Here is a 64,897-nt window from a genome sequence, read left to right on the forward strand (position 1 = left end):
TTCGGAGTCCCCATCAAAGGCTCTCCGGCCTTTGTTAACAGCAGCACCTGCTCCGGCAAACTGACTGAGGCGGCGGCGGCGGCGGCGGCGGAAGCAGCAGCAGCAGCAGCAGCAGCAGCCTCGGCCCTTTTTGCTGCCGGCTCAGCGACCCACCCAGGGCCGTGGTGCAGCAGGCCACGCCAGGAAGGTGCCTGCCGCTTGCTCGGGCTGCAGAGCTGAAGGGCCGTTTGCAGAAACCCAGACATAACAAACACGCAGATGTTACGGCTTCCCCTTTGGTCCTCGACTAAACACGCGCCGGCCGGCTGGCCTTGGCACTGCAGAGACGAGAATCATTTCTGCGGAGGGGGCCTCGGTCCAGATTCCAAATCAAACGCCGCCGGCATCAAAAATAAAATTTACATATACATATACATATAAATCCCTTCGCTCTTGAGATATACAAGTTGCCTCTTAAGAAACCCCAAAGTGGGTGGGAGCAGATCAGGCGCACAACCTTTGGCCTCCGTAGTTTGCACCTAGAGACCTGGACTTGGCAGCAGCCCCTTCGCCTCTCTCCCCCGCCCCCACTCCGCCACTGGTCTGCTATTCCTGTGATTATTAAGCAAACAGATGCGAAACCTCACAAGCTAACGAACTGGAACCTGTCAGGGCTTTGACCAAATAAAAAAGATTCGGAAATCGGTTATGGGGGAAAATCAGAATATCATGCTTATTCTGCGTTTTGGGGAAATGGAAATAATATTTGGACACACACACAGGCCTGCAAGCCTGGACCATTTAAGTAGCCATCGTATAAAACACACAACACACACATGTAGAACACTACATCAGAAGGAAAACCGATGCAACCGAATTCAAAGTCGTGTAAACAATTCTTCTCTCCCCACCCCAGTATATGTATTGTATTAAAAAAAGAAAAAAGAAAACCTGGATTTCTCCATAATATTCCATGCTTCTGATAAAGTGGAGGAAAGCTGTCCATCTTAAAAGCACCACAAGACTCTTTGCTTTTAATGGATGGCTTTAGTTTTACATCCAGGTTAAACATGTTTAGGCCTGAAGTATTACACTTTCAGCGAATTAAAATTATAACCTCACTCCTTTTGGTAATTAGTTTCAAGGCAGGCAACTAAATTCAAAATTACACCAGACATGTCCTTATAAACATCTTGAAGTCAGCAACATTGAAGTCAGTGCGACCTAACACTGAGGTGTTTAGGAGAGGTGTCCTTTTCTTGCTAAGCACCTGCTGCTTCAGCTAACCAACCAAGGAAAAGAGAGAGAGAGAGAGAGAGAGAGAGAGAGAGAGAGAGAGAGAGAGAGAGAGAGAGAGAGAGAGAGAGAGAGATTATATTAAAAGTTTCACAATGGATCTCAACTGTGTGGCTAGAAGGACCCTAAACAGCTAATGAAATTCTCCGACTACATGGCTACCAAAATGTATTATACATTTTCCCGTGGTTACAACCACGTCAAGACAACTTAACCATACCACCTATTCATACATTATTATTATTATTATTATTATTATTATTATTATTATTATTATTATTAAAATGGAAGAGGGTAAATATTCATAAAATGACTTGTTAAATCATTTGTATAATAAAGTGCAAGGCTTCTTCTGCTGTTCTGGAATATAGGTGAAATATGCTCTTCATTTATTTTACTGAAAAGAACAGTTTCTGTCGATCTTGAAGACAGCTCCAAAACCAAGTTATCAGTGTGTACTTTTAGCACACAGATTTATTTATTTATTTATTGAGTGGAATCTCCACAATTATTCCACTATCTTTGTGGCTTTATTGTTCCTAGACAGATCAATACTATTGTATTTACTTGAAAAAAGAAAACTGAAATATACATCCATAAAACAATACAGACTCCCCCCCTCAATTAAGCTTGGAGGAAAAGTTCCTTTTATTTGAACTGGAACTTATTTTAAAGATAACAATAGGTAGGAGCAGGTATTCCACATAATAATTAGGAACACAGCTTTGTAAAGATATTTATCCCACAGGTTAAAATGTTCAGCAGTTTTAAAAGTGACAAACCACTTCAAAAGGGTTTTCCAGTCCTTCACATATTTAAAAGTAAAATGTATTTAATGCCCATCTGCCTTTTAACATAACTTGCTTCCTATTAAACTGATTTTTTTTCCTATTTCATTATCCACAAATAACCCTGTGTCTAGATTTCTTGTAGGAAGGCATTTCAAGGTAGGCAGCTATTTGTGTTCTCTGCCTTAAAAATTAAACATACAATCTCCCATCTCCCCAATTATCAATCATATTGCCTTTTTGGTACATGTAGACAATGGTTATGCAGTTGCAATGGAAATTACACTTTAAAACTCTTAAAAGAATCTCCATTCATTTGATCCAAGTACAAAAAGTTGGAGTTATAGAATATTATAGCTTGCAAAAACCTGAAATTATCCATCACCAAAAGAGATAGTCATCCCCCCCCCCTTTGGTTAGTCTTTCACTCTGATTTGATCATTCATTCATTATTTATTTATTTATAAAAGCTTGAATATAATATTTTCACCATTTGGTATAGCATAACATTACCTGTGCCAAGACCCATTCCTGAGTGAAACTTAAATATGGTCCAAAATGTAAGCCAATTGGCATTACGTTTAACTAGAAAGCAAGTCCCTTTGATTCCAACTAAACTTCCCAGTAAGTACTTTCAAGATGACCCCATGGACTGTAAGTACTTATTTATATTAGAAGTCCAATTGAAAGAAAGAGGAAACTTTCATCCTAGTAAGCCTGCACAATTGGCCACTCCCATTGAACACTATACAAGGGGTTTAAGTGCATATTCCCCCCCCACACCTCTTTAGTTTAGCTAGATCGTGGATGATTCTGCCATCCTATTACTTGTCTGGGAAAGCCTTTTTCTGTATTTCTTTGCAAGAATAGATTATTCATCTGCTCTGGAATCAAAACTGCCCATATGATCAGCTATACAGATATAGCTCGTATTAAACATTCATAGAGGAAAGCACTGGAGATCCAAAGGCCTAAAGCTAGTTGCGGTATTTATTTTGTTGAAAATTAATTGCTTTATTTTCAAAAATGTGTAAAAAAAGAAGATATTATTATTATTTTACAATTAGAATGGTACAATAATACTTGCCAGTAATCTTAACAATATTCCTGGTAAAGAATATGCATAAGGTACAAAATAAAAAAGAGGGGGGGGGGGAGGAGACTCCAGAAGCCTATTATGATACAAAAACACAGGTTAAAATAAGAAATTATAATCTAGACTTTCTTCTGTGTAAACGTGTTAATCTTTTCATATATAAAAGTACATCAGTGAGCTACAATGAGAGTAAGTGTCGCTTGGCTGAACTCCCCCCACCCCCGCAAGATTTTCTTTTTGTCCCCTCTCTCTTTGCATTGATCCTGATTGTGTAAATATGTGGGTCGTCTTGAAATAGTTTAGGAATTGTTGGCGATCGGCGTCTGCTTTTTAAGGAAAGAATTCAAGGCCCCTTCTCTGCCGTTCGTCTGTCTATGAAGCGTGGAGAAATGGCTTCGTATAAATAGAAGGACCGAAGAAAAAGCAAGCCGGAAGGGCCGGGGGGGGGGGAAGGGGGGAAAGAAAGAAAAATCAAACAAGGAAAATGAAAAATAACATTAATAATCTCTGTCTAGAAAAGGTCTCTTTGCATTCCTTGCGAAGGCAAAATGGAGCGCCCCGGAAATCCTCCTACCTTGGGCCAGGCAATTAACAATTGGAAATCCTAGCAGTAAAGTTTTCAACGTTGGCCAAGGCTGCGCCCGGGTGCAGAGTCCCTAAGCAGGAGGCTGCGGAGGGCGGCGGCGGCGGCGACGCCAGCGAAGGCGAAGAGGCCATCAGGGACCTCGCCAGCACCGGCAGCACGGCAGCTGGCTGGGAGGCGCATCCGCCGCCCGGCGCGGGGCTCAGCCGGCCCCCGATGATGCTCTCGATGGAGAACGGGGAGCGGGCCAAGGCCGAGCTGGATTTGGCCGCCGCGGCGTGCAAGGAGGCGGTCAGCGAGGGGCTGAGCTGGGCCGCCGCCGCCGCCGCCGGGTAGCGGAAGCCCGCGGTCCGGGCCAGCTCAGCGCCAGAGGGAGCTGGCAGGAGGGCGGGCGGCCCGGCGGGCGGCGGCCTGGCCGGGCGCTGGGGCTGGAAGGCGAAGAGCGCCGCGTGCGGCTGGTAGGGCTGGAGCGGGAGGCCGTAGCCGCAGCCGTAGGGCCCGTAGGCGTAGGCGGGCGGCGCGGGGTGCGGCGGCGGCTGGGCCGGCGGCGGCGGGCCGGGCGGGGCCGGGCGCGCGGCTTGCAGGAAGGCGGCGGCGGCGGCGGCGGGTTCGAGCCCGCGCAGGAGGAGGTCGGCCGGCGGTGGCGGCGGCGGCGGCAGGGGCAGGGGCAGCGGCTGCCGCTTGAAGCGCTTCCTGCGGCGCAGGAAGGAGCCGTTGTCGAACATGTCCGCCGACTCCGGGTCCAGCGTCCAGTAGTTGCCCTTGCCCGGGTTGCCCGGCTCGCGCGGGATCTTGACGAAGCAGTCGTTGAGCGACAGGTTGTGGCGGATGGAGTTCTGCCAGGCCGGGAACTTCTCCCGGTAGTAGGGGAAGCGCGCGCTGATGAACTCGCAGATCTCGCTCAGCGTCAGCCGCTTCTTGGGGCTCTGCAGGATGGCCATGGTGATGAGCGCGATGTACGAGTAGGGCGGCTTCACCAGGCTGTTCTTGCCGCCCCCGCCGGCCCCGGGCGCCCGGAAAGGGCCCTGCTGGCAGGAGGACGACGACGACGAGGACGACGACGGCGAGGGAGAGCCGGAGCCGGGGGACCCTGCCGGCACGCGCGCCCGGGGGGACCTGGGCAGCGAGATCGCTTCCTCCTCCTCCTCCTCCTCCTCCTCCTCTTCCTCCTCCTCCTCCTCCAACTGGAAAGGCCGGCGGCGGAGGGGCTCGTCGTCCTCGTCTTCGTCCGCGTCCTCCTCCTCGCCCACGACGTCGATGTCCGTCTCTTCGGCCAGCACGGAGGCGGCATCGGACATCTCCGAGCTCAGAGTCATCGCTTGGCACAGCCGGGCATCAGCGGAGGAGGAGGAGGAGGAGGAGGAGGAGGCGCGGCGGTGGCGGGGGGCTGGCGGCCAGGGGGAGCTGGCAGAGGCAGGGCGCGGGCGAGGGGAGCCCGGCCGGGCGCACAGGCGCGTCTCCCCCCGCCCCCGAGGCGGCCGTCGAAGCGCGCCTCGCCAGCCAGAGCGAGGGCGGCGGCGGCGGCGGCGGCGGCGGCTTCCCCCCCAGCCGCTCGCTTCGAGCGCTGCCGGAGAAGTTGCTTTCTCGCTCTGCCGCTGCCCTCAGTCATGAATGGAACCTGGGGGGGGTGGAGAGGGAGAGCCACTACTTACTGGGGGGGGGGGAGAGGGAGGGGGCTGGCGGGCTGGCTGGGTGTGAGAGGAGGAGGAGGAGGAAGGGGGCGGCGGCGGCGGCGAAGTCCTGAGCGAGATCTTGGCCAAGACGGGGCTGAGTCCGAAAGGGGGCGGCCTTTTCTCCTTCCGCCCTCCCGTCAGCCCGAGTGGGGGCCGTCACATGGCTCCCAACGTCAGAGCCACAACAGGGAAAACATTCCTGGAAGGGGGGAAAGGAGAGAGAGGCGGTATGGAGTAGTGGGGGGTTCGCACGGCAGGCTGTTGGGGGCGGGGGAGAAGACAAAATAAATAAATAAGACCCATCCCGGGCCTTGAATAGCCCCATTGTTGAGCGTTAGGGTGGCCGAGAGAGCTGGGAGAAGCAGTCCTCCTCCTCTTGCCCCCTCCCTCCCCCCCCCACTTAGCCTGGAGGTGGCCAGCGTGATTCTCCTTCCCAGTACCCCCACCCCCAGCCTCCCCCGACCCTCCTCTTGCTTGGATTGTGGGGTGTGATTAAAAAGAGAGAGAGAGAGAGAGAGAGAGAGAGAGAGAAAACACATTTGGAAGTAAAATCCATCACTGCCCTCAAATCCCCAGCGATTTTCCAAAGAAAAAGCCCCCGATCTGTCTGTGTTGTAACAGGTCTCCAGCCTTGCCAAGCATAACAGAGCGAGGAAGAAGGGGGCGCGGGGGGGGGGGAGGGGAAGTCGACATCCCAAACCGGTCATTACAAGAGTGTTTCCTTGTCAAGGGAGGCTGAGCCAGCACCGGACTGTTAACATTGATTTAAAGGGTGGGAGATCCCAGCTAAAGTGGGGAACAAACCTCTCGAAAACTTGAGAAATTCATACCTGCTCATTCATTTTGATGGGATGGGCCCAGGCCTTTTCATGTCAAGCTCACTGTGCTGGGGGGAAATGCTCCCGACAAAGCGAGCAAATAACATTTGGGTAAGATTTTAACTATGTAAGAAATTCCACCGGGGTGGGGGAGAGATATCTGATAGGAACACAAAAATAAACGTAAAGTTTCCCAACACTCCCATACGCGAGTTTGTTGTTGTATGTGTGTCGGGTGGCGGTGATGGTGGAATTGTCTTTCTATAAAATTCTTCTTCAAGTAGGAACGATTTCAAATTCTGTTCTCTACTAAGTTAGCGGAAGGGCACGATCCTGCGGGAAGTTCTCTTGTGGAAGCTACGACTCCCAACAACGCAGTGGAGATTAAAAAATTTTTTTTCACTATCCAAGAAGACGATAGACGTAAAGAAAGAAATAGTCCTCATCAGGGGTGGTTTTTTTTAATGAACTGAAATTGGGGCCTGATTGGGCAGAAATGAAACGAGTGGGGTTTTTATTCCCTTAAAAACAAAAACAAACCCAAACCACAGAAACCTGAAAGCCAAATAACTCGATCGAAAGATTTCAAAACTTGAGATGAAAACTCTGATTCTAATGGTGGAATCCTTTACATCTCTATTCAGAAGTAGATGCCATTCAGTTCAGTGGGTCTTACTCCCAGGTAAGTGAATATAGAATTGCAGCCATTTTATTTATTTATTTGTTTTAGAAATTTCACTGCATTTGAAGGGAGTCCACTGGGATGCACTGAGAAAAGCGAGCGTGTCGTGCTGGCTGCTTTGACTAAATGCAATAAGCTAACTTTAGGTACTCCTGCGAAAGTCACTTTCAAGGCAAGCCAACCTGATCGCCCCACTCAGACCCTAAATAAATTCCTTGGAAAGTCTGAAGGATCTTCTAACTGCCAAACAGGTGGGCTCAGAATCCTCACTGGGTCCCCTCACCCACATTAACATCCCACTAGTCAATTAGGGATGATTTAAAATATGGGTTGTTTCTACCTACTCCCTGGTTTAATTGCTAATTTCTCACACGAGAAGCATGCGGTGTTTTTATGTTGTTGCTATTTCAATGATCATACGGGATTATTCAAACACTTAAAACAAACAACAGTTTAACACGGAGAGATTTATAGACGGATTTTATAATGTCTTTTTAAACAGGGTATTTTATACAAGCACATAATATTTCATTCTGATTCTATTTATTATCTAAGGAAAATATTTGTGATCCGGGGATCACAAAGTGGCAGCCTTCCTAGTAGTTGAAAATAAAACAATCAGATCCATTCCCACATAATCAGAGCACTCCTTACACTGCAAGGCTTACAGTGTGAACAAGGATTTCTGAAGTAAAATACTAGTCTCATACCTTGGTCCTAAATATGATATGTAAAGGCATTTTTTTAAAAAAATGATTTGGACTGCAATCTTATACGTGTCTACTAAAAAGTAAGCCCCAATGAACTCAATGAGACTTAGTCCTAGGTAAAAGTGGATTGAGTTGAAGCCTTTATCCCACTTTTGTATAAAACGATCTGGTTGTTTTTTAAAAAAACATGATTCAAAACCATATTTGCAGTGGGATATTATTTTCCAACTAATGGGCCTAGTAAAAACAGTGATCTGACTTGGACAGTAACATGTCTACTCAGAAGTAAGGCATATTAAGTTCAATATGACTTCCAGCTAAGTTTGTATAGGTTGCAATATCTACTTGCCTGGGACTAAGTCCCATTGAGTTCAATATGCCTTACTTCTGAGTAGACATGCACAGGATTATACTGACTGTACCTCTGGAGCCAGACTTTTAGATCAGTTTAAGGTCAGACTTTCCAAATACATAAGAATTAACAAATCTCAGGAAAGTCAATGACCAAAAGCCCCACAGATTTTAACTGGGGAGCATTTTAACTTTCCCATAAGTTCTCATTCCTCAAGTTTGTTTTTGTGTTAACAAGTTAGTTGGTTCGTTCTGTCACCAGTGATATTAATTCAAGTAGGTCCTCTCACAGGTAAAGAAAAACAAAACCTAACCACTTATAGGAATTTGGAATTCTTAATAAAGAAAAATACATGTATTTACCTCGTTAGAAGTTTCCTGGTAATAACAGGTGGGGAAACTACTCCGTAGTGTGTTTAATTACCCTTATTTCATTTTTCCTGATATTTCAGAATGTCTGAGTGTTTAGGTGGGACAAAGCTGGCCTTCTAGTCTAACTTCCAAGTAATTTTAGGTGGGGGTGGGGGCTACCCTGTCAAAACCGCTAAAGTTTAATGCAACTGAAGAATTTACCTAAATGGGAGAACTTCCAGAGGAGTAGCCCTGTTAGTCCCTTGCAGCAGAAACAACAACAAAGAGTCTTGTGGCACTTTGAAGGCTAACGCGTTTATAATGGCATCCGCTTTCAACTGAAGTGGGAACTAGTCCACGAAAGCTTAGCCCAAAATAAATTTGTTAGTCTTAAAGTGCCACAAGGCTTTTTGTTATTTCAGCTTGAGATGAAGGGGGAGCATAAATTTAACTCTTCCATTGACATCATAAAGGGCTAAAGTTTAGCTGAAAGTTGAAGATATTTAGGAGGGTAAGGCGGGGGTTAAGTTCCGTGGGCAGGAGGAACTTTGATCCTCAAAATGCGTTCCTCAAAATATTGAATCAATCTTCAGCCCCGCTGAATCCAACGCTTGGGATCGCAGCCTAAAAACGAGGGAAGTTAGCGATTTCAGTGGTATCCGACTTAATTCAGGTGTTGTTGTTTTTAAAGTTGCATGCCTTTATTGCCTTTTTAACATAGAAGCCAACAAACACGCGTGAGAACCTATGTGAAAGTTAAAATCCTGCTCCTTTAAAATCCGTGAGACTTTTGCCATTGACTTTCATGAAATCTGTTTATTCTTATGCGTTTGGAAAGTTGCCTGCCTTGAAGCTCTATTCGACTACAGTTTGTATAAATCTCTCCCGGAGATGTCTTTCAGACCGGTTTTCTGTATTGTTTTGTTTTAAATTATCAGTCTCCGGGAAATTGCACGCCGGAGATCTACTTTTAGATAAAGTATGCGACCATGTCTCAAATCATAGTTCGGCGGGGGGGAGGGGAGGAGTGTCTTTGTTAAGCTGCAGCTCTGAAATCAAGCTGGTGGCTTTTATGAGTTCGCTCTTCTGTGGTTTCTATAGCTCATCGCTGTCTTTCTCCCACCCTTCCTCCAAGCTAGGTTGGTGAGGGAGGCCAGGCTAAGAGCGAACAAAGTCTGAGGATGGCAGCCTAAAAACCAGGAAGCGATTTCAAGGTCTTCGGAGCAAGGTCACCCGCCCCAGCGAGGGCGGATTCGAACCCCGGACTCCCGAGTCTTTCACACCACATGAACTTAATAGGGTTGGGAGTCGGGGTGGGAGGAGAAGCGCCACGACTTTCTTCGGGTCCTAAATCAGGCAGCGATCGGGCATGGATCCATTAGGATTGGCCGAAGGGGGTTGGCCTTCCGCGATGGAGAGCGCCCTGCGACATCTTCCGCTGGGCTGAGATTCCAGCTGCTTGGAAAGCAAGAGAAGCAACGCAACCCGGTCGCGGCTCCGTGGGATACGTTGCTTGTAGCGCAACGGCATCCAGGATCTGCAAGGAGACCTGCACGCTCTCCGCGCGCCGCGAGCCAGTCCTTCACGTTCACGGTCCCTCTGGTGGCGGCTCTCTGCTCGCCGCACGCCGCTCTCGGCCTGCCTCTCTGCGCATCTTCACACGAGAAGATGCTGTGTAGATGAAGGACGCCACCTACAGGCGAAGGGGAAGTCCAGGCCGGGTCCCGTCGCACTACAGGCCCTGTTGGGCCCTTGGCTTAACGCACGAGGGTCTCGCCACCCCGGCACGGCGCAACGCCCCAGGCGGGAGACTAGGCCGCAAACGAAAGCAGCTCGGCTTCCATTATTTCCTGTGTTGAAGCTCTTCGAGCTTTTGATAAAATTCCCACCAAGTACAGTTGCCTAGATTTTTTCTGATTAACACAGAAAAATACCCTCGCACACGCCCCTTTTCTATGTTGTATAAGGTGTATTTTTTTTTACTTTACTTCATTAGGTAATGAGTTCCTACTTAGGCCATTTTACTGTAGATGTTCCATAAGCATATCAATTATACCCTAAGGATGCAATCCTATCCACGTTTAAACAGAAAAAAGTCCTACAACGCCCAGCGTTGCAGGATTCATCCCCCTGGCTAAACACACAATAGGATTGTGCCCTAAAATTTATAATTAGAGAATTCCTTTATTTCTTTGCTGATTTTGATTTATTATGCATGTTCTTCTATTTGTTGTCTTTTTGTTTTCTTTTGTTCTTTTTGTTTCCTTCTTGTTGCCTTTTGTTAACTTTATTTGGAATAAAGTTGAAATAATTCCTCCGAGCCAGTAGTGTACTTTGGGCTGGACCTCTGGGAAGGCCTGTAGCCAGTCTAAAAGTTCTGGGGGGTGGGTAGGGGGGCAGTTTTTCTGGTTTGCAGGCCTTTTAAAGACAAAATTGTAAACCATTTTAAACTATTGTTTTTTAAAAAATATTGGGGGGTGAGAGAAAATTTAGGGGGGAGCACCCCCACCAGCCCAGCCCTTGGTACAGGCCTGCTTCTGGCCCAATGTCCAGGACACCCACCCCCAAATAAAGACCCCGAAATCAGTGGTGTCAGCTCCTGTCCTGGGCCCTACCAGATCTGTAGCTAGCCTAAAGGTCTGGTGGGGTGGGGTGCCATAAAGGGAGGGAGGCAGTTTGTGAGGTCTGCAGGACTTATTTATTTATTTGTAAAGCATTTAGGGGGCAGAGTAAATTTAGTGGGGGCTGGCCCTGCTACAGGTCCCGCCATGCTGGGGCCCACCAGAACTGAGGCCAGTTACCACAGCATCCTGGTTACATGTACATTGTTACAGATGCTCATATGATTATGATTATGGTTATGATAAGATATTCTCATTTTCTACAACAAAATGGTGCTTATTCCTGAGTAAATAGCTCCATTTTATTCCTGAAATCATGGTGACACACAGTTTAAGTGAGTGTAAACTGTGAATTGTATGTGCTTCCAGTAATGAAGTTTAGCATGCAGGGGTTTAGTGGTGCTGGTAGTTGCTTCAGTTATCAGGAATGTAGAAGCATTTGTAAACCATGGTATGATGCTTGGGGGGGGGGGTGGCATGGTGTGGCAAAATAGAAAAATGAATTGTGTGCTTCACAACTAAAATAATACACATGGCCTTCTAAAGGAGGGGGCTGACATAGACCATGAAGTCCAGAGTGTAAAATGACCTAGCAGCTCCCCAGGGGAGCTGGTGGCTCTGATTTCGGTGGGGCTGTGAATCCATTCTAGATTTCAGTCTGAACCAGCAGAACTCTAAAGGAGCTAGCCAAGGTGCTGAACGATATTCTCAAAACAGGTTCAGCACCTTGGACAGTCCCATTAGAGTTCTGGCTGGTTTGACTGAAAAGCAGAATGGATTCACAGCCCTACCAAAATCGGAGTCACCAGCCTCAACTGGCTGCGCCCCCACTCCGCTGCCTCCAGCGAAACTGTCTTTCAGCCGCTGATTGATCGCCCGGGTCATCCCCGTCGTCGATATTTGGGAATCGATGGGGAGTATTTCTAATGCTGCCGTTTCCTGTAACAACAATAACAAATATCGAAAAGGACATGCTGATTACTTCCAAAGAACAAAAGCAGTCTTTTAAATAGAATGGCGTCTCGGGCGAAGGATCGGATTTGTTTGTTTACACGCCTTCTCCCCGCTGGATTCGATCACATTTTTAAAGACTCGCGCCGCTCTGGGGTGGGTGGGTCGGGGTGTGTGTGTGTGTGTGTGTGTGTGTGTGTGTGTGTGTGTGTGTGATTCAGATGCTAATCCGAAGCGTGGTGGGGCTTCTTCGTCCTTTCATGGACGCTGCCGCGTTTGCGTGCCAATAACCGGAATTGCAGGCGGGTCTAAGGATGTAAAGCCCCTCGCCCCCAAAACGGAGGATGGAGAACCCCCACCCCAACGAATTTAATTTCCAATTTGTCCAGTGGAAAAACTGTATATTTATGGGGAGATTTTAAAAAATAAACAAAGCAGCTACAACATCCAGCCCCACTTATGAAATATTTTCTCTTTCAGAACGATGTAAAAATACTTTTAACAACCAAAGAGCGGAGCCTGGTGGCTCGGATTTCTGTGGGGCTGTGATTCCATTCTGGGTTTTAGTCAGAACCAGCCAGAACTCTTAAAGGTGATGAACCTATTTTGGGTATATGGTTCAGCACCTTGGATACCTCCGTTAGAGTTCTGTCTGGTTCTGACTAAACAGACCAGAGAGCTTCTGCTATGGCGCGGTATATAAATGTAATAAATAAATAAATCCAAAATGAATTCACAGCCCCACCAAAATTGGAGCCACCAACCTCCACTGCTTCCAAAATGATATCGTTGCCAATTCATACCGCTAAAAAGCTCTTAAATCCAAGATTCAAAGGCAGCCATGCTAAAGAGCCTTTCCCAACCTGGCATCATCCAAATGTGTTGGGCTACACATACCCTGTCACCCCAGCTAGCAGTGGTTCGGGTAGGGATGGACCTTGGGGGTCCAAACTCCAGGGCCCCACAGTCTAGATACCCCTCCAGAGAATGATAGGTGGGGGTGGGGGTGGCAGCAGAAGCAAGCCCAGCCTCAGCACCTGGGGTGACATGGACATGCCATGGTCCACTGAGGTTGACATTGCTTGGCATCTTTCTTGTTTTAAATATATATTTTATAGTTAGGGGCAGCTAGGTGGGCAGGTACATGGTTACCATATCAGGAGATATCAGGAGCACAGAAGCAGTTTGTATCACAATTGAAGTAACACACATGGCTGTGTATAGGGTTTCCCCCATAAAACTGCTCAGACCATGGTCTAAAATTACCAAGCTGCCCCACTGCCAGTCTGAATAGCAACTGGCACCAGAACAGGGAATGCTTAAAATTGTTTTTGAGCTTTGCAAAGTGTAGAACATATTTTTATTTATTTAACAATATTTATGTTAAAAGTGTTTTTACTCTTTAAAATATAGTATCCTTTTCTACAACAAGATGGTAAATGTGTTCAACATCAGGGCAGCAGAAGCAAACCCCATTTTATTCCTTTAGAGATGATGGTGCTCTGATTTAAGTTAGTTTCAAATACAAAACTGCACATGCTCAGAGGGGTGTGTGTGTGTGTGTGTGTGTGTGTGTGTGTGTGTGTGTGTGTGTGTGTTAAACAGGGTTGGTTGACATAGGATTGTGGGGAGTTGCTCTAAATTATCAGGAATACAGAAGCAGTTGCAAAGCATGGAATGGTGGAGTGTGTGGGGGAGAAGAGATTTATTGTGTGTGTCACAACTGAAGTAATGCACATGGTTGTATAATGGGTTTCCTTCATAAAACTGTTCAGTCCATGGTCTAAAATTACCTAGCTGCCCCACTGCTAGCCAGCATGGCAAAAGGCACCAGATCAGGGAAAGCTGAACTGTGATTTGGAACGTTGCAAAGTGCAGAACATCTTATTATTTATTTATTTAACAATATTTATGAATTTTAAAGAAATTTCTAAGTGATGTACCAAAACAAATTTTCTTGCAGATAACAAGATTACCTTCCTGGGAGTGCCTGTTAGAAAAGGTATGTTTTTTCAGTAGGTGGCAACTGTTCTAGGTTTTTGGCTAAAAAGGTAGGTACCAAAAGCTCAGAAGGGTTGGCACCTGATAATTTATAGTTGTGTAGGGAACCAGAGAATGGGCGCTACTGTACTAAAGGCCCTATTTTGAATCACGATGGACTGGAACTCAGAAATCTCAGGTATCACCAGGTGCAACTTCCAGGAGATGTAACTTGGGAGTCTGCAAAGAAGCTGACTGCTTCCTCCTGCAGCATGGTTTACGTGTTGTCTGAATGGGGCCACTATAACCTCTGGTTTCACTTCTCGCTTGCTTCATCTCCCTCCATCTTCTGCATCAAGTGAAAGTAACTGATGGATATTTGAAAACACACAGCAGCTAGGCACAACTGAAGAACAAGCTAAAATTTTGAAAAGAACTGAAAAGCTTGTCTCCATTTGATCTGAATGCCATAAAGCTCAAGATGAAAGTTCAGAATCAGATGCTGTGGGTCTTTCAGATATTGATGAGAGATATAAAATAATCTTGAGATGCTAGTATTTTTAAGGATATATTATTTACTGAGATGGATGAGGATATAAAAATGGATACTCCATCCCCCATCCCCACTTCTACATTTACTGTGGCAACTTGTTGCTGTGGATGTTTGCTTTTGCGGGGTGGGGTGGGGTGACCTGCAATCCATGCATGGCACAGGGTGTCCAGGAAATGAAAATGATTCACAGACCTCCTTTTTATTTATTTTTAATAGACATTCGTGGATTTGTGTATATCCATAGCAATGAATACGTATGAATGCATATACATGTGCGCGCACACACCCACACCCATAATATTCTAACAATTATACATAGGTTTGAACAAAAGCAGGCCAGATACCCAAATAAGTATCCATTTGAAGGTGATATCTATATTCCACCCATTCAAATGTTGAAAGAGTTATAAGGTCCTCAAACGATTGCATTATAGGAAGTGAGCATTTATCATTTCAATGTTGTAATATCAGTTGACCATTCATTCATTTCCATGAAGCAAGAAAGTAATTTAACAGACTATATACATCAGTGCATATTAAAGACTGTTTCAGTATGAAATTTTTCCATATAATAACCTCCTCCTCAAAAGAAGCAAGAACTAAACATTGCCAAAACATATGCTTGTATGTTTTGGCAATGAGAGCTTCGGCTATTGGGCAGTATAGAAAATAAATAAATAAATAAATACAAGAAGCATTAGCTGCATTGCACTGCCAGCAATTAGCCAAATTAGACAATCCCTTATTAAACGGCCTGTTCAGACAACACTCTAAGCTTTTGCAGCAAATGGTTAGTGAGCATGTTTAAACCGTGGTTATGTAGCCACCATGGTTAGGAATGGTTCAAATGACACACAGGGGCCACAGCTAGACCTAAGGTTTATCCTGGGATCATCCAGGGTTCGCCCCTGCCTGAGCACTGGATCCCCTGTGCGTCACCTAGATGAACAGGTTTGACCCCTGGACGATCCAGGGATAAACCTTAGGTCTAGCTATGGCCTAAGTCAGGGTTTACATAACATGCAAAGACATAATGTTTTGCTCAAAATACTTAAGCATGATGGCTAAGCATGCTATCTGAACAGGGACAAAGAGATGTTATGATGTCAAATGGCTATGAAACATTTTTCCCCCAGCTGAATACGACACAGCCTAACATCTAGACACACGACAGTAGATGCTAAAGCTGTGATCCACTAATTTAGCATTTTACAGTGGTGCCCATAGCAGTTTTTCAAACACCCAAGTATGCCCCTGGGTCAAAAAAGTTGGGGACCGCTGCTATAGGGGAAGGGTGTTTCTTTTTCAGAAATACTTCTTTATGCTGGCCGTACTTGTACATCATGCTTTTCTTCATTTTCATTTAAATCTCCACATCTACCATGTAGGTTGTGTTTGTTCTGGAAATACAGCATCAGATGGGGCGCTTTCACCTTTGGAGGCTAGGGAGGAGATGGCACTCCGCCTCTGCAATGCACTATCCAGGTAAGTTCACCTGGCATGGCACCCACTCTTACTTTTTGGTGCCAGGTGATGACCTGATTCAATTTTGATTGAAACTGGTTTTATTCTGTTGCTGCGCTTTCATGTCTTTACCTGTCTGATCTGTTATTGTTGAAATGTCTGATTTCATTGATTTAGTTGAATTGATATTTTTATGCATTTATAAACTGCTTGGGGGATTTTATTGAAAAGCTGCATTATAAACAGAATAAACAAATAAAAATAAATAAAAGGAGGGTCTGTATTGGGGGGGAGGGGTAGTAATGGAGTGGAACTTTCTTCCCCTGTGGGAAGCAGTAATGTTTGAAGTGCACAATCTCATCAGGACAATCTCCATAGCCATGCCCACAAGGAGAGTCCATTATGTGTTGATTCCAGGGGTGTGTGTGTGTGTACACAGACACAGACACAAACACGCACACTGAAGAGCAACAATACCCATTTTTAGGATCAGCATGGCTACTGTCCTATGCACAGTTACTTGGTAGTAAGTATCACTGAACTTGGAGGTTTATGATTTCTAGGTTAAACTTGTAAAACAAATTGAACTTTAACAAAAGATCCTCAGCCAACTGAAATGCAGCCTTTAGCTTTGAATTAGAAATGAAAACATTCTTGTAAAGAAGTGCTACCATTTCAACTGCTAGTGTGAAGTAGAAACTCAATCAAAGAAAAGGAAAGAAGTTTCTATGTCAACCTTCCTTGACCAGGTGTCTTCCAGATGTGTTGGATTAGGGCTTCCATCATCCCCAACCAGCCAGGCAGAATCCTGATGTATTGTACAACTTCAGGCTACAATGCCAGGATGTTAGGTTTTAATGCCCCCCACCTCAAAACCTTTCTTGCTCTAGCTCAGGGTGTTTCTTTCTGTGCCAGATTTCTTCTTGCCAGGTTCTCCTTTTCCATAGGGCAACATTCAAAAAGTGTGTGCATGTATGTAGATCTGGATTGCACCTTTGAGTTTACCTTTGTGTTCAATATTCTAACTCTGATTTCTTACAGTGTTTTTGATTTTCAATCATTTGTTCCCCTGCAACCAGGGCCGGTGCCAGACTATTTTGCGCCCTAGGCAAGGTGAGTGAGCTACTTTCACACACACACACACACACACACAAATGCCAACTTTGATTTTTAAGAACATATGTTTCCTGGAAAAAAATAAGAAGCACAAAACTTGAAACTGCTAAATTTATTTTAAAGTGCAAGAAATACGTCATGCCAATTATAGCAAACAAATTGGAAAGGAACATCTATGGGTCTAAAATGCATTATTTAATAGGAATATCACCTCCAAATCATCCCCCCCAACTCACACACACACGCACACACACACTCAGCATCACTCACTCCAAACAAACACACGCATGAACACATGCATTCACTCAAAGACCCCATAATTCTCTCTCTCTTTCGGGCGCGTTCCAGAAGTCCAAACGTGGAGCCGCCCCACCCCCATCCCAGCATCCCTGGCTTCGCTTCAGCTGCCCAGGCCCAGCTGAATCCTCAGGCCGGGCCGGCTCACAGCCAACAATGTGCGTGAGTGCTGCGCTGTGCCCGGTGCCCCTCTTAGCTTGGCGCTCTAGGCGGCCGCCTGAGTGGCCTCTACGGTAGCACCTGCCCTGCCTGCAACTATTTCTGATGGAATCTCCCACTACCACAAGCCTCCTCACCACAGAGGGACTATAGCTTTTTGTCTGTATTCATCAGAGGTAGCACCATTATCACTCCCATGTCATTTTACTATCCAGCCAGCAAGAGAAGAGAGGTTTATGGAGTTTTCCCTTGAACTCCTTAACCAAGCGAAAAGAAGTTAGGGAATGGTCAGTTGCTTTAAATAATAAAATGAAACATACTTATCAAGATCCTAGGTATTACTGACCAAAGTGATCCTATGTGGGGGAAGAGGGGGGACGGTCGCCAGAGGGTATGAGACTTTTGTCTTTACTCTGCCTGAAAGATCGGCTGAGTTCTGACGACATGCTAATCACTCACTAAGATGGCACATTGTTTTAACTGTTTTAATTGTTTTTACTACTTTTAAATTATATGTTTTAACTTGGTTCATAGTTTGTTTTTAGCTGTGTATATTTATTGTTTTCTACTGTATGCTTTTATCTGTACACCGCCCTAAGATCCTAATGATATAGAGCAGGATACAAATGTTTTAAATAAATAAATAATCAACTGGGTGGGTGGGTGTAATAGGACAGAATGGGAAACAACCGTTGATTAGCGTGTCGTCCGAACTCAGCCATCAAGTTAAGATTCCACAACGCAAAAATTCCTATGGGGTTGGGCAGCTCCCAGGCAAGGAAAATTCAAACTGACCAATCAATTGCATTAGTTAGGAGATCTGGTCACGCATCCACAGGTGTCTCTTTTACATAGGTGGAGTCCTGGAAGAACGTTTGGGGTTCCATCACACTCTGACTTTTAGTCTTTGTTCAGAGCGGACGATTGAACAGAAGATACCGGGCAATCCCCGAAATACAGACAACGCGGATTTGACAAAATCATACATCCCTCGCATGAGAGGGAAGGTTTGATTCGTCACAGGGCGCGATCCTATGCATGCTTAGACGGGGAAAAAAGTCCTGCAACTTCCAGCATGCTCCAGCCAGGATGCCCATACTGGGAGTTGTAGGATACCCCCCCCCTCAGTCTAAATATGCATACGATTGCGCCCTAAATGTTTTGCGCCTGGATGCACGTGGAGTCCCATACGATCTCCCCCCACACTCAGCTGCTCCCGTTAGACCTCCCTGCCCTTCGAAAGCGGGCGGACCTGAGAGCATCAGTCACGTGAGGAGGCGGAGGGGGAAACCGAAACGGAGGGCAGTGCGCGCGCGCGCGCGGAGCGTCGGCTTCCGTCACAGCGTCGCGGCTGCCTGTTTTCCTTTCCGGCCGCCATCTTGGTTTCTTCCGCGTGCGCCCGCCCGCCCGCCAGGCTCCGCGCTCCCCTCAGCCGCCTCCTGCTGTTTGCCCTGCCCAGACTGGGCTCCTTCCTCCTGAGAAGGTACAAAGAGGTCGCGCAGGGAAGGCGGGAGGGAGGAAGGAAAACCGCTCGCCGCAGCCGTGCCTGGCAGAAGCCTTCGCGGGCCTGTGAGTCGGGAAGAAGCCTCGGGCCTTGGCGCGGAGGGAACCCCGGTGCCTGCCCCCGGGAAGCGGGCCTCGGGCTCCGGGTGTTTACGTCGTCCTCCTCCTCCAATCCGCCGGCGTCTCAAGGACGCAGCCCCAGACTTTTTGCCCTCCTGTGGGCCTTGTGCTGATGGCCCTGGGCTTATGCCCCGCCAGAGGCCAGCCCGCAAGGGACGGAGGTTGCCTTCCTGGCTGGGGAAGCTGTAGCCCCTCAGGCCCAGGAGAGCAGGGAGGCTTGGAGACGCCGCCACGCTATCGACCTAACCACCCCCTTTCTGTTATTTCCTTAGATGAAAGAAATTATCATGAATCAAGAAAAACTAGCTAAGCTTCAAGCACAAGTGCGCATCGGTGGGAAGGTAAGGCAGCGTTTCTCCACCTTCGTCGCTCCTCTTGGCTGCTTTGTTTTTTGCCACGCCAAAAATCATCTTTTTGCGTTGGCCTTGTTATTGCCAACTGCTGTATTAACTCGAATAAGCCTGCTCTGTGCTTGACCTAGTAAAACCGCATTCATGCTTTCATTATTTTCTGTAGTTCATTTTCTGTATGAGCTGACTAGCATCTAGTTAGTGATTTGGGACGCGGGAGTAGGTTGCAGTTGAGCTATGTAGCGCAACCCTATATCTACTCAATCCCATTCTTTTTAGTGAGGCTTTCTTTAAGGAAACATGCATAGGACCAAGGCCTTCGTGCAAGCGAGTGATATATTACTTATGAGGCAGTGTGTTATGGTGTGTTGGAATAGGAACAGGGAGACCCAGATAAAAGTGCCTGCATGCTCATGAAGCCGACTGGGTGATTCTGAGTAATTTTTGTGTCTTAGTTTAATCCAGGAATGGGGAGTGTATGCACTACAACTCCCATCAGCCCTCACCATTCTAAATGGGATTCTTCTTTTTCAAATTTAAACATGGTCTATGTATTAGAATACATGTGTCATCATATGTTTTTCTGTAATAATGCTGGCAACCTTCATCACGTGTAGCTTGTGTCAGAAGCCTATATTTAATTGAGGTGGAGCCAGTGGAATTTCAGGTCGTACATAGCATAAGGAAATGCTTTATACCTGAGCCTATGATTTCATCATGCAAGCTACTTTAAGGTGCTGCTAAGCAAGCCTATCCTTTCAAATGAAAGCAGTTCCTAGTGCCTTAAAATACATTAGTAAATGGATATTGTTAGCTACATTTGATTAATAAAAATTTGTGTTTGCCATAAACAAAACACACACCCAACATTTACTAGGTACAATCTTGTTGTGGCTGATGAACTTCTGGTTTAACAGCAATTAACCTAAGTTTAACAGTTTAGACTTGCTTAGCTAGCAAAATATTGCACAAGAACCAGTCCTGGCATTGCAATGAGTTGCATTTCTTGTAACTCTGGACTGTGTGATGTGAGTCAGTCTACCAGTACTGAAATATTTGGAGGGTGTGGCAGTAGTTATGCTTAATTGCATCTCTTTTCTACACAGAATTTTTGCGTGTTTGTCCCTGAAACGTCCACACAAGTAAATTGTATTATTTAGGTTTAACAAAAATCAAAATTTCATTTTAATTCAGTGTTGCAGATACATCTACAGAAACATTACTGCTCTATCCAATAAAACTTTACTGAGTGATCTCCCTAGATATACTTCTGTTGTTCATTTGTGGCCTCTTAATAGCCTGAACAAAAAGTAGCAATCAACTCTCTTCCATTGTGTTAGAGCTTCTTTGGCTGCTTCCAGGGGATGAGTGGTTGCCAAAGGATACCAGAGAAATATCTACTTACATGTCTCTCTTCCACTAATTGTTGTTGGCAGGAATTATGGCAAGATGGGTTTCGCTTCTGTTTAGCAGTGAATGGGGTGGCGTTGCCTAGCTTTTGCTGTAGAAGCAGAAACTTTACTTAGCTACAGCCAGGGATACGATTGGGTTGCTTGCTGTTTAGATACATTGGCTTTCAGGGTTTTAAAATTATACTTTTTATCCATAGGGTACTGCCCGCAGAAAGAAGAAGGTGGTTCATAGAACAGCTACAGCAGATGACAAGAAGCTTCAGTTTTCCTTAAAAAAACTGGGAGTAAATAACATTTCTGGTATTGAAGAGGTAGCACCTATATATATATATATTTGTTTCAGAATGCTCTTGTAAAGAGTTTTTTGTTTTGTTTTTGAGGAAATGCTGGTTTTAGCAAATGAAGTTTAATAAGAAATTTGCTATTGAAATAAAGTTTACCATAACTATGAGTGTTATTGTTCAAATAGCTTATCTTGTTTTGCAGGTAAACATGTTTACCAACCAGGGCACTGTCATCCACTTCAATAACCCTAAGGTTCAAGCTTCTCTTGCTGCTAACACTTTCACAATCACAGGCCATGCTGAGACAAAGCAGCTGACCGAAATGCTGCCTAGCATCTTAAACCAGCTTGGTGCTGACAGTCTGACAAGTTTGAGGAGACTAGCAGAGGCTCTACCCAAACAACGTAAGTACGACTTGAAGACTGATTAAACTGAGAATTAATATTCTTGCACTTTTTAAAGCATACTCCTCAAATGCCAGCCCAGACATAGGGCTTGCAGTATTTCTGTTTTGGTGTTGGGAGTTTCCATGGGAGTGTGCTCTGTAGCTAGAACTACTGAGATAATCATGGCTCTTGTAATTTGCACAGTGCACAGACTGGGCTTTGTGTTCTGGTAAAAAGATTCAGTTGTCTTTGAGAAGTAAGACACAGGTTCAATGTTCAGACCATACCCAGGACTTTGAATTACGCCGAGAAGGCTATAGAAAGCTAGGATAGGCATCTAGAATTACTGGAAAGTAGGGTGCTTACTCTAGGAAGCAAGCAAAGATTTCTGGGTAGTGGCAAAAAATGTATCAAACTACAGATCAGATAGTATGTTAGTGTTCTTAATTGCAAGAGTATTATATTGCTAACTAAAAGGAACAACCAATTTTAATTTGTCACTTAGTTTTCCTTGGAGAGCTCTAAGTAGCTGTATACTATCTGAGGGGAAATGACACTGCACTGCTATCTTGACAAATTTCCTTTATGAATGATGCAATATTGTGGGTTCAGTCTGTTGTAGAGGTCAACAGTAAATGTGTGTATATGAAATATTTGGAACAGGGAAAAGAACCCTTATCTGAAAGTTTCAAGATAGTGTGGCCTATTCTGATGTCTTCTCTCTGCCTTGCCCCTCCCCAGGTGTGTGTGAAGGTGGTGGTGTGGGGGGGGGGGGAAATGAGAATGGGTCCTTCCTCATTGATAGTGTTTCATTTCTCAGGGTCAGAGGAAATCCCATATAGTTTGGCAGCAGGAGAAGACATAGTTTTCCTTAACCAGGAAGAAAACAGTGGAACAAGTCTAGAGAGAAGTTTAACACTGGTTAAATTGATGAAGTAGTGCCATATAGACATGGCAGAATATGTACAATCAAAGACATTTTGGCTGTTACTTTTCAAAGCAAGTGATGGATGAATATACCCTGTCTACTTCCTCTTGCAGTCTAGGATTCTTTGAAAAGTTGTTGTGAAATGTATCCAAAAAGTAACAGATCAAATATGAGAATGAAATCATAAGCCCCTTTATACTTAACATGATGGGAAGGATAAGGGAGTTCTTACTTGAACTGAATTTGGGCTGCTTGTTTCTTAATTTGTCAGGTGTAGTTTTGGGGTTATTATCTACTTTTAATTTGCATATAAAGTCTGTTGTCTATGTGGAATGCGGTAATTAGTAAGAACAATATTCTAGAGCTAGTACTTACTGGGTGAATTGTGCTTCTGTTGAACACCCTATAGTTACATTACTTATAATACAATCCTATACATGTCTATTCAGATGCCCCATTGAGTTCAATGGGTGTTATTCCCAAGTAAGTGGGTATAGGATTGCAGCTTCTGTTACTGTATCTAATTGTAAGTTCTGCTATTCCTGAAAAATATGACTTTGAGGTATCTCATCTGTGTCTCAATATTTCTGTGGTTACAGCTGTGGATGGAAAAGCACCTCTTGCTACAGGAGAGGAAGATGATGATGAAGTTCCAGGTAAGAATAGTTGGCTTCATTTCTTCTCTAGCGTCAGTAATGCAAACATGTGCTTGGAAGGTGTTTTGAGATGGATGAGGGTGAACAAGCTGAAATTTAATCTAGACAAGACGGAGGTACTCTGCATGGGCAAATCAACTGATCTGGATGGAGTTGCACTCCCTCTGCAAAACTGTGTTTGCAGCTTTTCAGTGCTATCTAGAAGCACAGTTGCTCATGGTGGCTAAGAGTGCCTTGTATTAGCTTAGCCTGGCAACCAGCAAACTGCAGAATTTGCCTTAGTTACTCATGCCTTGGTTACATCCAGACTTGATTATTGTAATGAGCTCCCTGTGCAGCTGGCTTTAACAGTTGCTGAGAAACTTCAGCTAGTGCAGAATGCAGTGGCCTGATGCTTATGTAGTTTTAAGTATTCAGTGCATATCACACCAATTCTGTAGTGGCTGTACTAGCTGCCTATTTTCTTCCAAACCCAATTTTGTGTGCTGGTTTTGTGTGCTGGTTGGTAAACATGTTTACCAACCAGGGCACTGTCATCCACTTCAATAACCCTAAGGTCATGGGACCTGGTTACTTTAAGGGCCACCTGCACCATATGAACCTGTAAGGCCCTTAAGATTTGCCAGGGGCTCTGCTTGCATACTTGCCCCCAAAATCAATCAGTTTGTCGGTTACAAGAGACAGAGCCTCTTTCAGAGATGGTCCCATATTTGGAAATCCTTCCAGAGATCTGTTTGACTCCCTCTTTTGTTTTCTTTTAGGCAGGCCCTAAACTTTTTGAGTTCATTCCATCTTTGGCTAAAGAGTAGGCTGGATTTTAAACTGATAGTGCTCTTTGTTTTAAATTGTTTTTGAACTGTGATATCGTTTGGCCCTAGATTGGATTGTTGGTCTGAAATGTTTTATGCTGCTCTTTTAGTTTTAAGTATTTTTAGATATTGGTGTATTTCACACAGCCATCTTGTAGCAACTTGGTTTTGAAAGGTGGCATAGAAATTTTTTTAATGAAATATGAAATTGCCAAAATAAGGCAAGGGATTAAGAAGGCATTAGACATCTTGGTAACAATATTAATAAGAAGCAAACCAAGGCAGCACAAGAAGAATTCCGACATTAATTCTGTGGCTGGTGCCTAAAGATTTTATAAGGCCATAGCAATAACAGATTGACCTGGTTTGCATGTCAAGGCAGCAAATCATGGGTTAACTATGGGTTGTTTAATCCATAAACAACCCAGAGTATCGAGGTTCATACATCACTCAACCTACAAACGAGGCATTTATGAGAAGCGGATGCGGCTTATGCACATCTCAGCAAATCCTGGGTTGATTAACCCGCGATTTGTCATCATGGTGTGAGAACTGGCTTTTTTTGTTTAAGATAGTGTTGTGTTTCATAGTACAGCAGCTTTATCACAACACTGCATTTTAAGCTCTGGATATCAGCTTGGGTCCTAACTTCCAAGAGCAGAATCCAGCTCATGGATGGAGCTTTCTTGTTTCCCTTTTTCTGCTGCAGCCCCTTGCTCTGCCAGGAAATCTGCTCCTAAAGGTTGGGGCAGCTTGGAACATCATATGAAGGGGGGAATGGAGACTGCAGTAAGAAGGGGGGGGGATTATCAAAATCAAGGACAGCCCCTTTTATGAGTGGAAGTGCATAGTTGGGCACCTGTTCAGGGAGGTTAATGCTTAATGCTCCGTGATGGATCATTTTCTGAATTAAAAATAAGCTTATTGATTTTAGCATGAGAAACTTTTAAGCAGCAACGGTGATAGCCTTTGCACTTTAAAAGCCTGACTTGTTAACTCTCTCCTTTTCAGATCTTGTGGAGAACTTTGATGAAGCTTCAAAGAATGAAGCAATCTGAACTGTCACTTTCATTAAAACTTGAAAATTATATGGAGCTGCTATTTTATATTGTGACTTTTATTTGTTACATTTTTGTACTGATCTTAAGAAGTTGTAAGATCTGTAACATTTGGAAATGCCCTCAAATTGCAGCTCTCTTCAGTTATTGCTAGTGCACGGTGCATTTAATTGCGGCTGGGTTGAAAGTACACAAAATTGAAAAGTATTAAGTCAAAATGCTAATAAAGACTAAATGTTTAGGCAAATATTTTAAGTCGTATTTTGTACATAGATAACAATGGATGTCTTAATGACCAGCCACGTAAAAGGGGTGTTAACAAAGTGTTAACATACTTACTACTGTTCCAATGTCTTCTACGTTCATTCCATGTGTTTTGTAGAACAGGCTGTGGCAGATACTTTTACCAGCTTATTAGTGGAAGCAAAGTTCAAAAGTGAAGTACATTTAATCTCACAACTAAGTAGTCAATTGATGGTGGTCCAAATCTAGTCCAGATGAAATACAGATCATTGAAGAATTATAACCAAATTATCATAAGGTGCCCAATTAGGGTTTTGAAGAATGGGTCTTGGTATCCTTTTAGTTAAAGGCTTGAATGTTGACTTAGAAGGGCTAGATCTTTGTATGTGCCCCTTATTTCACTCCTAAATCTTGTGTCCATGTCTATATAGAATTTAAAAGGAGTTCAGTGTCAAACAACTACCGTATTTCTTCAATTGTAAGACCACACTTAATTTCAGTACCACCAACAGGAAAAAAAAACCCTAAGACACACCCCATTTTTAGAGATGTTTATATGGAGAAAAAAGTGCATTTTAGAATCGAAGAAATAGGGTATAATCTAATCACACCAGAAGCAACCACAAAATTGGTTGCTGACGGAAGAACACATTCTTATCACATCAAAATCTTAAGTTCAGGAACTTGAAGACTCCTACAATATGCATTTAGAATATACATATGTATAGTCTTATGAGACTCAATTGGGTTGTATGTTGTTTTAAAAAGGTTGCACTGTCCATTTCGTGGATATTTTTGAGCAAGTTAGCTATTTTCTCGCTGCCATATTGCTTTCTATGTGAAAATGTGTATATTCTCTGCTGTCAATTTAAATGCTGTAACTGGCCAGTTATGTGTGCATTTGCTTATTCTGGCCTTAGTGACAAGATTTAGAGTAAAATATAATCATGAAAGCAGTAACAGTGAAAGGACTGTGCACTTTCTAACAACTGGATTACTAAGCAGAATTATTTACTTTAATTGTGACTCTACAACATAGAACACTGAGTTGGCAACAGGGTTTTTTGTGTTCAGAGAGATTCACTACACCCCATGGGGAATTTTTTTTTAACAAGAATTCTGTTTGGGCCTGTGGACTGTAGGAAATATGATAGAAGCTAATAGTGAATGTAGCAGCAGTAAACATCTGTTGTACTTAATTGAATGTTCTTGGGTAAGTTTTTATACCTTAGCAGAATATATCTTGATTTTTCACCAGGACTATTAGCTGTTGTGGTCCAATAGCCTCATCCTGGGGTTTGGGCAAAAACAAGCTATTTTAGTCATGGACAAAGTACATGAAAGTTTTGGCTATGTTACTTATTCAGTTTCACCATCAAAATGGGTATAGATACCTAAACCAATAGGTTTGGAGAGTCAAAAGAATCTGAAAGCAATTTACACATAATTGCATATAAAGGAGATGTGGGGAGGGGACTTTGCTTATCCTCTTACCCTATTTCTTCAATTCTAAGATGCACTTTTTTCCCCATATAAGCATCTCTAAAAATGGGGTGCGTCTTAGGGTTGTTTTTTCTGTTGGTGGTACTGAAATTAGTGTGCGTCTTACAATCGATGGCGTCTTACAATTGAAGAGATACGGTAATTAAAATTTACCCTTTTTGTAGAGGGGTGGATGAATTAGTAGTGCATATACAAAAGGAATAGCTCTTAATATAAAAAAGGACTATAGAATGCTAACCTATAAATCTCTTCAAGCAATACCACTCAAAAGTATTTCACTGGGCTAGAGATTCTCAGACTGGAGTTCATGACCTTTATTCAGGTGTTTCAGAACTGTGAATGTCCTGCTTTGCGCATAATGTTAAGCCATAGTTCATTTAACCCATGAGTTGTCATGTTTGAATGTGGCTGCGCTAACAATGATTTGTTAACTATGAACAAACCAGAAAGAACCCATAGTTCATTGTTTGGTTGTAAACTTTGGGTTATGTGTGAATCTAGAACTGTGTGATGTTCATGGATTGTTTTGTCAGGCTACAGACAAAACAAAATTGGGCAAAAGTAGTAAAAAATACCCCAGGTGCACTATATTGGAATACTGGCGGAAGGCGAAGATGGAAGGAAACAAACAATCCAGGGATTGAGAAAACAAACCACGCCTTGTTCAGACAAACCCTGGGTAGAGCAACAAACTATGAATTAAATTATGCCTTAGTTTTACACGCAAATCAGGTCAATATCTGCACTACAGCTCTTTTTTTCTGATGATTGAGGCCATTTTGGCCAGGGACTAATTATGTTGTTCTGGTTCAATCTACTAATCTCCCCCACCCCACAAAAAACAAAGAAATTTAGGCTCCTTCAAGGGTCTTGAAGTTAAATGGTTTGTTCCCACTTCTACCAATTTTCAAATCTGTATGAAAAAAAAGGTTTGAAAACCACATCAGGTCAAGCTCTGCTAAATGGGACTGCCTATGTTCAATTGGAATAACCACAAAGGAAAAGTGTATGGGTGGTTCCCCCCCCCCCCCCAGAGATAATCACTAAGATGAAAACAGATTTGAAAATAATCAGGTTAGGCTAATAAGATTCTGAGAAGCAAGGGACTACTTCATAGCCAATATTGCACAATTATTCCTCAGCTATGTAAAAAAAATGTTTATTTTCATTATTGGAAACATGCATTTTAAAGAGATGCTAAACATGCTTCTAAATGTGTAATAAAACATGCTTTATCTCTTCCCCTAGGGTTTTTGTTCTTTTTCACTGTGAAAAATAACACTTCCCTCCAACTTGTGTGAGAGATGATAGAAACATGTAGCAAATCAATTTTCATTTCTTAGAACCAGGGAAGGAGGTCTTGTGCTAAAATCCAAAATAATCTTACTTGGAAGTTTCAGTGGACTTTAATTCCAACTAAGTGCCGTTAGTATCCTAGCCCTTGCTGTTAGGCTTTGACCACACACTCCACTATCTAAAAATGAAGTCCTTTTGTTCAAACATATTTACTGTTAACTCTTTTTCATTGGAGCAAGCACAGGAATGAGACAGCCTGGTCTGTTTCAGATGGTTCTTCGCTAAATCCCCACCTTATACTCAGTGCATTTTCATGCATATGTTACTCCATAGCCTGTAGCCATCAGAAGGTCACAGTATTGGGCATTTGAACATCTTGGCTCTTTGGCTGTGACAGGCGAAAGCGAGCATGAAGTCTATATTCTTGGGTCAGATCTGCACATATAATAACAATCTGCCCATATGCTGAGTATAAGTCTTGACCTGGAGTAGAGAATCATGTTAACGCCTGTGGATTTCAAAATTTCAGAAAGGCTAAAGGTGTATTTGTTTAGATGTCAGTCTACCTTCTCCACCACATGGAGCTAATTCTACTCTAGCTGACCAGAAAGTGCATGTGGTGCTGGAACGTTACCACTTTAGAACGTAGGTGAGAGATTATTGAAACTACCCTGTTCATAGATATGCAGGAGATAGGAGAGAATTACTGAAATGACCTACATTTCTCTCTGAGGAGTGGTATTTCTATAAATGGATTGTTTTTTTAACGCAAGTGTACAGTCAATTTTCTTACCTGCATTCTGAAGCACAGTCCCAAGGGGGCTGCACCACTTTCTCTCCTCTCTGTTAGGAACAAATAAAGCACTGGGGGGGGGGGGGACCATTATGAAACAAGTTTCAAAACAAGCTCCGGATGAACTAGTGGCTAAGGCAACTTCCATTTTTCTGATGACGATGGAAAGGTCTAACAAATACAACAGTAGTGTAGTACTAGCTGCTCCATATCCAGCATAGAAATGCAGGGATCAAGCTTTCTGTCCCTCAGCCAGCCCCTCGCTGGCTACTAAACAGTTTTGCTTGCTATTAACTAGGGATGTATGGATTTTGTTCAATCCAATCCATCTGTTTTGTGGATTATCAGGCATCTTTTGTTCCATCATGGACAGGAGTAGTAACTTTATTGCTTGGAGCTATAGACAACAATGTCCACTTGTTGATGGAATCTGAATCTGTTGATCTTTTTAGGGATGTATGACCATGTCATTTCTTAAGTGCGAACTTGCGCAAATCCCCAAAAGTAAACAAACCAGTCTGCAGAATCTACACGCTTCAATAAAAGTTGGTCTGCTACAGAATCCACAAGTTAAGAGTCACAGAAACCTGAACTCATTTGAATCTGTTGCAGATTTCTTCAACATCCCTACTAATAACATTGGTAGGCCAGCTCAAAAGGTTGTGGTTAAAGCATAATTAGAAGGAAACCTTCCTATACCCACCCAAGAACTGGCTAGGTACCTATATTAAAAAACAAAATCACTTGAGCTGCACCTTGCAGTGCCTTCCCTGGCACCAGCTGAATTAATTTATGGAGCATTTGTATCGCTGCAGTATTCCAAGTATCATTTTGTATGATTTAATACTTTCTGAAGATTTGTTATCCACTTAAAAAGTGTCGAAGTGTATAAAACGACATAAGGCGTCAGACAGAATGAGGTATGGTATTATACAACATCAAGAACTCCGTAATTCCTTCCCCCCCCCCAAATATACAACATCATGTTGCATTACATGAAATATTTACAAATAGGATAGATTTGGTTTTATAAACGTCTACAGACATCAGTCAAATATATAAAATGGAATTGTGTTAAAATCCTACCAAAGAAAGAAGGAATGTAGAACATAGACTGAGCAAAGTCTCAGAAAGCTTTCCTGAATCCAACTTTCAAGCCATGTAAGGTGCTTGATATTTGGCACCTACCTTCTTGGCCAAACATAGCCTAGAGAATTTCTTATCTCCCAAGCCATTTTGGATACGGAGTCCTGCTGGGATGATAAACCGACAGGATGGCAGAGGAGAAAGGCCGATCACAGTCTAGGCCAGGGCTTGGAGATTGCTAACAGTTCTATCTACACAGCCAGTACCTCATAAACATGTGCATGTCAGCAGGAAAAGCTCAGGTTTGGCTAGCAAGTGAAGAATGCACCATTACTTATAATTAGCCAATTTTCACTCTGAAATGGTAAGTAATGAGAGTCTTCCTATCCCCACCTCAAGATTGGAGAAAGGTATCGATTTAAAAATAAATAAATAAATCCAAGTCTTTATGATGTTGATCAGTGCTAAAACAAAGTCCAAATCTTTACATACGAAGTCTTGTTCCATAACTGCAATGCCATTATTCCTTGATGTTTTGAAGGAGAGTTAATAAATGCGACTCAATAACCTGTTGAACTGAAGTGGGAAAAGCACAGTGTTCAATTTTTATTTAATGCATATCCTGCCTTTTTGCCAAATAACGGCACTTAAAGAGGCTAACAGTAACATCTGAATTAAAAACAAAATCTTGGTTAAAATTAAAAACACAATTAAACTCTTGTGTAGCCAATCATATTTTGTAGCTGTAAATAGGAGGGGTTAAAAAGGGGGAGATTGCACAGAGAGTTTGTAATAATCTATATATACTACATCTCCATCAGTTCCCAACATTCCATTGGACTAAGCAAGAAGACACTATGAAGAAAAAGAACCAAGGTGGCAATATGAAGCTAGGAATAGGGTTAACTCGCAATGGCTGGGGTCAGCAGTCTTGGGAAGTAATTGAGCTCACCCCACCCCCCCCACCAATGGTATTCTTGAGTGAATTACTGCCATCCATTCCTATGAGGAAGAAATAAAGCACTGCACCAAAGGACATGGCTGTAGTGAGTCGAAGCATGTTCTGCAGCCACAGTTTACAGAGACTACAACACGGTGTATATGAAGCACACAAAACCTTCCAGGGTCTTTGAAAAGTCAAGCACTCTGGCTAGACACTGACCTACCCCCAGCCCTGTCATAATAACAGGTGTTTTGCTAGTCATACAAGTCAATTCCAGGGCTCCATCTCTTGGTCACACTAGTGACCAAGAAACAGATCATGGTCTCACCCTACGTGGGTAAGGGCAAACTCAGTTCTCAGTATCTCCCATCCCACCCTGCCATTCTACGAAACAAAGTAAGCAGGCAGCAATCTACAGCATGAAGGGAGAGGCAAAAATGTGTCTTTGACCCTAAACAGTGAAGTATTGGGGGGAGGGAGGCTTAGGCAGCAAGAACAGTAGAGGTACACGGTTGGACTACTGCAACCTTCTTCTCTCTGGCCTTCCTTCTTCTCACATCAGTCCGTTGGTTTCTGTTCACCACTCTGCCGCAAAGATCATCTTCTTGGCTCGCCGCTCCGACCATGTTACTCCGCTTCTGAAATCTCTTCATTGGCTTCCAATTCACTTCAGAATCCAATATAAACTTCTCCTGTTAACCTTCAAAGCTTTTCACGGTCTAGCTCCTTCCTATCTCTCCTCTCTCATCTCACACTATTGCCCCGCTCGTGCTCTTCGCTCCTCTGATGCCATGTTTCTCACTTGCCCAAGGGCCTCTACTTCCCTTGCTCGGCTTCGTCCATTCTCTTCTGCTGCCCCTTACGCCTGGAACGCTCTTTCAGAACATTTGAGAACTACAAGTTCAACCGCAGCTTTTAAAGCTCAACTAAAAACTTTTCTTTTTCCTAAAGCTTTTAAAACTTGATGTTGTGCAGACTTCTACTGTTACTTTCTACTGTTAGTTTTACCCTACCCTGTGCCTGCTTACCCTACCCTGTACCTGTTTGCATTCTCTTCCCCTCCTTATTGTTTTACTATGATTTTATTAGATTGTAAGCCTATGCGGCAGGGTCTTGCTATTTACTGTTTTACGCTGTACAGCACCATGTACACTGATGGTGCTATATAAATAAATAATAATAATAATAATACAGTGGCGAGTTATCTTCTTGTAGCTCTGTGTGCACTTTCACTACTGTAAATGGTGATAAACAAGGATAGTCCAGAAGCAACAGTAAAAACTCGGCTGCCCACTGATTTCTGCAGAACTTGCTTCTAAATAAATTGGCTCAGGATCATAGACAAAAACTATGACATTTTCATATATTTTACCCTGTTGTAAAGCTGCAATCTGATACAAAAAGAGAGCAACAATAATTGAACTAAGTTTTTAAGTGCTTGAATACTCACCGCTACGATGGCCCAGGGCTACAGCCAGATCCATGGAATTATACCCAGAATCTGTCTCTATAGTTGGGTCTGCACCGTGCTCTATTTAAAACATGACATTTAAGTGATTAATGTATTAACATACTGAATTTCGTACAGTTCAGATTGACTAATACCATCTTTAGAACACTTACCTAAGAGTATTTTGACACATTTCACATGGTTTCCATGTACAGCATAGAGCAAGGGTGTACCACCATTCTGAGGGTGGAAAACAAGGAAAATTTAAATCTCAGAATTCACATGTACAGTTTAATGATCCAAACAGGCTATACATGCACAAGGCCCCACAAATTGTGACTTTGTTTACTAGTCAAATGTATGATTGGTGGTCCAAAACCCACAAATCGGATTTGGGAGGGGGCACTCTGGAGGCTAGCAGGGAAGTCAGCTTCCATTGCTCCTTTCTGTGGGCGGCTACCTGGATCCAACCTATTATCGTTAAACAATTAACATTCTAAGTCTACAACCATTTACATCGTAATGTAGCTTTGTACTTCAGTTATATCTCAAGGCAAATATTCGCCAATTTCTCTTTCCTGATCCCTGTTTGGTTGCCTGCCAGGGTCATATTCCAGAGCATCATGATATACTTCTACTGTCAGGAGTTTAAAAATTGGCAGTTAAGGAGCAACTGAAAATTTAGGGCATGGCAGGAAAGCTCTAATCCCTAGAGAAAAGTACCTCATACCAAGGGATGAGAATCAAAAGTATCTCATGCTAATTCTAAACTCATTAATCTAGGCGAGAAACTACATCCAGTACTCCAGCCTTCCCCCCGGTGGCCACTCCCCCACTTCCACTCCTTTCCCCCCAACTACTGATCATTTTGCGGTTTCCTGGCTTGAAATGCTTCTCCTAAGGCTCAGCTGCCGGCAGTAAAAATACCACCCACTACTGGAACACAGTCCTGAGCACTTCTCCAAAATGGAATTCAGCCCTGGGGCAGAAAGAGGTTCAACAGCCTTGCTTTATGCCCTTAACGCTTTAAAAAAGAAGGCAGTCAGGAACAGGACCCCAGTAGACCATTACTAGGCCACTAGTACCTGGAGACAGCAGAAACTGTAGACACAGACCAGACACAACAAATATTCCCTTCTACAATTAGTTGGAGGTGAACACATAAGTCACTAGAAAGCTTTCTGGGTCATGTCAGTTCTCTGTCATGAGCAGCAAGATGCATGCAGGCATGGAGCAGGACAGAAGAGAGTCACCTTGTTTAAACCACTGACTTGCCATACTTCCTATCCAGCAACTAAAAAGTGTTTATTATGTAAAGAGGAACACTCCGAGGAGTGAGTTCACTCTTGATGGTTTGCTGGATTCATGTCAAACTCGTAATGTACAAGTGGATTAAGGCAGCAGCAACCCCAGGAAGAGACTTACCCAGTCATACTCGTTGACATCAACACCACAATCAAGCAGCATCTTGACGATATCTGTGTATCCTTTACTACAGGCCAATGACAGTGCACTCTCTCGTCCTTTCCCCAAGATCTGTGGGTCTGCACCCTAGCAGAAAAGGCAGTGGTGGTAAATGTGTGGTTACATCTTTTCTGAATAAAATTAGTCATGTGTGGAACAACCCAGAGTCCAACAAAAAATTGTCAAGATTCTCATCTCTGACCAGTGCAGACATCTTCTTTGAAAGCAGAAGAGGAGATTCCAAAAGATCCATGGATAATTTGTTCACCTCACCAACCTTCTACACGTTTTCTTCCCTTAAATATAGCCTAAACCAAGGAGCTGTTGCAGCATAAGGCTGCAATCCTACTTACCTAGGAGTAAGTCCCCTTGAACTCAATGAGACTTATTTCTGAGTAGACATGCAGAAATAAGTGCTGTAAAGTTATTTCTTCTTTTGTCCAGCCCTGGTAAATAGTTGTTCTCTTAATTCTTTATAAGAGCTTCCACGTTTTTGAAAAATAACCACCTCTCCTCGTTCACCATTCTTCTCCCCACTAGAACAGGAACACCCAATGTTGTTCTAATTGGGATGGGAGGCCATAAAATATAGCATCTAACTACTGGTTCATTCATGCTTTCTGAAAAGTTATGGGGACACAGTTGTAGTATCCATGAGGGAATCAGAACCTAGGATTTGTAAAGGGGGTCAGCTATTTAACTAGGCTCAGCCATGAGGTTGTTGCTATAAGTGGAAGAAATGGCTTCCTCAAGATGGGTTTTTTATTTATTTATTTATTACATTTTTATACCGCCCAATAGCCGAAGATCTCTGGGCGGTTCACAAAAATTAAAACCATGAAGGGGTAAACCACAGTAACATCCACAAGCAGGATCCTCAGTGACCAGATAAAACCACTTCGCGCACTATCACTGCTCTAGAATAGTCCAGTTTCTTCAGACTTTCTGTGTACATCGAGCATTGGTGCTTTTCCACTGAATCTCATTTGTAACATTAAGAAAAAAAGTAATGCCAAATCTAGGAGTTCAAATATGGAATTTAACTCAAGCAAAATAAGATAATACTATTACCGCGTATGTCAGCCTTATGCAGAGGGCTTTCAGAGGCCTATTAGTAAGAGTTTTTTGGGTTTAGAACTCAAATGTATGAAGTGGAACATATTTTTACTTACATTTTGAAGTAGAAATTCTACCACTGCTATCTGCCCGTGAGCTGCTGCCCACATCAGAGGAGTAAAGCCTTCTTCATCTGTATGGTTGATTACATTTTCTATTCAACAGAATGTATAGATCAGCTATCTTTCCACAGTTGTCTCCATATAATGCACGGATAAAATGATTATGCATTAGAATTAGTCTGTAAGAATTCTATATTGGCCTGACAACATGTAGAAAATATAATTTGAACATGCAAACAAACAGAAATGGAGCACTTGAATATTATTTATGCTTTATAATGGCTGGGGAAGGCTGGGAGTTGAAGGACTTTTTTAGGGTGTGTGTCTAAATATGCATCGGATTGCACCCTAAGGGGACAAGACTAACCTCTCCTACTGTTTGAAACATGTGATGTTGCATGATTCACCCACATCACAGGATAGCTTGGATAAGAGTTACAACCAGAGCATCATAGCCCTTAGCGGACAGGTTTGCTACCTCCTTTCTTTCCCCAAAGAAGAGTGACTAGAGAATACGAAGCCTCTGCTATTTCAGAATCTTCTGCTTCTGCAGTGCTGTGACATGATGATGCAGAACACGTTTTGACAAACTAGGGTGGGCAACCTATTACCCTCCAGATGTTTTGGGCCTCAACTGCCATCAGCCCCAGCTAACATGAACAATGACAGGGAACGTGGGAATTGTAGTCCAAAACATCTGGAGGGCGCCATGTTGCCTACTCCAGCTAGGCCAAAACATTTGGGGGCCACTTTCTTAGGAAACAAAATAGGATTGACAAACAAATGAAAGCTATGAATGTAAAAGGAACCTGCTGCAGCACGCAACCCAACCTGGCAGCTTATCATTTCTGCCCCAACCCTGCCCCCACCACAAGAAACAGAGACTATACCAAAAGCTCACCTTGCTCTATGCGTGTAGCCAAATACAACATTTCCCCCTGAGCTGCCAGCTGGTGAACAGACAGGGCTGGAGAAAAAAAATGCAGCAGAAAAAGGTATCAGCATCTCCTGTGGCACAATCCTGCCATGAACTGAAGACTACCATGCTTTCTGCATGTCGCCAAAGCATGGGTGGGCAACTCTTTTGGCCCTGGGGGCTGCAAGTGGGGCCAGGAGAAAGAGTTGCACACACTCTTTCCCCCACCCCATGTTTAATGGCACAAGGAAGGGGAGATTTAAACCTCCCTTCCCTGCCCACTCAGATCTAGAGATGAGATCCCACCTGTTGCCTCCCCGCCCTGAGATTGCTGTTTTGGGAAAGAATCTCAGTTGCCTGGAGATCACGCCAGGGTATGGGAGATGAAACATCCCCACCGAGATTGCTGATTGATGCCTGATCAGGTGGGATGCAGGGGGAAGTGGGTGTGGTTCTCCTGGGCCACAGAGAGCCAGTTGGGAACCTCAGGTTGCCCACATGTGCACTAGAATCCATCACAAAAATTTGAATCACACAGCTGGCATAGGCTGAGTGACTGTTATTACTTGTTCTATAACACTTTCTTGCACACAACTTACAACTCTGATCTCGTTTACAGACTATAGTCTGCATTTGCCAGCATTAGAATCTGGACCCTCAGTGTTGCTTGTGCTGGAATTATCACATTCAATTCTATGAGCTGCCTTTGGAGAAGAATTGGTTCACTGTCTTCTTAAACTCCACAGGCAACAACATATCACAGTTAAATGATATGTGGCATTTTCTGTCTTCTTACTACTGCATGCTAACATGCCTAGTCCATTTACAATTTGAAAAAGTTTTGTTTCCCATAATGACTAAGGCAATGTTTTCATTGAAGAGAACCATCTTGTTCCAAAACGATTAAGCAATTACTGTAATCTTTACCTGACTGACTGGTTTAAAGGGAACACAAAGACCAGCTTCTTGTAATATCCCAATAAAACTCCCAAAATGAAAACTTACATTTACCATTTTACAGAGAAACACTTACAGTTTACAAGCAAAGGTGTTGTAGAAACTTCATTTCCTCTGTGCTTGTTAGTTAAAGTGGTTGATTGTTTTATAGGTGAAAAATGCTTAGTAGTTGATGGAGTATAGACATGTCTTACTTGAATCCCAGGAGAAGGAGAAGTATGGATATTACACTCAGCTAAGTGAAAAACAAAGAAAAACAAATGGTAGCTGTCAGAAGAGCTAATGAAGAAAAGTCATATTTTAAAGACATTCTAAATATACTTTATTCTACCAAAACAATGGAGTGGCTTCATACATAATTTGGGAAGCATGGTCGCCAGTGAGAACTGGGTTTCTCTAGTGTGGATAAAATCAGCCAAAACTAAATGGGTGCTGATTTGCTCAAGCAGCCAACTGCATAGAGAGGTGCCTGCCTTGTTTGGATTCTTGCAGGAAATTACATTTCTAGGATGTGTAGCAGATCTTATTTCCACACAGCCATCCCAGTTCAGAGCTTCCACATCCACAAGTACTGAATGGAGGAACCTTTGTGAATCAAGCTGAACATGCACTTTGGAGCTCTTGTCTCTAAGAAATGGCAGGCTCAGTTAGCGTCAAAGTGAAAAACAAACTGAAGGGTCCTGATGTAATCTAAAATGATCCTTAGTACATTCACTTGGAAATGTTTTGCTGAATTTGAGTACACGTTTAGGATCAAAGTGTAAATTCTACATAAACAGCCTTATTCGGAACAGATTTACAGTAGGATTATTTGTTACAATGGAATTTACCTCCATGGTGACCATCTGCCACAGTTTGAATATTCATTAAGCAATGGTGGCCTACAGCAATAATTTGAACCGGCCCATCAGTTCAGTTAAGATGGAACGCCAAGCCACGGTTTGCCTAAACCTTTTACTAACTTTTAAGAACATTCTATAAATAAGGAAAATGAGAGATGTTCATATGTGCCTATGGATTCCTTTGTCACAATAGTATTATTCCTAAGAGAAAGATAACTTTAAAATGCTGACCTTTAAATAATACAGATGCCACTTCAAGATCAGAGTTCACTTGATCTTGAATGTTTTTGCTGTCTTCTTCATTCAAAGACTTAACAAACCGAGAACACACATTCATATCAAACCTATTGGGCAAAATGAATTTCATTCCCATGGCAACACTCTGAGTTGGTCCTTCCTCAACACTAGAATCGAGGTGGTGCTCCACTTTAATATCTGGCATGTGAGACAGGCTATAACTGCCAGCACAGTCTTCCACAATTAACTGGGCATCAACATCTAGATTTGTTGACGATTCCATTATTTGAGTCCTTTATGTAAAGTATTTCCTTATGGTTTTTACTTCCAGTGTGCGTATTTTACAAATCTCAATGGCTGAGGTCTATGACAATCTGCAGATGAAACAAAGTATTAATACATTAGCGCATAATGCCACAAACTCATGAAAATACAAAAGAAGTAATTTTTAAAAAGGTCATCATTCTGAACAGTAGCAATTATTTATTCTGATCAGTACAAAATATTCCTTACCCAAAACAGTGACTCAAGTTTGTATAACGAATGCAATCCTCTAGACAGTTAGGTTACTTTGAATCATACTGACTTCAAAGCAACTTAGGGGGCAATCCTACACGCCCCAGGCTCTGGTTTCCAGGCTCTGACCTCGGAGCCCAGAAACCATGCTTCCAACGCCCTCCTCCTCATAGTCAGCACAGTTCTGACCACATCTCTGCACTCAAATGGTGCACGGAGATGGGAAAATGGGGCATTCTTGGGGGCGGTCACATAACATTTTCTATGGTTGCCCCAGTCTCCTCCCCTCCCCTTCTGAAGCACTGCTGCTAGACTGGCAAAATCACCCATCTAGCAGAAATGCAGGATGGCTGGAGAGCCCTGCATTGGATATCTGGCAGCCTCCGAGTTTGGAAGCTGCCATCTGTCTTCATAGGATTGCACCCTAACCTGTACAGAGCCTTACAACTTTTTGTCTTGTATCAAGAAAGTCTACTGAAGTAATTTCCCCCCCCCTACCGTTACAGCTTTATCATTTTTTTTGTTATTCATTTTAGTGTGATTATGGATGGTCCTAGTATTTGACTGAAAAACAAAAATGAATGCTTTAAATGTTATGATCCACAAGGTCAGTTCTGCCTGTATTAATAGAATTTGATGCAGCACATGATTTGCATGCAGAAATTCAATCCCTGGCAACTCCTGTTAAAAGAATCAGATAGCAAGTGCTGGAAAAGACCTCTGCCCAAGACTCTAGAGAGCTGCTCTTAATTTGAGTAGACAATATTGGGCAATATGAACAAAGAGTCTGACCTGTCATAAGACACCATCCTGTGTTTCTTTCTTATAGAGAGCATAGAGTAATGTATTTTAAAATTATCATTATTAATTTATATTCTCCAAAGAGCTTAGAGCAGCTCAGTCAGCCCCCTTTTTCTATCATTGAAAGTGATGAAAAAGTGAGCCAGTCATGCAGGGCTTAGGGCACAATTCTATGCATGTTTAGATGGAATGCTGGCAGCTGTATGACCTTTTCCCCCTATCTAAATATGCATAGGATTGCACCCTTAGTCAGCTTATGGAACTGGCTGCCACAAGATGTGGTGATGGCCATCATCTTGGACAGCTTTAAAACGGGGATTAGACAAATTCATGGGAGACAAGGCCATCAACAGCTACTAGTCCTGATGGCTATATATTACCTCCAGTAACAGAGGCAGTGTGCATAGCCATTGCTGGGGAACAACAGCAAAGGAGACTGTTGCCCTCATGACCTTCTTGTGAGCTTCCCCTTGAGTCATCTGGTTGGACAGTGTGGAAAACAAGATGCCTTTGGCCTGATCCAACAGAGCATTTCCTATATTTTTATTAGTTATTCATTCATTACTTTATTTAATACATGTCTATATCACATAACAAAAGAAGCGATCAAAGCAGTGTACAATACAAAAATGCTGACAACACACAATAAAATAAGAAAATGTCCACTTCATATAAACACATCTAAAGAGTAGCCAGCAATATATTCAATCAACAAAAATCAAGCTGTCTTCAGACATGTGGCAAAGCCGGGATTTGAACACGGGCCTTTCCGGCCCAAGCCTGGCAGTCCAATCAGTCCGCCGCAGCACGTAGGCTGCCGTTTAGCCGCCGCCGCCGCCGCCGCTCCCACCTACCGACTTCTTCCGCCGCTCCGCACCAGTTATTCCCGCAGCCTCGTGCAGCTCCTCGCTGACACCGCTAACAGCGACGTTGTTGTTATTACTCTTGTACTTCATGACGCCACTTCCGGTTATGGCACAAGGGAGACCCGGAATGGAAAAGCGGGCTGGAGGAGTACGTCGCCTCAGAAAGGTGAGACCAGTACTTTACGTCACCACAAAAGCACCGCCCTCCCCCTTCGGTTGCAACATAGAGATAAGAAGATGGCTCAAAAGTAGTGCGACAGTCTCAGGAACAGAACGAGAGGGTAGGACACGGTGCCACCGAGATTGCGAAGCGGCTCTCCCGCGCGTCTTTCTGTTTCCGTCCCTCGGAAGTGAGGAACGCTGTGTAACTCTACATTTTCTATCTCTGTGAGGAAAGGGATCGCTATTAGTAAATAGCGCGCCGAAGGTAGTTGTGGTGGCGCGGTTTGGATGACGTAGGCTCTCGGTTCGGGAAAGCCTGTCTGCGGTGATGATGGCGGCTTCCTTGTGGAGCAACGTGACCGTGAAGTGTTGAGGAAAGGGATTCGGAGGTAAGGGCGGGCCCCTAGTTTTAGGCCGCGGGCGAAGCCGTCTTGCCCCGCACGAAGCAGAGAGATCTTCCCTTTTAGTGCAGCTCCGGCGCTTTAAGCCCTCACGCCACGGCGGCCGCATCCCGCCGGTGCTTTTTATACGCTGCCGGCGGGGCTATTTCCATCGCGGAGCCGCGTTTCCCAGGAAACCCCCAGAAGAGACCTGCTAGACCAGACCTGGAGCTTTATCTGGTCTTGCGTCTAACGGGCACTCAGGGGCTGCTGAGAAGATTGCAAGCAGAATATAAAGCAGGCGTAGGCAGCCTGGTGCCTTCCAGATGTTTTGAACTGCAACTCCCATCATCCCCAGCCAACAGGGCCAATGGTAATGGATTGTGGTAGTTATAGGCCAAAACATTTGACGGGCGCTGGGTTGCCCATTCCTGGCATAAGAGCAGCAGCTCTCTATGCTTGTTGCGTTCCTAGTTGCTGGTATTCGGGGCAATGCTGCCTCTGAACATGGAGGCTCTATTGAGCTATCCTGGCTAATAGCTGTTGACAGTCTCTAATCGCTTTCTCTATCTTGTGGCAGTGAACTTCATAACTTCTGTGTGAAGAATTACTTTGTCAGTCCTGAATCTACTGCCAATCCTTTGGTTATTAAACATGCTTACTATGGCAGCTAACATTAACCAAGAGTTCTGCATTTAGCCAATGTTGATTTGCTGTTGTTTGATCACTGATTTTTTATGTACCTCCCAGTGTAATTAGTGGTTACTTATTATTATTATTACTACTATTATTAAACATATTTAACCCACCTTTCAGGCTGTATTGCTTTCAGAAAATGGCTTACAGTATTTTGAAATACAAACATGTAACTATAATTAACACATGCAGCAGCAGCAGCAAATGATTTATATGAGAATGTTCTTTGTGCTGTGATCCTGCAGATACGTAGACAGTGCAGAATTGTTTTGAAATTAATTACTGCATTGGCATTTACATGGAAAAGTTTTTGCTTCTAGGTGAAATACTGATTTTGACTGAGGTTAGAAAGGTTTGTGTAGCTCTTTATTCTAATTTAGAAATATTGGAATTGTGTATCTGCAAAAGAAGAATAGAATACTTTTTTTAAAAAAAAAAAAGCTGAGGGTGAAATTGTGGAGATCTGCCATTTTCCATTTCACTCAAAATGAGGGAAGGTAGGTTAGCCCATAGCACTAACAAATAATATGTGAATAAGTTGTATTATCTGCAGTAAATGCTTGCATACTATCGTAGATTGATTTTGTTTTGTGTGTCCTTTTCTTTTGTTCTTTCTTTCCAAAAGCCTGGTCAGCTTTTTGTCTTTATGAAGTTTGCAACACTGGAAGATTACTCTTTGCTACTTGAAGAAATTCTATTTAAGAAATAATGGCTAATTACAAGCCTGTGATAGTCCAGTCTTTTCCAAAGCTTGGTGAGAAAGTAACGAAGGATACTTTGTACTGGAAGAATTACAAGGTAATAATACATAATTAATTGTTGGAATTGGGGCTGATATGTCTGGTTCATTTGTAAACTGTAAATGGCTTATATGACGTTTATCTTGGAGGAAAAATCCATGTGAACTTTGTATTTAACTTCTGCACTTCCCTAAGTTACTGAGGGCAATAGTTTGATGTTTTTGAAAATATATATGGTATTTTAAATTTCATTTTAATAGATGTTGTTCTACAGCATTAATATATAAAGAAATATTACAAAACCTTTTAAAAAAATAAAGGACTTTTAAACGCTCCTATTCAAATGCTTTTTAAAACAGTTTTGGCTTGCTTTGCTCTTTAAAATATTTTATTAAAAAAACTTTTAAATGAAATATGTTCTCCCATTTTTTAGGCTCCCATTCAGATAAAGGAGTTTGGTGCAGTGAATAAAATAGACTTTTCTCCAATTCCTCCATATAACTATGCTGTCACAGCCTCATCAAGGGTAAGGTTCAAAACACAATCCTGTTTTTCTTAACGATTTCTTAGCTTTTTTGCAGCCTATTCCTATCCTCCATTATATTGAGGTTTTGTTAATTTTTTTCTGCTGAAGATATCCATGTTAGTTGCAGTGAAAGTTGTTTGTACTGTAACTGCTGAAGTAATACCTAGGACTCTGTTGCCTTTGCACACAAGAGGCAATTAGAACTCTTTGTCCCTACAAAGGTCCTGTTAGGGCGAAATCTATCTATCTAGGTAGTGTTGCTATACTTTCTTTTAAGTAAATAGCTGCTATTCAGACCAGATAGGGAAAGGAAGTACTCGGTGGCAGCATTGCAGGGAAGGGAAATGGACTCGAAGGGAGTTGAGAAATGGACTCGAAGGGAGTTGGACTTGATGGCCTTATAGGCCCCTTCCAACTCTACTATTCTATGATTCTATGAAATGCTGCCTTATCCCTTTGCCCATCTAGACTCTGAAAGTCCCAGTTTTCACTGAGAGGGAACCCCAGCAGGGGCTGACTTATATCTCTCTGTGCAGGCATGATTTCTCCCCTCATAGAAACCCTGTCCTCCCCCCGCCCCCACCGTCATATATAGTAGACCTTTTCCTAGCAATAGGTGGAGTGGTCCAGGGCCAGCACTATGTCATTGGACCAAAGAGACATTTTGGTTTTTCAGTTGCTTTCTCTCGTCATTTTGTATGACAAAGTATATATTACATTTTGTTCCAGATTCACCTTTATGGTCGATATTCACAAGAGCCAATCAAAACATTCTCTCGCTTCAAAGATGTAGCCTATTGTGCTACATACCGAGATGATGGGAAGCTGCTTGTTGCTGGCAGCGAAGAAGGCAGCGTTCGCCTATTTGATATCAGTGGGAGAGCTCCGCTGAGGCAGTTCGATGGCCATACTAAGTAAGAGAGCACAGCTTTATTTAAACAGATGCATTATGGCTTCAAATAATAGCCTTACACTGAAGTATTCCCCTCAGTTGAAGTATTCCCCTCATTTGAATGTCAGAAAAGCTATTCTGAAGCAAATGGCTTCTTAGGGCATGACTACACCATGCCTTTTTCCAGGGATCGTCCCTGTGTATCCAAATGACGCACAGGGGATCCCGGGGCAGGGAGGGACGACCCCTGCATTTTCCTGGGATAACTGGTTGCCCAGTTATCCCAATTTTCACCGCGGTCCTGACACAATCCCAAGAACCGTGGCTGATATGCCATGCACTCCTGGGGCCTGAAACGGGCATGGAGTTGCATGGGGTGGCTCCATGCCCATGTGTGGGGGAGCAGCAATTTAGCCATCCCAGGGATGGCGGGGAGGGGTTTGGGTGTGTGTGATTTTTTTACCTTTGTTTTTCGGAACACATGCGGCTCCCCTTTAAAAAAAATAATATGGCGGCCACAACATCCCTCTTAATCTTCCGGGATGTCGCACGGCCATCAAGATCCTGGGGGAAGATCGCGGAAGCAGGTAAGTCCGTGATCCTCCCCCCTCCCTCCCTCTACACCCTTAAGGTGTAGACATGCCCTTAGTTGCAGTCAACAGCCCTGTTCAGAAGACACCTTAAACCACAGCTTTAACCACGGTGAATAAGGCTTTTTGCCTTATTCACTGTGGTTAAAGCCGTGGTTTAAGGTGTCTTCTGAATAGGGCCAACATGTGTTAATTTAGGCTCTAATCGTGACATTATAACTTTTAAGTTAGAAATCTACATTGTTTCCCCAACTGTTTGGGCCATTCTGCAAAGATTAATGTTTACATTTTGCAAGATCGTTAGATATACAAAAGGTATTTAAAAAGTACTTTTGTGTAACCATGATGTGAGTTGCAAGCATTGATTTACACAACATGATAACCCACCCTCAAGGCTGAGTATGGGTTGAACCATGGGCTGTTGTTGAAATGGAGTTTGTTGTGGTGCCTGAACCCAGCCACCCATAAACAACCCATGAAGAGAACCCATGGTTTGTTGTTGGGTTGTGAACTGTGGGTTGTTTGTGATTTAACAAACCATGGTTCGTTATCTTGGCTGGGTTCAGACAACACAACAACCAAATGTTAAACAAAAACCCACCGTTCAGTGATGACCCATACTCAACCCACACTCAATGTATTCATATTTTGTTCTGGAATATATATATATATATATATATATATATATATATATTGCATTTTGCACTGCATTTTCTGTCCAACTTAGCCACATGTGAGCCCCCTGTTCAATGGTTTCTTAACTGTTTTTAATTATATATGTGCACTTCAAATACATTCTGGAAATAGAACATAAATTACTGAAAAAAGTAAATAAGAGGGAAGTTCAGAACACACAAAATGGAAATACTAGAGGTCGGTGTTTTGCTTTTTGCTTTTTAAAAGAAAATAATAGTTTAGCTGTATCAGCCTCCCCCAATCTGGTGCCCTCCTGATATTGTTGGACTTCAATTCCCATAATTTGCAACCAGCATGGCGAGTGGTCTAGACTGTTAAGAATTGCATTTTGAACATGATGAGCATTTATGCTACTTTTTGAGTATATAGAGACTGAGTTCTCAGATACTTTAATAGTAGGGTCAAATGAGAAATCTTTTGTTTACAAAGATTTCAGTCCCACATGGTTCACTCTGGTACATCCACTTTTCTGTTACATGATGTTCCATTTGGCTTTCTGATGAATTCATTGCAGTATCTATATGTAGTCATCAGGCCTACAAAACTAGGCATTTATCAGGTTTGTCAGTGGTAATAATAGGAACTTTATATATAAACAAGTGTTGTGAGGGACTAATTGGAGATATTTTTGATCTTGGTTTTTAGAGCTGTACATGTTGTGAGCTTCCTATCTGATAAGTACCGAATAGTATCTGGAGCAGATGATTACACATCAAAGGTTTGGGATGTTTCATCCTCATCAGAAATAGTATCCTACAAAGAGCATACAGATTACGTAAGATGTGGCTGTGCTAGTAGACTGAATGCAGATCTTTTTGTAACAGGTTTGTAGTTCACTTCATACTTACTTGAGTCACATTGGCATCCTGAATGATACTTTCTCTTGGCAGATACTGCAGTTTTACCATAAAAGATTCATTTTTAGTACTATTCCTTGCTTTGCTTCTCTGTACCTTCCTAATGATTTTTGTGATTTGTGATGAGGTAGAACTGATTTTTTGCTTATGCTGAGTTCTTTTTCTTGCTTGTTTCTCTTCGTTTTTCTTCATTCTAAATGTTATACTTCCCAACTGGTTGTAATGCATTACAGTTGATTGTAGTGTAGCCTGCTCTGAAGTCTGCAGCCAAGGCATTATGGGGTGATAGAATTGCTCCCTCTGTGACTTCTCCTATTTCCCCTAGGCAGTGTCTGGGGAGGGACAGGGACATAGGATTGTTTGGTTTCCTGACTCCAAGCTTGTAGACCGGGCTCTGAGCTCCGAGCCAGGGAACCGTGCTCCCAGCCGCCTCCCCCTCCTTCTGGTAGGGGTGTGGAGATTATTATTATTATTGCAATTATTTCCCACCTTTTTTCCTCCAATGAGCCCAAGGTGGCATACATCCTCTCCATGTTTATCCTCACAACAACAACCCTGTGAGGTAGGTTGGGCTGAGAGTCTGGGACTGGCCCAAAGTCACCCAGTGGGTTTCCATGGCCGAGTGGGGACTAGAACCCGGATCTGCTGATTCCCAGTTCAACACCTTAGCCACTATACCACACTGGCTAACTCTCTTAGCTCACAAAGAGGATGAAGATGTGGAAAAGGAGGTGTTTCTTGAGGCGAGGAGGCAAGGAGACCGAGGTGGCTGCGTTATGCTGTTTCCTATGGCCACTTCAACCTCCTTCCCTTCCTCTCCGAGGCACTGCTGCTAGATGGGTGAAATTGCCCATCTAGCAGAAATGCAGGGCAGGCTGGAGCACAGCAGTGAAGATCAACTCCATGCTGCTCTTGTTCCTCATAGGTTTCCCATCAGCCTCCGAGTTTGGAGACTGATGGGAATCACGATAGGATTGCACCATAAATGGTTTCTCCAACTTAAAATGGTAAAATAAACTAAAACAAAATGCAAGCCTCACAGCTGTTTGTTATATTGAGTGGAATAATGAACATCCGCAGGACCCTCTGAAGCAGATTTTGACGATGTGCTGCAGGGGAGGGGGAATTGCCCCCCCCCCACACACACACATTCCCACTGACAAACTATTCCATCAGTGGGATGTTTTACTTGGATCCCAATTACTCTTGACTGAGCAGTTTAAGTTTGTTTTAGATTTGTCTCATAAGTTCTGGACTCAAGCAGCATGCTTGAGTAAAGTTACTTTCACTTTGTGATTTGGGATGGATAGGGCTTTGACTTTTAATATGTTATCTAGTTCAATGGGTATTTCATCAGTATTAGCTTCTCTTCTACACTCTGTTTTAGGTCTGAACAGATATGTTGCAGTGACATGTCATTCTTTCATCCATGTTAAAAGTCTCAAACTCTTCCTTTCTCTTGGATGCTTTCTAGGTTCTTATGATCATACTGTGAAAGTCTTTGATACAAGGACAGAAAAAAGTGTAATGACAATAGAACATGGGCAGCCGGTTGAGAGTGTTAATCTCTTTCCTTCTGGAGGCCTTCTCGTGACTGCAGGTATTTCATCTAGTGGGCAGTTTTCTTCTCCTCTCCCTTTGTCCCCCCTACTTGCAGCCATACAGCTAGTTTTTTTTAAATTTAAATCTGCCAAAACATATTTTCTTTTCCTCTTTTAGCTGATTGACACTACAGACAGTATTGGCAAAAGGGTATTGCCATAGGTTTTGCAAAATTCACAGCTGAAGGCCTGTGTTGCAGCTTCTAAGAGGCCTTCACAACTTGTGACCACCCAGGAAAAATGCAGGCCACCAGCTAAGCATGGCAGCTCACCGGGGGCCTAATAACCTGTTTTTTTTTCTGGGACTATAAAAATGGGGTGGTGGTGGTGGAGGGAGAAGAGGTCAAGCACCTGGTAGGGTGCAATGCATGGCTGGTGGACTGCAGCTGACTAAATGGGCGTCAGGTTGTGCAGGCCTTTCTCAAGACAGGTATCACTTAATTCATTGCATCCCACCCAGTCCTACAGATCAAATTGAAAAGGTTGTATGCAGTGGTAGCCATTGAAAGGCATCTCCCAGGGGAGCAGGGAGATGAGCAATTGGTGGAGATCCTCCCCCTCAATTCTGCTCCAGGATCTTCCAAGGCTCTGGAGTGGGGGGTGTGTGTGTGTGTGTGTGTGACTTCAGAAAGGACGAGGAATTGCCCCAAATGGCCTCCTCCCTGTTCCATTGGCATGACTAAGTACAGGAATACTAAGCAAAGTGGGAGGGATTTTCTACATCTTTCTGTCAAGAAGTGTGTCTGATTACCAAAGCTCCAGAGTGCCTATTCCCCATGAGCCGCCTTCATTCACAAATTGCATGAAGGTGCCATCATCACATGATTACTACAGAGCACATAGGCACTACTGGCTGTGTGCGGGCTTCATCACTTTGGATGTCTGTGCCAACGTGTGGACATCCAGGGGTGGGGCCAGAAGTGGGCCTGAGTCTGGGGTCGCAAGGGCAGCCCCACTCCATGGCAACTGCATGGTCCACCCTTCATGTATGAAAAGAAGTTACATGATCGTGTCAACTGACTTTGACTATCCCCCAGAACAACATCTATAGCTATGTTTGAGTTTGCTTCTGGAATGCCTCGCCTTGTGAAGAAATGTATGTGCAAACAAAAAGAGCCTGACCTCTCTCTTACAGGTGGTCGGTACGTGAAAGTGTGGGACATCCTTAAAGGAGGGCAGTTGCTAGTGTCCTTGAGAAATCACCATAAGACTGTCACCTGTCTGTGTCTGAGTAGCTCTGGTCAGAGATTGCTCTCTGGCTCACTAGACAGGTTTGTATTTTTGACCCTTTAGTTTTCTGGCTTTTCTAGAGGTAGCTCCATGTTGATGAGGAATTCCATTCACAGAGCTGGGTGTATTCTGCTTGTGCTTTGCAACGGCAGATTTGGGTACTGGGCCGCAGTTCCGTGGCATCCCAAGGCTGTTGCTTTGCTTCCTCTCTTTTTGCTTTTTCCAAAAAGAAAATGGTTAGGCTTGCTACTGCAGGCAATTCCCAATGAATCTGAAAGAAATGAAGCTGTAAAGCTTTCTAGAGATCAGAGGGTGGGAATTCCATACCCTACATAGGTCCTTGCCTTTCCACTTGATTTGAGGAAGTGAAATTAATTATGGAAATATATGCATGTTTTTCAGTACAATCCTGTACATGTCTTCTCAGAAGTAAGTCTCATTGAGTTTAATAGGACCCCAAGTATGTGAGTGTAGGATTGCAGCCTTGAGCAGGATTCTTAGCACAGAGTTTGGGTTAACCTTGGTGGACAATGGCTTGGATCATGACCTTGCGTTCCACAAAGGGAAAGGCTCCTTCCATTTGCAGAAGGCTTTTTGATCCAGTGGAGTATTTTTGCTGGCAGAATGGGGGAGGAGACAGGATGGGGGGAGGTTTCCTCCCACCCGGAAACCTGCTGTGTGTCCCCCCCCCCACTCAAAAAAATCTGCTTTGTAGGGTTGGTGGATCCTCTGGAACAATGTGGGAGGTAATACTAGGGACTTCACGGGGGAAACAGCGAATATTGTCCTTCCCATCATCCAGAATGGCCTGAGTAGAACTCTGCTTATGGAATGCTCCATCTGGCAGGAACAAACTCTGGATCCAAACCAATTATTTTTTTCATCGCAGAGCTCTGTTATTAAGGCAATAGGTGAGAAGATTTGTGTATCCCACTGCATTCTTGTTCATTGACTAAATAGTAGAATTCCATGCAAAAATGGAGATGCATTCTAGTTCTCAATCATTTGGCCAGCAAACGTCCTGCTCTTTCTATTAAGCTCAGGTGACTATATGAAAAGGAGGACAGGGCTCCTGTATCTTTAACAGTTGCATAGAAAAGGGAATTTCAGGAGGTATCATTTGTATATATGGAGAACCTGGTGAAATTCCCTCTTCATCACAGCAGTTAAAGCTGCAGGAGCTATACTACAGTGACCAGATTTAAAAGAGGGCAGGGCACCTGCAACTTTAACTGTTGTGATGAAGAGGGAATTTCACCAGGTTCCTCATATATACAAATGATACCTGCTGAAATTTCCTTTTCAATACAACTGTTAAAGATACAGGAGCCCTGTCCTCCTTTTCATAGGGTCACCCTAATTAAGCTGAGAACTACTCAAGTCAGCCCAACTGTTAATCCTTGCCAGGTCACTTGCATCATTTTAAAGCTCCACAACAAAATCTTGCTTCTTGTGCAATCGTGTTCTAATTTGGAAAAAGTAGTTGTACTTCCCAAAACACTGTTTTAAGTTGGACAGTGCAGGGTTGCTTGCTGATAATCGTTAATCCACAGCATATCTTAAAAGGGTAAATGTCTTCACTAACTCTTTTGGAGTCTTTGGGTCTCCTTTATAGCACTTCTTGCTTCCAAAACAAGAGACATCCTGTTAGCAGCCTGGTGCAAGTCAGTTTCTTGTAAATTACTCTACAGATCTCAACTAAGAACTCACTCTGTTGTTTTGTAGGCATGTGAAGGTTTACAGTACAACTTCCTACAAGGTTGTTCACAGCTTTAACTATGAAGCATCGATTCTCAGTCTTGCATTAGCAGTAAGTACTATAAACAAAGCTTCTGGTCAGTGTGTAGGTAACGGCTTGCCCATAAGAGACCATCACTGCTCTTAAGTTGCAAAATATTCGCTGCTGGATGCAAAAGGATTAGTTGAATGCAAATCTGGTTGAAACGAATGGCCCTTGCGCAGGTGCAATGCTCACTGGATGTGGCCCGTTTCATTTGTCTGGCTTGGCAGCTAGTTGCAGAGATGCTCGTGATGTGTTTACTTTAGACTGCCTCTGTTTGAGGCCCCACTGTTTGGGTGGTTCAGTCTGCCATAGCAAAATTCAGCTTAGCCGCACCCCCACATAATGCATTGATGTCAGATCATATGGGGCAGTGGTGAGGAACCTCATGTCCAGGGTCCCACTCTGGTTCTCCTGGGGAACCAGATGGTCACACCCCTTGTCCCCCAACCACCAATTATTTGGTGACTTTTGTGCATTTCCCCCTATGCTAAAAGGTTGAAATGTCTCTTCTAAGGCTATAGCTACTGGCAGTAAGAGCTTTAAGGTATGCGGGGTGGGTGGGTTGTTTTGGTTTTTTGACCCGTTTGCCTTGGCCCTTGGCCCTGCCCACCACTGAGGGCTTCTCTGAAATTCTATGTGGCCCCTCAGGCTGAAAGAGGTTCTCCACCCCTAAGGGCCTGGCTTTAAAGGCGGGTTGTGGAACCTTCTTTAGCCTGAGGGCTAAGTGGCAAAATGGGAAAGGCCTGGGTGTGGGGTGTGGCTGAAGCAGGAGTGGGTGGGGCCAAATGTAATTATTGCCATTTAAAGCCGATTCAGAAGCAAACAGGACCGGATCACTCAGCAGCACTTTCAAACAGAATCCCAAATACCAACCCTTTGCGTGTCTGCTCACACATAATCAGGTCTCCTGCTTGCAAAATGCACATGTGCAGCTGCCTGATTCTTTGCAGGATATTTAAAGGTTAATTGCCTTTAAATCCCCCATCAGAGATAACAGCGAAAGAAGCTTGCAGGCCAAGTGGGGAGTCCCCAGGGGCTGCACCTGGCCAGGTGGTGCAGGGTCCTGGTCCTTGCTTTAAAGTCTCTTAACCAGGAGCTACTTTAAATACCTTGGTCCTTGCAACACAGGCATGTAAGGAGCAAGTGGGTGTTTTTTTTTAAAAGGGCTCCATTAAGAACATGTTGTCTCATGTATTCTTTAATTGGGCTCTTTTTTTGTATCAGAGGGCCAAATGATTACAATGGAGTTGACTGCATTTTAGAGGTTGATAGCTGAAGTTACCTTGAGTCACTTTAATTGTAAATAGGTGTGTGACTCATTGAACTTAGCAAGCTAAAGGCTGTTAACTGTGATGCTGATCACCTAGTTCTTTCAAGCATTGTACAGCATGATCCTAGATACACTAACTTGGCAGTAAGCCCCATTGAACACAATAGGACTTCCAAATAAACATGCATAAGATTGCACTATTAAGCTAGAAAAACCGGTTGGGCTTAACTTCACTAGGCCAGGTAACTTGGGGCAAATTATAATTTCTTCCCGTTTGGGATTGTTTAGGATCCAAGTCATTTTATGGGTGTCCTCTGCTCAGAAGTGAATGTTCAAAGCACATTTTCTCCATGCAGCACTTCAAAACTAAAAAAGGATTTTGGGGAATAAATCTCTGAGTTAGAGTTCTCAATTAAGCAAACATGTTTCTTCTCCTTTTTAGCCTGAAGATGAAACCCTGGTTGTAGGCATGACAAATGGAATACTGAACGTGAAACATCGGAAGAACGAAGGAGGAAAAGCACCTTTTCATAGGAGGAGAAGGCCCGCGTTTAGGACCTTCGTGAAAGGAAGGAACTACATGCCAAAGCAGGTATGGAGGGAAGGCTGCACCGAGCGGGTCCTCTTTTCTGCTAGCAAAGGGCCATGTTTAATATTTGAGTAACAAGGATTTAAGGGGAAATTAGTTGGGCTGCAACTTCTAATTGATCAGTTAGAGCAGCCTGGCCGTGTTGCCTGGGGATGATGGGAGTGACAGGCAAACACATCTGGCGGGCACAGAGTTGCTGAATGCTGAGCTAGTCATTAATTAAAAATGCTTGATCCATTACAAAGGTGCTCCTGGTTAACAGACTAGCAGAATTTAAAATATTTACAAAAGCCTTGCATGGCAGCCTCTTCCTTTCTCACACAGGAAGTGGTGCCTCTTCCAAGATGGTGCTTGTTGGTACGCACACTCACACCATCCAAAAATGGAGCAAATTTGTTTTCATCCCCAATGATTGAACGTGAGAAGAGCAGTGCCAAGTCAGACCAAAGGGCTTGTTCCCATGATGGCCAATCAGATGCCTTCAACCAGGACACAAGTGCAACTGTACCCTCCTGCCCATGTTCCCCAGCAACTGGTATTCAGAGGCATGTTGCCTCTAATCCTGGCATAAGCATATAGCCATTGTGACTAGTAGCCATTTCTTTCCATGAAATGGTCTAAACCCTTTTTAAAGCCATCCAGGTTGGTGGCCATCGCTACATCTTGTAGTGAATTCCATAGTTTAACTATGTGTTGTGTGAAGAAGTATTTCCTTTTATCTGTTCTGAATCTCCCGCAATATAGCTTCGTGGAATGGCCCAACGTTTTAGTACTATGGGGAAATGAAGCAGTACTTTTCCCTATGCACAATTTTATACACCTCAATCATGCCCCTTTACTCAGCCTTTTTCTTAGTTAAATCCCCCAAAATGTTGTAACCTGTTCTCATAGGGGAGTTTCTCCTTCTCCCTTGATCGTTTTGGTTGCACCTTTTCTGCACCTCTTCCAGCTCTACAATATTCATTTTGAAGTGTAGTGAGCAGAACTGAACACAGTATTCCAAGTGGGATCACACCAGAAATTTGTTTAAAGGTGTTAGGATAGTGGTACTTTTCTTTGATTCCTTTCTTAACGATCCTCATCATGGAATTTGCCTCATTCACAGCTGCCACACCCTGGATCAACATTTTCATCCAGCTGCCCTCATAACTCTATTATTGCTTTATTTGTATGCAAATACAATCTGTTGAAAGCCATATGATTAATTGATTTGCAGTTCAATCTTAAACATATCTATTCAGAATAAAGTCCATCAAGTTTGGTAGTACTTCCAGTGCAATCCTAGGCACGTCCACTCAGAAGAAAGACTCATGGAGTTAATTGGGACTTAGGCCATAGCTAGACCTAAGGTTTATCCCTGGATCATCCAGGGGTCAAACCTGTTCATCTAGGTGACACACAGGGGATCCAGTGCTCAGGCAGGGGTGAACCCTGGATGATCCCAGGATAAACCTTAGGTCTAGCTATGGCCTTAGTCCCATATAAATGTGTATAGGACTTCAACCTTATTCCCTTGTTAAACAGTTTAAAATTACAGCCTAAGTTTTCTTTAATCAAGTGTTAGCTTCTAGCAATGAACTACTTTTTTTTCTTTGTGTAGTATTAGGTGGATGGAGATCCTTGACGTGAACAGCATATATCTGGCTATAGACTTCTATTGTAGCTTTTACCTTGGACTGTCTCTCTCCCCTCTCCCCCATTTTTTTAAAGGAGGATTTCTTTGTCAGTAAGCCTGTAAGAAATCATCTGAAGAAATATGACATTCTCCTGAGAAGTTTCGAGGTTTCCAAGGCCCTGGATGCAGTTCTTCAGGTAAGGTGGTCACCTTCTGGTTTATATTCTGCTGAACTATAAAACTCTCTTAGTGAATCTGCTGCAGTCTGATCCATAACATGGGGGTGTACTGTTCTTCATCTTGTGCAGTGCAGCTACTTTCACTAATAGTGGGAAAGACGATTAAAAATCTATGAAATCATTGTTGGGGGAAACATCTGTCCCCATCCTGTGACTTCTGAGGGCTTATAGGTTATATTGGCAGCTGTTTTATGTTTTTTGGAGAATTTCTATCCTGCTTTTCATTTTAATAATCCCAAAGCAGTTTATAAGACTGCTGAGCTCTACTGAGTCAGACCAAAGGTTTTGTCTAGCTCAGTATTGCCTACACCAGCCTGCCCCAGCTTGGCACCCTCCAGGTGTGCTTGAGCGTCAACGTCACTCATTCCCAGCCAGCACAGCCAATGGCCATGCTGGCTGGGGGTTTCTGGGAGTTGCAGTCCAACACATCCAGAAGGCACCAGGTGGGACAGGCTGGTTTGCACTGAGTGGCAGGGTTTTTCTAGGGATTCAGACATGACTCTTTCCCAGCCCTACCTGGACATGCCAGGGATTGAACCTGGAACCTTTTCCTTGCAAAGCATGGGTCCTACCAGCAAACTGCAGCCCATCTATAATTGTGCTGTTTCATACCTGCATATGTGTATTTTAAAGAACAATGGAGCTAAAAGTACACTCCATCTGCCTTTTCATATGTGACGAGCCATGCTTCTGTTTTGTATATTTCTCCCTGGATGAAAGCAAAATACCTTGTAGCTATTGTTTCAGGAGTAACAGTAGGGTAAAATGTTCTTCCCAGATCCAGCTCAGATCTACCTAATCTCCTGCCACCCTTGGGTTTGGAGGCAGTTAGCAGAAAGAACAGCTTATTTTGGTTGGAAGTAGAGGTCAAAGTTATAGCTCAGCCTTCCTCAACCTGGTGCTTTCCAGATGTTTTGGACTTCAGCCCCAGCCAGCATGGCCAATGGTCAGGAATGGTTGGAGTCATGGTCCAGAACATCTGGAGGGCACCAGGTTAGGGGAAGGCTGTTTGAGGGTGCTTCACTTGACAACCCATGAGCATCTCATTAGGCTTAAGACCTCTAAAAACTGAATGGCCCAGGCCCAGGAACTGGGAACTAAGAGCACAGCAAGCTACCCCATAAAATGGCTGTTAGATTCTAAATGGTCGGCTTCTTTGCAGATCAGGAGGAAGTTTTAATTGCTTAAATGCGTGTGCTCATCTTGCTGCAAAGTGTGCTACTGGATGCTTTGTGCCTCTAGGCTCCTGTACGGAAGAACCCACCCGAAGTTACAGTTGCTGTCATGCAGGAATTAAACCGCAGAGGAACATTGAAAAATGCACTTGCCGGGCGAGATGAGAAACAGCTCAGCGTCCTCCTTTCTTTCTTGATAAGGTAATTGCCAGGGCTGTGTACTCTGGGCCCCAGATGTTGTCATATGCATCTGAAGAAATTGCACAAGGCAGTCTACCTTTAGTTAGTTTTGAACTTTTTGACAGGTTTGGGGATGTCAAAGGGGAATAGAGAAAGGCCAGGCTGTGAAAGTTGTGATTTGGTGGAAGTACTACTTCTGCTTACACATCTGCATGAGAAGCTTACATGCTGCCAGTTCACATTGACGCACAAAATTCAGCTCCCTTCCTCCTGCTTCTTAGCGCTCATTGCTGGGTCATAACACTACAGTGACAGCCACAACGGGCGGAATTCTCCTGCTTGGAACTAGATTCTAGACCAAGGATGAGGAACCTCCAGCCCACAACCCCACCCAGCCTTCACCTCCTGGAGGCTAGCAAGGAGAGGAATCCATCCTGTATCAGTGATAATGGCATGGACGCAGCGATTCCCTTTAGCGTGCTGTTCGCTGTCCCAATTGGGAGGAAGAGTGGTACAGCATGGGCTTCACCTGCCTTGCATCCTCCCCAATGGGGGAAGGTGCAGGGCAGGCCAAGCCTCCCTGACCGAGACGCTGGGTGGAGGAGTGCTGAACCCCACTCTTGATGCCCTGCCCCCCCTCACATCTGGCTCATGGAGGGGTTGGTGAGAGGGGATTCAGGCCCTGACCCAAAATAAGTTTCCCACTGTGATGTAACAGACCCTTACACTAGGCCCGTCGCATATACCCTTCTCAGGCCCAGCACCACCACTTGAAAACCTGAGGGAGGGTTAATTAAGACCTTTCCCCTAGCTGTGAGGGAAACAGGTTTAATATAGGATCTGCTCTAAATACACTGTGGGTATTGTCTGGTGTGGGTGTTTAGCAACTGTAAGGCAGGTAAATAATGCCAAGCTGACACATGGTATTTGGTAGCTAACAAAATAATAATATGTTTATTGTTATTTAAAAGCTTTAAATAAAAATATAATACTTTCAATCCTGCCTAATCTAAACTCTCCACATTCCAACGACCTCACTTCTTTACACCAATCCTAAATCGCTAGAATCCAAACTCTTCTACTCTACAAATAAACAACTCCCCCACAAACTCGCAACATACCCTTATATACTCCTCTTTCCCCTATCTGTTACATCATTAACCACACCCACTCAGTTCTAACATTCCCTACTTACCAGACACACTAATCCAGACATATACAATACAATCAGTTGTGGGGTAATGCCACGCCCACCCCTGCTCTAGTCCTAACAACTTGATGTCCTTTGGGCTCCTTGTATCTCCACGCTTCCTTTGCCTGCCTGCTGGCCTTCTTCCTGCCAGTGGTATACAGCTTGAGCTCTATTTTCCAGCTTTGACTCAATCCTTCTTTCTTCAACTCAGTGTATCCAGCAGTCTCCATGGGTTGGTCTAGGGTTATCTGAGGGTGATTTAACCCTCCAATGCCTGGGTTTGCACAGTACCCCTTCCCCCCGACTACAGCATGCTCCTGCTGCAGCTTGCGTATTCAAAATGGCACCTGGCACATACCTCAGAGCCCTGCGGGTGGATTAACCCACTGCAGTTTAGCGTGATGTGCGAACTATTGTTCAGGCACAGCCTATTTTTGTACTGCAGCCGCTCATGTCTCCTGACCAGTCTTTAGCCCTCCTCACCTCCCTGCTCCCTCCATGGCACACAACCTATCCTGACCTTAGCTGCTGTGGAGAGCTTCAGAGCGTCCTCCGGTTAGCCCAGTCGTGCTTCAGATCCCTGCCTTCTCTGCCCTTTCCATTCTACAGCCTCGTTCTCCAGGCATGCTTTTAGACGTGTGTGTCAGTCTGTCATTCTACTTGGCACCCTTGGTTCAGCCTTGTTGCCTGGAGCTCCCTGTCCCTGAGCTTCTCTCCATCCTGAGCCTCGGCCGGCCCCTAGGTGAGGTTCTAATCCAAACCAAACTGACCCTTCCCCTTTCCTTACAGGAATCTGCAGTAAGTGCAGTACACTGTAGATATTGACCCAAACTTGCCCAACTCTTCGGTTGCGTTCTTGACTTTTTAATGTGAGCACTGATCTTTTTCCTGTCACTGTGTTGCAAGAGAGGAAGTGGGGAGCAGTGAGAACAGCCAAGGCCATTCTTTCCTCCTTCACTGACTCGTTTGTTCTGTGCGCAGTCCTGCACATGTCCAGGTGGTGGATCTTGGCATCTGTTCTTATTCTTAAACCTGCCTGCTTGCTGACTTCTTGGAACTCTTTGCTTAAAAGTTGTGGCTCTCTTCTCCTTTTTCCATTTCATGTGTCAGCTGCAGTTTCAGGATTCTCTGCTTTCAAATTTCTTATACTTGCTGCAGCTCCTCCATATATTTGAACGTAATATAGACACAAGTGCAGTATAGTCTTAATTCTTCTAAATACCTGTTATGTAGTATGTACCCTTATGTCTTGAATGCAGTTAAATATGGTAACTTCATTTTCTTCTTCTTCATGGAAATTAGGAGGGGAAAGAACATTTAGTTTACGAAGTTGGAGAATGTTAGTTTGTTTTTTTGTAGCCAGTTTTTTCTGTCTCGCATCACTCCAATTTCCTTGGCTTGTTTCTTCATGTGATAGAGAACAGAGTCTCCAGTGTCGTCCTCCTGTAAGTCAAACAAGTGAATGTTTCTGGATTTGGGGTATGAAGGCTAACAGGCGATTAACTTAATTTGCAGGCATGTAACTGACACAAGATTTGCTCCTGTGCTGATAAATGTTGCGGAAATGATTATAGGTAAGTACTAACAGCAGTAATGAAATTGATTTACACCCAGGAGCCCACTCTTTTATGTTTGTGCTCCGCATAAAGAAGGATGGAATCCAAAACTTTTAAGACAGAACACTCCTATTTGCATTAGTTGTCTTTTACTATGCCTTATGGCCTTCGCATTGCCTACAATTTGAAACATTGCAAGGCTTGCTGCCCTACCTAACATAGCCAGTCTGTTTGAAGGGGATGGTTTGAAGTGTTTGGATAATGCTGCAAGCTGCGGCTCATCTAAAATGGAGCCAGAAGCTTCCAAACGCCTTGTGGCTGTGCCATGAAGGGTAGGGGTGGGGGCGGGCAGTCTGAGGGTCACTGTGGCTCAGCCTCGTAACACTAAACTGTGGTTTAGTGTTTCATTCACACCAGCCCAGTATCTTGTCAACCTTGCAACAATCCTGTAGGTTGGTTCATTGTTACCTTGCAGATTGGAGGGGAGGAGAGATGAGAGATGAGATTGTGAACCGGCCAGAGAGCTTCGGCTATTGGGCGGTATAAAAACGTAATAAATAAATAAATGAGCCTAAGGGTGTGGCTTCCCTAAGGCCACCAAATGAGTTCCTGGCAGAGGGGCCACTTGAAGCAGAGACTTCCTGATTCATAGTTCAATCTGTCCTTTGCCCCAGGCTGCACCATGTCACATGATTTACTTCACCTAACGGTAGATGCTGGCTTACAAAACATCATGCTCTTTCAATTCAATGATGTCAGTTAGTCTTTAAGAGCATGATCCTAACCCCCATATCCACTGGCTGGGGGTGTTTTAGGAGGGTGCAGAGGTGCCCCCTCCCCTTGCCAAGGGAGAGGAGCTCTGCTACTGGGGCGGGGAAATCCACCCCACAGGCTGCAGTTAACACCAGTAGGAAAGGTCCATAGGCATAATCTCCTTGCCTGCCCTAGGCTTCCAAACGGGGCCTTTTGGATGTGTATTGGGGTGGTTTTGTATTCCAAACACCTCTATTCCTTCCTCAGGCTGATGAAGGTATTATCCGTCCCATTGATTTCAATGGGAGAGGAGGGAAAGGGATTTTCTTGGAAAAAAGCTGGTGAAAACCCATGCCCCCGACATCCAGCCCTGGCCATGTGTGTGTGTCCCAATGCTGCAGTAGTTCTGCAGCATAACTCCCATTCCTGCCCCACGTAAGCTTGCTCTGTAAAATATTCAATTTGAAACTGATTGTATGGTTGTATGTTAAACCCCATTAACTGCAGAAGTTCTGTTAACTTGCATCCTTTCCTTGCCAGATATCTACATGCCTGTGATTGGACAATCCTCAGTTATTGATAAGCAATTTCTGAAGCTCCAAAGCCTCATAGAAAAAGAGATTGATTACCAAGAGGAATTGCTAGAAGTCTTGGGGATGATGGATGCACTGTTTGCTACTATGGCAAGAAAAAAGCCCACTGCTTTCGATGAGAACAGAAGTGATGGTTTGTAGAAAGCACTGGAACAATTTCCAGTATTGAACAATTTCACTAGAGAATTCACTTCATTTGACTCTTTTCATCAAATATTTTCGAAAAGTATTGCTTTGGAACTGGAAAAAAAACCCCAAGACATCTTTTTGAAGGGTCCGAACTACTGGTGACTTGAGAGCAAAGACCCCTCCAGGAAACGTATTTCAATCAGAGTTGTTTTATTATTAAAAAGCTATTTAACTGTTAAAAAATATTTCTGCCACTATTGTATAAAGTTGGACTTTATTTATACAAATCCACTGAGCTCTCGGTTTTTAGAGTCACACAAAGATAATTCAAATTGCTTCATCTTTTTCTCCGCTTTTTCTTGAAGAGCCATTTATTTGCTACTCAGACAGAAATAAATATGGCACAATTTCAACAAATTGTGATCACATTGATTTCTATTTCATATCTCTCATATTAATTTACTTACAGTATTTATATACTGTTTCACATCTGAACAGATTCCAGACTGCTGAACAATAAAAGATAAAATGATTAAAAGATAAAAGAAATAAAATTCCAAATTAAAGATTGTTATTTAAAAAAACAGAGTACTGATGAAAACTATGGCTGGAATAAAGATGCTTTCAGGAGGTACTGGGGAAAAATCAGTGTTGGTTCCTGCCTGACCTCCAGAAGTAAGGAGTTTCATAGAAAGGGGGCTACCACACTGAAGTCTCTACTTTCATATGAAAGAACAGACTGTATAGTAATTTGTTTAACTCTGAACTTTTCAACAAAATCCTTGCTGTACAAACAAGATTTAGTTTTCATATTTAATGGCATCTAAGTGTGCTTATGCTGAATATATTTCCCTGTTGAAAGTAACTTTAAATCCCAAGGCAAAGCATTTAACATCAACATGGACTTGGGTGACATTCTTTCTTATCCCAGCTGATTAAAATAAATGTTGAGAGACTTGGCTAAACACATAGTTGGCTGATGTCTTTCTCCTGCTGCCCCTCGTCACATGGTACGAATAGGAACAGTGTGTCAGCCAAAGACCATGATTATTCAGAAATCTCTAATCCAAGTGACAAGTCAGTCTTGTACAATGTTGTCAGGATTGCCCAAGGGCTGATTAATGTGTTTCTCATTGCCAAGTGAGTGAGAAGTTTAAACTTGGGCTGTACTATGATATTGTGCTTCAGATTGGTGGGGTGGGGCTGGAGGAACGTGTGTCTCTTAAAAGATGGAAAGACTGTTAAAGTGTAGACTTACAGTGTACAATAGCAGCTTGAGCAAGGTGTTATTCAATATGCTCTGTATATATAAAGATCTTCAGTATATAAAAGGCATGTTTGCTTTTAATACTATATAATACATAAAGATAGAACTATTGGCTAAAAGGAATGAGTACCTAGGGAACGTGCTAGGTAGTAGCTTCCTTTTTGCTAGGTTGAAGTGCTAGCAGTTCTTCTGTTCCATCTGTGTAGCACTGGCCAAGTTAGAACAGTTACTTCACTTTACCAAACTATGAATAAGCCTGTCTATCTCCTGTATTTTCTGCTGTAACTCTCTTCTTTCAGTGCAGATGGAAAAGAAATGCAGTCTCTATTCCTGAGCTGATTGCTTATGTGAATGTTACCAGAGTAGGTTCCATTCTGTCCCTTTGCATGTTGCCATAGTTCATTACAGAGGGAGTTACTGATCTTTCTCTCTAGAAAACAGGAAAGAGGAGGACTTGAAGATACTTTCAGGTGATTTGACTGAACACAGTCCTCTCTACTCCTCTTCAGAAAGTGTTTGTAAGAAAGGCAGATGCAAGTCAGACCCTCCTGAATAGCTCTTTCATGATCCGGCTTGTCTACTTTTTCATATGACTGAGCACCCACACCATCCCATTCATCTCTTATGTAGCAAGTACAAAATAGATGTTTTTCTGTACTGCTGACCCTGATTGCATTTTGAGCATCTTTCTTTAAGCAGTCATCTAAAGTAGCTACTACATTTTTAGAGAGCATGTACATTTGCGCTTACTATGTATAAATAGCCCAGAATGGACTCGTTTGAAATCAGATTGCATTTTCCCTCCCCTCCTGCAGCTCCCCCGTGCCCCTCCAAATCTGCTGCAGAGGATTGGAGGATCCTTCAGAGCAGGTTTGGGGTGCTATAGGAGAGGGGAAGGGAAACTAACATTGGATTTAGCCAATGGGTAAGATGCTATAGCTGTGTAAGGAGGGGGATTTAAGGTTAAGGTCATTGGAAGCAAGGGTAAACATGCAGGATCCTGATACAGAGTAGAAATGCAGGATTTCTTGTTTTATCCCCCTTAAGCTCAAATGGCAGTGCTTTGATTTATTGCTAAACGGTAGTTTTAAAATTCATCACGATCTCTAGGCAAATGGACGACCCTTCCTGCTGGCTTGTTTTGGGAAGGTGTATGAAGGAATGAACAGTGTGGCTGGAACCAGTGGTGTGGTTTCTTCCCCTGTGAAATTGGCTTCCCAGTCTGATACCTTTCACATGGGAGAGAACTGGGGAAATTTCAATTTGCCCTCAGTTTCCTGATTCTGATATTTTGCTCTTATTTATGTGGATGACTTCAGTTCTGAAAATAAACGTTTTAGGCAGGTAAACCTATAACATTGCAATAATTACTTTGACGTCTCATTGCAATTGTTAACTTATGGTCATCTTTACATTTTTTAAAAAGAGCTCCCAACACATTTATGCCCATGTAGAGTCCTAGCAGGTAAGGCTTTTAATACATGGATAGAGGAAGAAATGCGGAACCTTGCTGCTTCCTTTTTACCCTTGTAAAACTATACAGTGACAGTGGCATCCGCTGAGATTTTTCCTTTCTACACATGTAATGGATGTACAAGAGTACTTTCCTATTGTCTGGTCATGTGAGGGGTATTCTTTCTCCCATCAATTTTAAGTACGGTCCTTTTTTAAAAAAAATACCACTGATAAAGAGTTGTTAGGTCACAACTTTGAGAACATGAGCATCTAATTCGGCTTTCAACAATGAAAATTCATGCTGAAAGAACTTGAACTGTCCTTGCTCGTGCCGAAGTCTGAGTATAGACATTTATAGACACACAAACCTCTGCAGTAATATAATACTCACAGGTAAGTATGAAACCTTGTCCTCTGGTGCCAGTAACTCGATATGGTTAACACATGCTTAATTCCCTGTTTCCAGGTGAGTCAGCCCTATCTCCATGTAATGTTGTAGCTTCCAGAGAAGTCTCTAGTACTGGGTCTCCTGGCATAGTCTTTTCATAGAGGACCTTTAGCTTGCTCTTAAATAATTTGCAAAAGATGACCTTGCACTAAAGCATGTGAAGAAAGGTCAGGTGAATGGTTTAGTTAGAGGTGATCTAGTTCCCTCCTGTCTTCTCTCTGCCCTCTCCCCTATCACACAGTGACACAGACATGGTCATGAAATACAACCCAAGTAGTTTCAGTGGAAGATAAGAAATGTAAGATCCTCTGGGGTCACTGGGAAAGCCTGTGCAGTATACAGTCGGCTGGTTTGCTGTGCTCTCATCAGGACCAGCTGTTCCAGTGTTGTGGCTTAAGGACAGTCGCAAACTGCACAATCTTTTAAGACTTAGCTGGACATTCCCCTGCACTGAAACATGTTTGCAGAAGCTATATTTATTTTACACCATGCTTTTTTTTTTTTGGTGGGGTGGGGGGGAGGGTAGGATTGCAAGCACTAATCAGTTTCATGTTTAGATAAATCAACTGATGCTTTCTAAGTAGGGGGCAATTTTGATGGGTGGGCAGATAATTAATAGCACTATTACAAACAGGCCACTTTGGTTCTCATGTGCTTTCAGATATCTCAGCCTGGCTGCTTCATCGTCATTTGAAACTTAACATGGCAAAGACTGAATTGCTTGTTTTTCCTCCTAAACCTTCTCCTCACCTCTCATTCTCTCTTACTGTCAACAATGTCACACTTACTCCGGTCAAGGAAGCTCGTAGTCTTGGCTTTATATTTGACTCCTCGCTCTCCTTTACTCCTCACATCGAGGCAGTAGCTAAATCCTGTCGTTTCTTCCTATATAATATTGCCAGGATTCGACCATTTTTGTCTGTCTCTTCTGCCAAGACTCTCGTTCACGCACTGGTTATCTCTCGGCTGGACTACTGCAACCTTCTTCTCTCTGGCCTTCCTTCGTCTCACATCAGTCCGATGGTCTCTGTCCACCACTCTGCCGCTAAGATCATCTTCCTGGCCCGCCGCTCTGACCATGTCACTCCACTTCTGAAATCTCTTCATTGGCTTCCAATTCACTCCAGAATCCAATATAAACTTCTCCTGCTGACCTTCAAAGCTCTTCACGGTCTAGCTCCTGCCTATCTCTCCTCTCTCATCTCACACTATCGCCCCGCTCGGGCTCTCCGCTCCTCTGATGCCATGCTTCTCGCCTGCCCAAGGACCTCCACTTCCCTTACTCGGCTTCGTCCTTTTTCTTCTGCTGCCCCTTACGCCTGGAACGCTCTTCCAGAACACTTGAGAACTACAAACTCAATCACTGCTTTTAAAACTCAGCTAAAAACTTTTCTTTTCCCTATAGCCTTCAAATATTGAATTTGTTCTGACTTTATACTGTTAGCTTCACCCTACCCGGTGCCTGTTTACACTTCCCTGTGCCTGTTTGCATTCTCCTTCCCTCTTTATTGTTTACTACAACTTATTAGATTGTAAGCCTATGCGGCAGGGTCTTGCTATTTACTGTGTTATCTGTACAGCACCATGTACATTGATGGTGCTATATAAATAAATAATAATAATAATAATAATAATAATAATTCTGTATCAAGAACGGAAAGAAAATGTTACTTTCTAACAATGCACAGGAATCTTTGTTAAATTATAAATTATTTAATATCTGAAAATATATCTATTGTTTGGATCTGTTAATATACATATTTATTTAAATGCAATTGACTAATCTCTCTGTCAAAAGGCAGGCAACCGTTTACATTTTTAACTGATCAATAGGCTTCACTTTATGAACAACCGTCTCCGTCACTGTCACTACAAAACATGTGATATTTTAGGTTGTCCTGTCTGATGAGTGCATTTTCATCTGTTCCACTGCCTGTAAATGTATGAGGAAAACCCTGAGCAAACCTGACTTTGACAAAGAAATTAGGGCATGTATCTTCTACTAGCAATGTTAGGCCTTGAAATGGGACATTCCAGGGGTGGCTGGATGGCAGCTTCAGATCCACTAAATCCAAAGTCCCTCTATCCTCCTGAGAGGTCCTACAGTTGGGGTCCTCAACTACACCAACCTGTTAGTATTTTCTGCATTTAATTTCCTTCTGATCTCAGAGTTTACAATTCCCACCCACCCCCACATGTATGTGTATATAAAAGTCTC

The 64,897-nt window shown here is 43.4% G+C and overlaps 4 protein-coding genes across 5 annotated transcripts; 2 read left to right on the top strand and 2 right to left on the bottom strand.

Annotated features, from left to right (window-relative positions):
• Window positions 1–3,665: 3,665 nt before the first annotated feature.
• FOXD1 (forkhead box D1) lies at window positions 3,666–5,357 on the bottom strand. The gene has a single exon (XM_063128638.1). It carries the CDS (start codon window positions 5,056–5,058, stop codon window positions 3,748–3,750), a length of 1,311 nt encoding a protein of 436 aa, XP_062984708.1. The 5' UTR covers window positions 5,059–5,357; the 3' UTR covers window positions 3,666–3,747.
• Window positions 5,358–18,826: 13,469 nt separating this feature from the next.
• BTF3 (basic transcription factor 3) lies at window positions 18,827–25,221 on the top strand. 2 transcript variants are annotated; one of them, XM_063127924.1, is made up of 6 exons: window positions 18,827–18,951; window positions 19,364–19,432; window positions 21,051–21,164; window positions 21,340–21,541; window positions 23,051–23,107; window positions 24,928–25,221. In XM_063127924.1, the coding sequence occupies exons 2-6, from the start codon at window positions 19,364–19,366 to the stop codon at window positions 24,972–24,974; spliced, it is 489 nt and encodes a 162-aa protein (XP_062983994.1). In that variant the 5' UTR covers window positions 18,827–18,951; the 3' UTR covers window positions 24,975–25,221. The 2 variants fall into 2 exon arrangements, with proteins under 2 accessions (XP_062983994.1, XP_062983995.1); XM_063127925.1 differs by lacking the exon at window positions 18,827–18,951 and adding an exon at window positions 19,002–19,037.
• Window positions 25,222–28,107: 2,886 nt separating this feature from the next.
• On the bottom strand, window positions 28,108–40,179 carry ANKRA2 (ankyrin repeat family A member 2). The gene is made up of 9 exons (XM_063127923.1): window positions 40,054–40,179; window positions 37,877–38,256; window positions 36,880–37,038; window positions 35,832–35,897; window positions 34,925–35,022; window positions 33,714–33,839; window positions 32,462–32,528; window positions 32,289–32,369; window positions 28,108–30,471 (listed from the first exon to the last, which is right to left on the bottom strand). The coding sequence occupies exons 2-9, from the start codon at window positions 38,163–38,165 to the stop codon at window positions 30,416–30,418; spliced, it is 942 nt and encodes a 313-aa protein (XP_062983993.1). The 5' UTR covers window positions 38,166–38,256; window positions 40,054–40,179; the 3' UTR covers window positions 28,108–30,415.
• A 348-nt stretch (window positions 40,180–40,527) lies between these two features.
• On the top strand, window positions 40,528–60,701 carry UTP15 (UTP15 small subunit processome component). The gene is made up of 13 exons (XM_063128639.1): window positions 40,528–40,616; window positions 41,929–42,101; window positions 42,477–42,569; window positions 43,299–43,483; window positions 45,393–45,571; window positions 47,079–47,204; window positions 48,341–48,476; window positions 50,161–50,245; window positions 51,931–52,080; window positions 53,788–53,889; window positions 55,174–55,307; window positions 57,994–58,052; window positions 59,328–60,701. The coding sequence occupies exons 2-13, from the start codon at window positions 42,012–42,014 to the stop codon at window positions 59,519–59,521; spliced, it is 1,533 nt and encodes a 510-aa protein (XP_062984709.1). The 5' UTR covers window positions 40,528–40,616; window positions 41,929–42,011; the 3' UTR covers window positions 59,522–60,701.
• The last annotated feature ends 4,196 nt before the right edge of the window (window positions 60,702–64,897 follow it).

This window comes from Elgaria multicarinata, chromosome 6, assembly GCF_023053635.1.
Source record: "Elgaria multicarinata webbii isolate HBS135686 ecotype San Diego chromosome 6, rElgMul1.1.pri, whole genome shotgun sequence".
NCBI classification, from domain to species: domain Eukaryota; kingdom Metazoa; phylum Chordata; class Lepidosauria; order Squamata; family Anguidae; genus Elgaria; species Elgaria multicarinata.

Excerpts from the sequence above, each read along its gene's own strand:
- FOXD1 (XM_063128638.1), bottom strand. The coding sequence starts at position 5,058 with ATGACTCTGAGCTCGGAGATGTCCGATGCCGCCTCCGTGCTGGCCGAA.
- ANKRA2 (XM_063127923.1), bottom strand. The coding sequence starts at position 38,165 with ATGGAATCGTCAACAAATCTAGATGTTGATGCCCAGTTAATTGTGGAA. Across the intron at positions 37,039-37,876 it reads GGCATCTGTATTATTTAAAG|CTGAGTGTAATATCCATACT; the intron begins GTCAGCATTTTA and ends TTTTTCACTTAG. Across the intron at positions 30,472-32,288 it reads AGCCCTGGGCCATCGTAGCG|TTCAACAGGTTATTGAGTCG; the intron begins GTGAGTATTCAA and ends TTCCCACTTCAG.
- BTF3 (XM_063127924.1), top strand. The coding sequence starts at position 19,364 with ATGAAAGAAATTATCATGAATCAAGAAAAACTAGCTAAGCTTCAAGCA. Across the intron at positions 21,165-21,339 it reads ACATTTCTGGTATTGAAGAG|GTAAACATGTTTACCAACCA; the intron begins GTAGCACCTATA and ends CTTGTTTTGCAG. Across the intron at positions 23,108-24,927 it reads AGATGATGATGAAGTTCCAG|ATCTTGTGGAGAACTTTGAT; the intron begins GTAAGAATAGTT and ends TCTCCTTTTCAG.
- UTP15 (XM_063128639.1), top strand. The coding sequence starts at position 42,012 with ATGGCTAATTACAAGCCTGTGATAGTCCAGTCTTTTCCAAAGCTTGGT. Across the intron at positions 50,246-51,930 it reads TTCTCAGTCTTGCATTAGCA|CCTGAAGATGAAACCCTGGT; the intron begins GTAAGTACTATA and ends TCTCCTTTTTAG. Across the intron at positions 58,053-59,327 it reads TGTTGCGGAAATGATTATAG|ATATCTACATGCCTGTGATT; the intron begins GTAAGTACTAAC and ends TTTCCTTGCCAG.